This window comes from Apus apus, chromosome 17 (assembly GCF_020740795.1).
Source record: "Apus apus isolate bApuApu2 chromosome 17, bApuApu2.pri.cur, whole genome shotgun sequence".
Lineage (NCBI taxonomy): Eukaryota > Metazoa > Chordata > Aves > Apodiformes > Apodidae > Apus > Apus apus.
This window is the reverse complement of record NC_067298.1, coordinates 4,893,479-4,946,436: the sequence shown is the minus strand read 5'-3', so window position 1 is coordinate 4,946,436 and position 52,958 is coordinate 4,893,479. Positions and strand designations below refer to the sequence as shown.

Below are 52,958 nucleotides of genomic sequence, written 5' to 3'. Positions count from 1 at the left end.
GCCCCTCCCCAGCTTTCCTGTAGCCCCTTCAGGTGCTGGACCCTGATGGGTTGGGACACCTTCTCCCCAGGCCGGCCAGGCTGGGGGACAGCGCAGGGAGGACGCTGCCCTCTCCCGGGGCCAGAGCAGCTCTGCACGGGGCTGGGCTGGCACGGACACGGCCCCGGCCCCGCAGGAAAGCTGCTTGTACAGGGTTGTCAGTCCCAGGTCCGCAATGGGGGGAGCCAAGGGCTGGGGAACAGCTGAGGAGCTTTGCCAACCCACGGGGAGTCAGGAGCGCTGGCGGGGACAGCTGCTTCGGGAAGCATCTCCCGCCACGGAGAAACGTTGTGCTGAGAATCTGCCCCGGGGATGGAGCTCGGCTGGTTCCCTGCAGCTCAGCCTGCTCTGCTCACACTCCCAGGCTCCCGATGGAGGATGCTGAGCAGCCCGGAGAGCCTTCTGTGGGCACAAAGGGACAGGATTTTCCAGGCTGCGCGGTCCTGCTGTGTCCCCCGGCGCACCGCCTGGGCCGGCAGGGGCTGTACCGAGCTCCTCGGTTTACACAGACACTGCCCTCCCACCCAGAGGGCTGAAGCAAACCGAGTTTCAACGTCCCTCTCCCTTCCCCAGCTGTAACCCAGGCCTGGGGCTGTGACAGCCCCTGGAGCGGGGTGGCAGATACATACTGGTTTCTAGTGGGGAAAGCAGCAGCTGCTGGTTTGCACAGACTTCAGTGACTCCAGTGTCTGCTCCAGACAGACAATTCTGTGTCCTCAGGTCCTCCAGGAACCCCTTTCCCCTCAAGTAAAGCTTGGTCCTATAGTCCAAACTCAGTTTATTTCTGCTAGCCCCAGTCATGCTCCCAGTCACAGACACTGCTTTTCCCTTGCCAAGAACAGCACTGTCCTCTCTGTTGCCATGCCAGGAATTAGAAGCTGTCTCAGGAAATGTCACTGTACTTGCCCTGTTCTTCAGCTGACACAGGCTCAGAGGTCACTAACCTGTCTGGATGACTCTGGATGTTCTTCCTTTGCTTTTCCACCCCAAGTGGTGTCTGGCTCTGACACTGCAGTGATGCTCAGCGAGCTGGTTCAGTTCACAAGTGGTCAAAGACTAAACACCACATGAAGAGCTCAGATCACCAAAAGGTCTGAGCCAGCACCAAGGGTGGGGAAGCATGTCCCTTGCTCCTACTGAAAGGAACAATCCTACCAACAAGCTCTCTTGGGAGTGCTTGTTTCTATACCTTCTCTAATTCCTGAGCTTGGGAAGGTTCCAAGTTGTTGTTGATGATGGTCTTCAAAGTTTTGAACCAGCTGTACAATTGGCCTTGCCCTTGAAGGCTATCTGATACAAGCTGATAGTCCTAACACTGAACCAAAAGCTCATGGATATGGGCAAGCCAGTCCACTCCTGAGTGGAGCAGAACAGCTGAGAAATGGCACAGCCTTGGCTCTAAACAAGGCAGCACTGCATCAGAAAAGGAATTCTGAAGTTCTCCTCCAGCCCTGGTACACCTTGCCTCCCAGCACAGCTGGGACCTGGCTGGACCTGCTGCTGCTCCTTCAGCTGCCCGGATCCTCCTCCTCCTCCTGCAGGCTGCACAGACCCTGGCTGCAGTGGCCACAGTTTCAGGCCCTCCCGTTGAACAAAAGGACACACATTACAGGCATCACTTACAGGTGGGAACCACCAGCCCTCAAACCAGAGGGATATACCATTTTTATTTCCTTTGGGACACATTTCCAGTCAGCTCTACCTGCCTTGATTTACACTTCTCCAGAAACAGAGCAGTCCCACAGAGGAGTCTTTACCTGCCTTGAAAAAGAGATGAGAAGCTGCAAGCCTATTAGTTCAATCCCAAACCAGTCTTAAAACACATGACTACTAAGTGCCATGGCTAACAAGTAGGAATGCAGCCCTATTCCTTTTGTTACTTGTTTTCTAACCATCACAACATGCATTCTCTTAGTTATTTGTTTTTATACCAAACTGGAGGAAAGAAGCAAGAACATCAGCACAGGCACAGCATAGACAATCCAACTTCCACATTCCCACTCAGGTAACCTTGTCCTGTTGGCTCCCCAGTGGCAATTAAAAACTCAGTATGTTGTCCTACCTGGTGAAATGAGGGATCAGGCTGCAATATTCACAAAAAAGGAATATAGGCAGATAAATCAGAGGAATAAAAATGATACATGAAGTCCAGGTCGCAAGGCCACAGTGGCACTGAGGGAGGTACCAACAGTCCCAGTAAACCAGGAAGAACAATGGGATTCCCATGAAGCTGGGAGCACACAAATCCCCTCTCGGGAACAAAAAGCAGGAGATAGGTTATAAAAGCATTTTGACAATGGCTCTTACAGAGCTTTCAGCCACAATTCATACCATTTTCTGGAATTTGGCTTTTGTTAAATGCCAAGCACTGACGTGCCCAGGGTGCCCACTTGGAGAGTTGTGACTGCCTGGCTGCCCCAGGCTAGACAGCATCTAGCAGAGGGATGTGAACAGGGCACAGGGAGGGATCACAGCTGAGACTTCAGAGCCTCTCCAGGCAGGCCCTCACATTCTTCCAAAAAGGCACTAGCTGCAGCCTGCTCTGTCTGAGAAGAAACAGAGATTGTGCAGGCTCCCAGGCTGCTCAGCTGGGCAGGGGAAAAGGCAGCCTTGGCCATAGAATTCTGTGATTCTAGGAGGACGAGGTCCAGCAGCTGGGGCAGGCAAACAAGTCCTTGGCTGCTGTCCTGCCTGGTACCACTCGCCCGGGTAATGATTTGGGTGAGGAGGCAGAGTGCACCCTCAGTAAGCTTGCAGGTGACATTTGGGTTTTGCAGTTCCCCTCCATTTTATAAAAAAATGGAAAATTCATTTCCAGAACCTCATTTTCCATGATAAAAGTGCAGTGAAACCCCTCAAGATGACAAAATTTAGCCATTCCAGTGCATCCAAATGAAACTTTTTTTCTGCTAACACAATTGACAATGAGTCTCTTTCCTCCAGGTGTCCTTGTCTTTATTAGCTGTTAGCAAATCATTTCTGCTTTGTCCTGCTCCACCTGCATCCTGTCAATCAATTATCCAAGCACCTGGATAATCTCCTTCATATTCTTTGCAAGGTGGAACCACACTGTTGGTATCCTTTGGACTCCAGAAGGAGATCCTGGGAGACAGGCTGGTCCTAGGAGAGGGGTTTAGGTGGGGTGAGTGAGCTGTGGGCCCCAGGGTTGGGGCTGGCTAAAGGTCAGGAGTGGGGAAGGAGATGCTGCTCTCTATCTTCGTGCTGACTCTGACCCTGGTGACCACGGAGGCAACAGGGGGCCACTGGTGGTTGGGCTGGTCTCCTGCTCCAGAGCTGCCTCCAGGCCAACTGGCCCCTGGAGTTTCTCCATCTTCTCTTTCAGGTGGGCCCACACGGGTGGCAGCTCTCTGACCTCCTGGAGATCCTGGGACACAGGCTGGTCCTGGGAAAGAGGTTTAGATGGGATGAGTGAGCTGTGGGCCCCAGGGACGGGGCTGGCTAAAGGGCAGGAGTGAGGAAGGGCAGGATGGAGGGTGTTGGGGTTAGAGCTCCAGGGGTGCTGAGCCTCGGGCTGGAAGAGCCCAGGACAAAGGGGGCTGGATTGGATCCACCAGCACTTGCTGATGCCAACGTGGGGAAGACCCAGAACAAGCAGAGCAGCATTTCAGCCCCAGCTCTTCCTCCCAGAAACTCCATCCCTTTCCCAAGGGAAGCCCCAGGTCCCAGCAGGAACTCGGGCTTAACTCAGACCCTGCTCTAAGGGCAGCGCACGGGCCGTGCAGAGCCCGTAGGAGGGGGCTTGGGCAGGGGAGCACCCAGGGCAGTCCAGAGCCTCTACCTTGGAGATGCTGCTCTCCTTCTCCTCTTTTCTCTTGCTCTGCTCCTCATCGGTGGCCATGGAGGCAACCTGTTGGTTGCTGGTGGTTGGGCTGGTCTCCTGCTCCTGGGCTGACTGGCCCCACAGCTGCCCCAGCTCAGCTGAGAGCAGACGGTGCAGGATCCCAAAGTTGACTGTCCACGTCTCTGGGCACGAGGATCAGGTCCAAAAGCTGGGGCAGGCCAAACAAGTCCATGGGGCTGTCCTGTCTGCTACAACAAAGCTGACCAGGGAACCCCTGGCAGAAATCCTCTGTGGTCATCAGTCTGGTGAGTGAGAGATGGGTAGCTGATAGCCTTCCTTCTCCTTCTCACTTCAGAAAACAATCAAAGCTGGGGGGGTCACACAAGTGGCAAAGTGAGCCCAGGCGTGGGGCTTTTATAGGGGGGAAGAGGCTGAGGTCACAGAGCAGGAGTGTGACCTCACCCGTAGCCAGGCAGGGCTGACCAGCAGCTGCAGGAGTGTCAATAAGGCCAGAATCTTGAGCAGCAGGGGCAGGTTTGGGCGCCGCAGCAGAGGAAGCACGTGGAGGGGCTGGAGAGGGGGCAGAGAAGGGCAACGAGGCTGATGAGGGGTCTGGAGAACAGGTCTTGTGAGGAGAGGCTGAGGGAGCTGGGGCTGTTCAGCCTGGAGAAGGGGAGGCTGAGGGGAGACCTCATTGCTCTCTACAACCACCTGAGAGGAGGTTGTGGGGAGGCGGGTGTTGGGCTCTTCTCCCTGGTGATGAGCGACAGGACAAGAGGAAATGGGGTCAAGTTGCACCAGGGGAGGTTCAGATTGGATATTAGGAAACATTTCTTCACAGAAAGAGTGGTGAGAGATTGGAGCAGGCTGCCAGGGAGGTGGTAGAGGCACCATCCCTGGAGGTGTTCAAACAACAGGTAGATGTGGGGCTTCAGGAGACAGTTGAGCGGAAGGTCAGTTCCACACTGGTCATCCAGCCCTTCCACAGCCCATCTAGAAGCCCATAGCAGCCTGTGACACCTGGAAGATGAAAACTCTGCTCACCTGTTCAAGATGGCAAGAGAAATACCCTATTTGCAGGACAGCCCAGGGAGGGAGGCAAAGGCACATGCTGCCTTCTGCTAACAGAGCTACTGAAAAAAACCTTCTCCCAAAGCCACCAGAGCCCCAGCAGCTTCCAAAACACACCCCAGCACACAGACATACCAATCCTGAGAAAGAGCCACAGTCCCCAAAGCTCCCCCATAGCTATTACCTGAGCACCCTTTAGCCTATGTTACTTTGGGAAACAGCTGTACAACTGCAGGGTTTTTTTGCAGGTCATGGTATGACAAAGAAGGGACTAGCTGACAGAATAATGCAAAATAATTGATTTTATTTAAAATAAAAGGCAAACCCACAATCATCATTCAAACAAGACAAGAGGATCTCAGCTCTGCTGGATGGGGTGATAAAAGCAGCTAACAGCAGCAGCAGGGCTTGGAGGTGACAGTGTGACTGCCAAACAAATCAGTAAGGTCTTGCCTCTCCCCCTTTCCAAGGGGGATGTCAAAAACCTCCCATTCCAATCAGCCCCCCAGGGATTTCAGGCTTCAGTCAACAGTCTTGCTTCCTGCCCCAGGATGGCTAGGGATTCAGGGTGGAAAAAAGTCTCTGGTAATGATGAAAAGAGGTTGCTGGCTGCCTTCAAAGCACTTGGAGAGGCTTGATGTAGCTGAGAAGACAAACTGGAGGCAGCACACCCGGGCTGGGGAGGGTGGGAAGGTACCTCAGTGCCCCCTGTCACCTGAGCAGGTGCTGAGATCAGAGTGCCCTGTGTTCACATCTGCAGTTCTGATGGGGCTTTGATGCCTTCACTCCTGAACTGTCACAGCAGACCAGCCTGCCTTGGTTACCAGACTCAGCACAGCCAGAGCTCACAAACCCCTGTACCTGCCACCAGAACAGGCAGGACAATGGCACCGATAGGCACAGGACAATTGGGAAGCCCAGGCTCCAAGCCCTCCCCAGGGAACACGGTGCCCAGCAGGCACCACAGGGCTGAGGCAGAGCAGCACTGCTGCTCAGGGAAAGAGGGGCCTGCCAGGTCTGGGGGCTGGAGCCCAGCAGCCTGCCACATCCAGGGGCTCTACAGCACAGAAAAGCAGTGGAGTCACAACATGAGACATGAATGCCCCAAGAGGCACGAGCCTGGAGAAGTGAGAGCACAAACCCCACACTCCCCAGTCAGCCTCCCACAGGCACGGAGCTAGGCACAAGTGGAGCAGTTTTTAACTTTATTCCTCAGGCATTTGGCCTGGAATGAGGGCCTGGGAAGCACCAGCTCCCCTGCTTCCTGCAAGGCCAGTGCAGCTGACTCCCTGATGACAAAGAATTTCATCTAGGCCTATTTTTAAAAAAATCCTGATCTAGCAGGACATGCCATTCTGAGCAGGCCATAAAATGCCAAGAGGGAAAACTCTGGTGAAAAGAAAAAGCCTTGTTATGCTACAATTTGGGTACCACACAGCAATCCTGGAAGGGCCAACCACAGAACACCATGTGGCCAAACAAACTGAACAACATCCCCAAGATTTTCTGCTACAAAAAGCTAATGCCAGGTTAGGAAGTCTCAGGTTGCTCAGGATGTCTGGAACACTTTTTGTGGGAGGGCAACCTGTGAGCACCTTGCAGTTTTCATCTCAGCCTCACAGCACCCTTATGAGAGACCTATTTTCCTCACCTACTAAAACACAGGCAGCAGCTCACCAACTCAGCTGAAGCAAGAGCCTCAAAGGAAGAACCTGAGATCCCAGGAGTCCTGATTCCCAGGTAACTGAAACAGATAGATCCTTGTGTTCCTATCAGGAAGTGCCCCGTGGAGCAGGCAGTGCAGTGTTGCTGGTATCACAATGCCTGCAGTCCATTTCAAACCTGCTGTTGTTCTACCAGGGATGTCAAACAAACACAGGCTTCCATCTGGAAAGGCTTGATCTCATACCCTGGAAGAGCTGATCATTACAGAAGAATATACTCTGCACTCTGTATCTTCCCACTGTGCTCCTGGTGGTAGAGATGTGGCTTTCCCACTCATCTAAGATGTTAAGACTGCCAAACTGCACCACGTGTGCCAAAAGCAACTGCAAGCTGCAGCCTGAGCCACTGACACACCAACTATCAGGCTGGCAAAGAGGGCAGTGGGCAGCTCCCTAAGGGCTCCCCTCCTCCTGACACAGCTGGGACTTCAGAGCCTCTCCAGGCAGGCCCTCACATTCTTCCAAAAAGGCACCAGCTGCAGCCTGCTCTGTCTGAGAAGAAACAGAGATTGTGCAGGCTCCCAGGCTGCTCAGCTGGGCAGGGCAAAAGGCAGCCTTGGCCAGAAATGCCAGGAGTTTTCAGCTGGCTTTTTTTTTTGTAATAAAGTAATCTTGTGGTAGGATCTGCAGCAGTACAGAGGAAGTGTGCTCCCTTGTGCCCAACTAGCTCAGGAAATTCAGGAATCTGGACAGCTAAGGAGTGTACCAATAATCTTCCTTCTCAGTTTTTCCACCAGCTCCAGGCTGTTCCTACACAAACTGACTGGCACAGAAGATTCAGGAGATCTGAGAAATGCATTTAAGACTCCTTTGTAGGACAGGATATGGCCTAGTCTCCCTGAAGGGAGAGAGTGTTTAAATAGGAAGACACAAGGTTCAAAAAATATCAGAAAACCCAGACAAGCAATGCCCAGGTTCCATCAAACCCAACATGGATCAGAAAGTCACAATTAAGGCTGCCAATCTGCTTTTCAATTCAGCTACCAGTGCCTGGGTATTACTGCAGGTTTCTTACATGCACATCACTTCTGCTTTCAACTTCTCCCTCCCAAAGAAAGGCTGCAGTGAGATCAAATCCTGGCCTCCTGGGTCCCAGGAGAGCAAACAAGGAAGCACCCCAACCCAGCCAGCTTCTCACTGTGCTGTTCAGATAGACAAACAGGATCATTTCCTTGCAGAACAACTTCAGCCTCTTCACTTGACACTACCAGCACAAGCCCCTGCTAAAAAAATCAACCATCAGCTCCAACAGATCCCTTGGGGATGAGAGCTTTACCATCAAATATAAACATGAACAAGCATAAACCAAACACATCTCACAGACTTAAGCAACACATTGCATTTTTAGAAAGCATAAACCAACATATGCCCCCCTCCCAGTCCTTTAAAATTGGCACCACATGTTCTAGTTCAGCCTGGAGAAAAAGAGGCTGAGGGGAGACCTCCTGGCTCTCTGCAACTGCCTGAGAGGACACTGGAGCCACAGGGGGTCAGTCTCTTCTCCCAAGGAACAAGCAACAGGACAAGGAGAAACGGGCTCAAGTTGCCCAGAGCAGGTTTAGATTGGATCTAGGGAACAATTTATTCCCCAGAAGGGTTGTTGGGCCCTGGCACAGGCTGCCCAGGGCAGTGGTGGAATCCACATCCCTGGAGGGATTTCAAAGCTGTGTAGATGTGGTTCTAAGGGACATGGGTTAGTGGTGGCCTTGGCAGTGCTAGGGGAACAGAATTCCACAGTGGTTTGGGTTGGAGGGACCATAAAGCTCATCCAGTCTCAACCCCTGCCATGGGCAGGGACACCTCCCACCAGACCAGGTTGCTCCAAGCCCCATCCAACCTGCCCTTGAACACTTCCAAGGAGGGGGCAGCCACAGCTTCTTTGGGCAGCCTGGGCCAGGGTCTCACCCTCCTCACAGCCAGGAATTTCTCCCTAAGATCTCATCTCAGTCTCCCCTCTTCCAGCTTGAAACCGTTCCCCTTCATCCTATCACTCCTTGCCCTTGTCCCAGGTAATTTTTACAGCTGGACCTGATGATCTTAAAAGGTCTTTTCCAACCAAAACGATTCCATGATCTGAATCCATAACCTCAGAGAAAAGCCAAAGAAACCACACTGGCCCGAGCCAGCCCACAGCCTGTAACTGCTTGGTATTTATTTACTCAACAACTGTTGTTACCATCTCAGAGTCAGACTTTGTCAGTTGTTGCCTAGTGCTAAACACCATGGCTGCACCTGAAGGATTGTGGCTGCTGGCAAATGCTTTTTTCCCCCCCCCAGAGTTTTTGCTGTGCAAGAAACTCCAGGATTTTCCTGTGCCATCGAGCTTCCTATCCCAAGGTGCTAGTACATCTTTGTTACCAGTCATCGTAACGGAGCAAAAGTTAATGGACTGCTGCTGGTTAAGGTGTTGCACCTTAGATGGAGATGCATGGAGATTAAGACCATAAAAGATGCTTCAGGTTGGTGGTCACCTCTGCTGAAGTTCCTTCAGTGTTTGGAGCATTCCTACCACCTTCCCTTCCTGAAATTCTGGTGCGAGATCCGTCGGATGTTCAGGTAGACCAAAAGGGCTGGTGTTCCTTTCCTCAAGTGTACAGGACAACATGTAAACATAGAACAGTGTCAAAACAACACAGGTTTTTAGATTTACCTGCTGGTTTTAAAAAGAGTTCTTTAAAAGCTGACCGTTGTCTTCCTTGCCAGTTCCATGAGCTTGGGATGTCCTTACCCAGAGCTGGGTTATTAGTGCACTCCCCTGGGGCGCAGAGGGGACAGAGCATTGCACAGTGACCTGGAGTCAGGGCCTTCCCCTAGAAAGGTACCAAGGAGCCAACCTTCTACAGCAATATCATGAAGATGGATGTCAGGGTCGAGGAAAAGTGACAAAAACATAAGGACTGTGAGAAATAGAAGCAGAAGGGGGGCAGAACAGAGCTGGCTGGCTGCTAACGGCGCTTCCACGGGCAGCTGCCTCTGGGTGCTGTTGATCTCTCAGGGGTAGCTGCGGCCTCCACAAGACTCCCTAATCCTGTCAGGAAAAGAAAAACAACAGTACAACTGCCTGTCAACAACTGTAACACTTCCCCTCACACCAGGACACAAGATGGCAGCAGGCAGGTTCATTGTATGCTCATTCTTCCTACAGAATTGTACCAGCGAGGTTGTTTGCAACTGTTTCTATCAACTAATCCATCACCCAGCTGGAGCAGAAAGCCCACCCATCACAGAGTGAAACCATCAACATACCAGGAGGAACAACAGTGAAACCTGGAAAGCAAATGTTCTAGGCAACATGCTAGTTTTTAATATTTAAAGGTATTCCTTCCAAAATTTCAAGTGCAAAGAACTTAAACATGCACGGGGCTTTCAGAAGGACAGGTCTGCACATCTGCTCTGCATTTTAACAGCTTTTTATAAAAACAAAAAAAAAGGTCTGAAAGGGTCTGCATTAGGGTTTATCACCATCTGCTGCTCATTCCCTGTCTGGAGTCACAACTGGGTGCTGAAACAGGATTTGACCATGTCAAAACAAGAACTGTTTAACCTCCAGGGTAAACTAATCAGCCCGTACAATGATCTCCTGACTGTTTAATGATGCTCTGTACTTGTCATGCAAGTATATTCAGTTCTGAGCAACTCCTGAAAACCAGAGAGCAATACATGACAGCAAAGTAAATGGCAACACCTGCAGGAGCAAACGGGTCTCTGGGCAATACCCTACTGGGAAAGTCAGGCAGGATCCTGGGAATCTGGACTTCCTCAGGTAAACTCCTATTGCACACCTGTCAGATCACAGCCCTCACACCCCTGCCAAGCCCGGAGCTTCCAACAGCTCAGTAACCAGACAGGCCCTAATGCAGGCAGGCATTGGACAACCAAACTGCAAGGAGTTTGCTGAAGAATTTCAGCAAGTCTCTGCTATGTGAGAAAAATGCTTCATTTGGCAAGGAACTTCTAAGTTCCTCCCTGCAGCATGCTCCCAGATTCCCAGTGTTTCACTGTTTTTAACCTGGTGAAGGTGAGAGAACTTCCTTCCTCAACAATTTTACCCTAAGCAGTATCTTTTGAGACAGACATTTCAGATTAATTGTGCCTTTAACAGGTAAAACAGTGGGCCAAACTGAAGCAATCCAGGCAACAATAAGAGAAACCACAGAACTACTTGATGTTTTTTCTGTTGGAACAAGGTATTGAAACCCGAGTCTTGCCTATAATTCCTAATCTTTAACTGCTGACTGTTAATTTGTGCTCTTTGAAAAGCACAGTTAAAATATCCCACCTCCCCCATTAAAAAAACCAAACCCACAAACCAAAAAAACCCAACTTTCTCTATTAAAGGAGACAACTAAGAGAAGTAATAAAACTGTTTATTTAATAAAGTTTAAAACCTCGTTTAAAAAAATAATGCCAAGGAATTTTGGTTTGGAGCAATGAAAAGACACCACCACCGACTGCTTTACAGCCTGTAGGGGGCCCCTTGCTCTCCACCACCTTTCCCTGAACTCTGCCAGCTGTGCCTTGGCCTTTGCTTGTTTAACAACAACCGTTGTCACCTGGAGGAGCTGCGCTCCTTGCTCACGCAGTCGTCCTGGGAAGTGGTGTCACCGTTCCCCATCATGCTGCACGTTCTCCTCTTTTTCCTCCTGTGCATCATCCCCTCTGTCTCAGAGCCCGTGTCACACTGAAGTATGAAGAGATAAAACCAGAATTTAGGAAAACCTGGTAAAGTGGTCGTGCTGAGGAAATCACTGTACATGTTAATCAACATGCAAAGAACTTGCTGGTTTAGATTAGACAAGTGAAGTCTTTAATTTAAGTGGTTAAAACCAGGAACAGGTACTTTCTTAGGTGTCATCACTGACTAAGCTGGCTTGAGGCAATACAATTCAGGTGTTCATTTTAGCTCCTAGAAGGACCTGATTTCCCAAGAGTGCACTCAGGTACCTAGAAACGTCCCCTGTCAGAATTTACAAGCTCAGTTTTGGATCTTGCTCCCCATTTCAAAAACATCAATTTTGCACAAGCATGACTTAGCTAATGAGTGACAGTTTATATCCAATAAAAACACAGATCCAACCAAATTCCTTTAGCAATACAAAGAGAGGCTTCAGCAAACAGAACTTGCTAAGCCCACAGGCTCCACTACCACATGGATTTGTTTTGTTGCTTCTATTAATTTCTTCCAAGACATGAATATTAGGATGAGGACACATTATCAGGTATGGAAAAAAAACCACTATCATTGCAGGATATGGATCACCTACTGTAGAGAAAAGCATTACCTCTGAATCAGAGTCTGAGGAGCTGGAGCTTGAGGAACTGGAAGAATCACTAGAACTATCAGAAGCAATACCAGTAGATTCCTGCAGGTCAACTGAATCAGCCAGTGCTGCCAAGTCAGGATGTTCCTGCTTCAGGATCCTAAACACAGTTGAAATGTCAGAGTTGGCCTCTGAACAGTGACACTTGTTGTAAACCAACAGGGTAGAGGGTTGCTTTTTTTTTTTTTTTAAAAAAAAACCAGAGTATGAAAAGAAAGCCAAGTCTCTCACCTGTACCATTTCCGTGACAACTTGGGCCTCCCTCTCACCGTTTTGTGCCACACCACAGGGAAGTTGGTACAGCTGGCAAAGTTCTGTGTGATGGCAATGGTTGTGTCAAGGTTGAGAACCACGTGCCACCAGCCACCTACAAATACGACATCCATGACCAACTTCTGGCTGCACAGCAGAAAGCAAACTCAAGAACACCTTTATTCCACAGCTCAGGTGGAGACTGGACCTTCTCTCCCAAACCCAGGTGAGTTTGCCACCATGTCATCCTTCCTCAGTCTTGTTTGCTTCACTGCTTTACAGATTCATGGCACAGAGCTCAGGGCTCTGATCAAATTATCCAGCTCACAGACAGTATTGAAGACCTGACAGCAACATCCTGGCTACTAACAGCTTATTTAATAGCAAGAGCCACTGTAACCCAGACCACACAGAGACAATCTGTTAGGCTAGAGAGCACTTTTCATGCTGATTTAGTAAGGTCCTTATGACTACAGACTAACCCATTTAAAAACAGATGTAAAATAATTTCCCCACACAGGACAAAAATAGGCAGTGGTGTTCTGACAACCCACTTTTAACCTCCTAAAAAGACTAAGAAACAGTTTAATGGAACCTGACAGCAACAAAATCTTCACAGAAGGTACATAGAGGAGTTACTAATAAGTGCCAAGACAATCACAAGGCACTCTTCAAATGTGAAGTCAGCTTTATGGTAGAGACAAGCAACATGGAGAGAAGACATTGGCCATGCTGCACAAAGTGATGGAGAATTTAGAGGTTAGAACTTGACACTGAGCTACTCCAGTGGCTTTATCCACTAGCCACCTGATGCTGCAACAGGCACACAGCCACTCAAAGAGAATGGCACCTTTATCATCTCTTTAACTGTTGATTTCAAATACAAAATGAAGAATAATCATAAAGAGGTGGGTGGAAAGTGTCAGGGCCTTTAAGTGGTTCTTTTCCCACAGCTAAGAAAAATTCACATGCAGTCAGACTACTCAGGCTACAAAATCCAGTCATTAATTTGCTACAGTGCATATCAACTCAAACATTTTTGCCCAAGAGCTACTGGTAGTACTCAAAGACCTCTCTTAATTTATGCCATGAGAGTCTCCTATTACTGCAGCTTAGTTCAGGATCACATTCCTGTGGTGCTGCAACTCAGGTGCCATTTGTTTTGTCACCTGGACCACATGCAATTCTATGCCACAGGCCATACAGAAAATAACTGAACAGTCTCAAAATTCACCTCACAGTATATATATATATATATCCCTTCAGAAACAGCTCAAAATAGTTCACTTCATAAGAGATGATCCCCATAAGAAAGCTGAAATATTATCTTTATCTCTACTACACACTAGTTTTTAAAAATAGGCTTTTCCTTTCCCAGATTTCCTTACATACCTGGCACAAAGACTGTCTCTCCTGCTTTCTGTAAGATCTCCAGGGGTTTGAATTCAGGGGGCCAGGTGGGGAGCTGTGTCCTAGGATAGATGACATTGAACCACGTGATGGCCTCATCCTGCTGGTTCCCTCCCTCTTCTCTTGTCACTTTGATCAGCTCTCTGGGAGTGCTGGTAGGGAAGAGGCACCAACGCTTATGGCCCTGGACTAAGGCATTCCATGCACTAGTTCCCAAGGGATCAATGTGAATTCCTGTTCCAGAACGAGGTGGGCCCATCACAAACCATCTGCATGGGGAGGGAAAAACAAAAAAATCCTTCAGTCACAGAGCAAGCAAGTAGCCACCTTCTGCTTTCTTCCTCTTAGATGGAAAATTACAGCTGTGAATTTTACACACAGAAATCAAGGTGGTTACAGTTCCTTAATTTATCTTCTTGAGACTGTCACTCTAGAGCAAAAGCTACAACATGGGCTTAACCTAAAAACTAACATGAATTGGGGCAGGAATGAGTCTGGGACAAGAAAGTGAAAAAAGCTTTTTAAAACAAAATATAGCTATGGAATATAAACAGTTTTTCAATAAAATATCTACTTGTTTCAAGTCACAACAGCTTGCACTAGGATTCTTGCTATGCAGGGATTCTCCTAACCCTGTGTTTTTCTAAAATTCTCTACTCATATGAATCCAGAGCTGCAGAACAACAAGGAACAAACAAAAGGCCAATACAAAAGTCAGGAACAGAGCAAAGTTATGCAACCCTGGCCTCCCTCTCTGCCTTCTGTACATTTACAACAGGCTTTTCATTCTCACATTTAACTAGTTGGAGCTTCTTCTCCAGTGACCATTCAGGGTTTGGTATGTATATTCCCATATTCCCATTCCCCATTTGAAAGGTTTATTTCTCTCTATGGAGAACTTAGTCTGTTACACATTTAAAAGCACCTTCAGTTGCTCACTTTTCTGCAAGGGAACAGCAAGATCCACCAGACCAGGTAAAGTAGTGAGTGAAGTGACTTAATAACAGGCATCAGGAGGAAAAAAACTGGCAGTAATTGTTTAATGGGCAGCAGAGAGGGTAGAAACTAAAAGCCCCCTCCATCCTGTGGCTGACAGGCAGGTGATGCCCAGCAAGAGGAGTCCAAAGGCTCAGAAAATATTGGAGTCTACAAACTCTGCAGCTCCCTTTTCCAATGCAGGTATAAATTGGGCTGGTTTCCAAGCACCATTTGCTAACACCAGTTGTAGGGCTGTAAGGCTGGTTATCAAGCTGCACTCTTCCTACTTCATAAAAGGAGCCATAAAAAAGAAGTAAAAAAGCAGGTGTTTGTCATTTCTATTGTCAATTCACTCCTTAGATTCCTATTAGCCTGGGAAAGCTAATTAGCCCACAAGCAGAACAGCTGAAGCTTTTACTAACAAGTCAGAAGAAATGAAACACATAAAGACCTGTCTGGTGCACAGACAGATGCACTGTTCAACACTGCATTTCTGACTACAACCTCAATCTACAGACACAGAAGCTTTAAAACCCTTACTTAGAAACAACATCATTTACCAGCATCTTCCTCCAGGCATTTAATTTACCATGAACCTAACCCAGTTTGCCACAAGGCATCACATGTACTATTAAAAACTTGACAGCCTGTGACTTCAATTGAAAAGCAAAAAGCTCCACTCCTCTCCAAACTAAAATAGCTGCTTCAGCAAATGGCTTCCAAAAATTACTGCCCTTATTTTGAAGGAATAACTCTAATAAAGAAGTTCTAAAGAGCTTCTTACTCAAAGATCTACCCACTGCCACTACTGAGAGGTCTCATTCACAGAGGTCAATCTGTCCAGTGCACATCCTGATCATATGATTAGAGAGCACCACTTCCTGCTGGATTTTCAATTATACTCTTAAGCTGCTGGATACCCTTCATCCATTCCTGTACCCAGATGAAACCCTTAACTCCAGGAGGCATCAGTGTGCCCCCCTGCATGACTCCAAAAAAGGTAACAGCCTCTCACAAACCCACGTTCTCCAGAACAAAGAACAGGATTGTGAACACCAAGATGACAAGCAAGAAGCTCAGCACGTGGCTCTAGGTGGGGGAGGGTGTAGGGGAAGGACATATCAATATAAATTGAGTCACAACCAAATTATTTATTATTTATTTAGTCTTATGTGGGGCCCTTTCCCCTCCCCATCTAGTTTACCTATAAGCTGCATAAATGATTCCCAGTTCTGTAAGTGTATTCAGCTACTACCAGAGATTACACCTGGTGGGCTGTTGTGTTTGATCACACCATTGTGTATGTTCCTCTTAGAAGTGAATTATAACAAGGGTCTGTTAAAAAACCCACCTACTTCAGGTGTCTCAAACAGAATTAGCTTCATGCTTCACTCCTGCAAAACCACTACTGGGCTACAGACACAGGAATGAGTGCACTGAAGGAGAACCATTATTCATCCCTTGGCCTACTTTATTACAAAAAAATGAAACAATAAAAAACCCACATCACAGCCTCATGTCACTCAAAAGACAAGGCACTCTCTGACAATTATGTTGCTGTAAAGACTTTAATTACTTGGGTGAATTAAGCTCATGCTCCTACTTCTACAAAGAGTTGTATTAACATAGACAAAAATCCCTTTTGTATTTAACAGCCCAAATATAAGGTTGTTGCATTTGAATTAATTCAGGAATGAAGTGTAACTTCAATCCCTTTTCAATCAGATGCAAAGAAAGAGCTGACATTGATGTGAAATATTGTTCTCTCTCAAAATTACCTGAAGGGGAGCCAAGAACTAAGTCTCCACACTTCATATCATCTGGCTTAAGATCCTGACCTTAAAAGGACTGACTCATAATTAAACAAAATCCCACTATGTACATAAGCCACTGCTGCAAAACCCAGAAGCTAGTCCTGAGGTACTGAAAATTTGAAAGCCAGAAGGCACACACAGCAAGAAATTCATCTTCATATCCTTCAGTGTAAGTCAGTGATAGACAAACTTGCCCTTCCCTCCCTCTGAATGATGGATGCATGCTCATTTCAAAACAGCAGATGGAAAGCTACCCCTTTGTTTCACACAAGACCATCATACCTATTTAGGAATGGCTAATGAGATGGAAAACACCTGTATTTTATCTTGCTGTCTCTGCACCATACCTGTATGGTGGCCTTCGTTTCTCCCCTGCATACTGGAAGAGATCATCCGTGAAGAACTTGGGCACTTTGTAGTCCTCCAGGAGTTTCCTGCGTTTGGGATGCTCCCCATAACTGCTGTCAAAGATGTAGAGGGGGCTGTCATCACGTGTGCTCTCCATGTACTCAATGTAGTATTTCATCTTCATCTTGACAGAATATCCATCATTGTCCTCCCCACATTTGAACTTCTGGTTCCTGTACTTGCGTTTCAGCCTCTCCAGAGTCCACTTCTCTTGGGCAGACCAGCCCACCTGAGCGTTCAGCAGGACGACAGGCTTGTAAGGCTTTTCATAACGCTCCACAAACTCCTCCACTGTTAACTGGAGTGCATCTGCCCTCTCCACGTTATCCTGCGCAGCCAAGGGAGGAACACAAACCAGGTATTAGCACAGAACTGTGCTTCCTAAGTCGGTGTGGAGGACCTTCACACTTTGCTCCATACACCACGAGGCTATCAAGCTGCCTACGTGTTATTTTAAGCTTCCCCCAGGCTGCAGGCCTGTTTCCCACGCCCAGTAACACCAGCAGCCTGAAGCCGTCCTGCACTCCTCCCCATCGAGACAGCTCTCCAGGCCGAGAGGCCCTTTCAGCTGCCCTTGCTGCATTTCACCCTTCCCGGAAAGGCTCCTGGGAATTAACTGGAAGCTTGGAATTCACTGGACACCCCCACACGTCGCCACGTGGAAGGAGCGAAAAGAGCGGGGGCTGCTCCATCTCCCTGCCCTGCCCCTCTCCCTCAGGGTCCCCACCCGAGCTCCCCCGGGGAGCCCCTGCAGCCCCGAGACAACCCTGACCTCCAAACAGGGCCCGCTACTCGCTGCCCAACCTTCCCCCAGCCCCCCCTTCCCCCTCAGACACCCCTAGTTCCCTCAGGATCCCCTCAGCCGACCCTCCCCATTCCCGCCAGGCCCCCCCACTCCACTAAAAGACCCTTCCCTTACTGCTATGTCCCAACCCCAGCCCCTCATCCCCCTCAGGGCCTTCCCATCCCCTTCAGGGCCGTCACCATTCCCTCAGGGCCTCCCCACACCCCCTCAGGGCCTTCCCCTCCCCCCCCCCGCGGCGAGGCGGGCCCGGGGCTCACCTTGCAGGCAGCGGGGCTCAGGGGGAAGGTCTCGCAGTAGTTGTGGCGGGTCCAGTCCAGCGAGTCCTTCAGCTCAGGCCGGGCGCTGCGCTTGGCCTCCCGGATCCGCTTCTTACTCTTGTGGTTCATGCCGGCGGCGCCGGGGCCGTTACCCCCGCAGGCCCCGCTCCCGGCCCGGCCGCACCTTCCAGAAATTTCAGCCCCTTGCCGCCGCCGCGGCCCAGGCCCCGCCCCCGCCGCTCTCCCATTGGCTGGGAGCGCCACCGGCTTCCGCCACGCCTCGCCTCTGATTGGCTGAGGCGGGGAAGCGGCGCGGCCGGGCCGCCATGTTGGGCGCTGCGGGGGGGAGCGCGGGGCCCGTCGCTCCGGGCCCGTCGCTCCGGGCCGCGCTGCCTCCCGCCGCGGGGGCCGCCCCGGGGCTCCTGCCGCCGCTTCCTCCCTTCTCTTCGCGCCCGCTGCTGTCCTGACAGCCGGCCGCGTGGCACTCGGCTTGTGCCCGGTTTAACGGCGACGCTCGGAGGCTATCGCTGGGCGCGCTGCGCGTCCCGGGGGCCATGGAGGAGCCGCGGCGGTGCCGCGTGCGGCGGTACCGATTCACCGAGGGGCCAGCGACGCTGGTGCTGCGCATCCCCGAGGTACCGCCCCGGGAGGGAGCGGGGGCCCGGCGGTCACCTCGGGCTGGGGAGCAGGAGCCAGCCTTGCTAGCGCCGCGTCCGGTGCGTTCCAGGTGCTGGACCCGCAGTACGGCATGTTCGCGTGGCCCTGCGCCGTGGTGCTGGCCCAGTTCCTCTGGGCACGTCGGAGCAGCCTCCCCGGCAAGCGTGTGCTGGAGGTACCGACCCCCCCCCGCCGATACCCCCCGTCCCCCCCCGCTGCCGGGGGTGTCCTCCCCCTCACCGCGCTGCGGTTGCAGCTGGGTGCCGGGGTGGGCCTCCCCGGGGTGCTGGCCGCTAAGTGCGGGGCCGAGGTGACGCTGTCGGACAGCGAGGAGCTGCCCCGCTGCCTGCAGAACTGCCGCCGGAGCTGCGGGGCCAACGGGCTGCCCGGCCTGCCCGTCCTGGGGCTCACCTGGGGCCGGCTCGGCCCGGCCCTGCTTGCTCTGCCCGCCGTCGACATCATCTTGGGATCGGATGTCTTCTTTGACCCAAAAGGTACTTTAGTACTCTTGAAATCTTTGGGACAAACTGCAAGGGCTTCGTGCCCCAGGAGTTCCCCTGGGAACGCTGTCACTGGATGGGGATGCAGTGCCAGGGAGCCTGGTACTGGGATAATTCTGGCCCAAGTACCACTGGAGGGTGGGTGATTGGAAAAAGGAGTAATTAACTTCTCAGGTCTCATACACATTAGTATTTTATTTATTTTTAATTACCATTTCATATAACCAGGCATATACTTAACCATATCTAGAATCCAGAGACTAACCAAGACTGCTTGATCTCCCCACACTGCACAGACTTTGAAGATATTTTAACCACAGTTTACTTCTTGCTGGAAAAGAATCCACATGCTCAGTTCTGGACTACTTATCAAGTACGAAGGTACATTTTGCATTTTAAAAATCTAAATTTAACTCCTGTCTCCCTGTCTTAGCTCTTACTGAAGTTTAAACTTCTCAGAGGCATCACTACACTGGATCCAGAGAAGCTCCTCACAGATTTGGGGGTCAGGCTGGTGGTACCAGCTGGGTACATCCTAGAGGCAGTACACAAAAGCAGCCAAACCAGGAAATAATCCAAGAACCCCAAATTTACTGTCAGAAACACAGTTTTGTGAACTCTGTGTATCTCAGCTTGGTCTCCTGTAATTGCTGCCAAGCTGTATCCTCTGATGTTTCCTCCCCACAGTGCTGACTGGTCTATTGAAGCTTTGCTCTGCAAATGGAAACTAAAGAGCAGCCACATTCCCTTACACTCCTTTGGAGCAGACAAGGAGCACTTGGCCAGCTCTCCTCTACCAGGGAGACACACCATTGAAATGATGATCATCTCACTAGCAGAACCAGATGGTACTTAAGTTTATTCCACTTGTTCTTGCCAATTCAAGATGACACTGAACTGTTCACTGGTGTAGGGATCTGCAGAAAACAGTCCTGTTTACAGCAAACCCCACGTGTAGTTGTTGGGAAGCCAGATTCCCCTCACAGCAATTCTTGAAACATACACTGTAAAAATAAAGCTATGTTGTTCAGCTATGGCTTTTTGAGAAATGTGTGTTCCTCCCCAAAGACCATGTCAAGAGTTCAAAGACTCAAACCTGCTACGTGAGCCACTACAGAATAACTTAACACCACACAGGATCCAACTTGAATTCACAACATGAGCTATGAAGAAAAGTTAACTGCATTCTTTGAAGGTAAAAAATTAACCCAAAGATTTGTTTCCCAGGACTGACACTCTCTTTCCCAAGGATTCACATACAAAAACCAGCCTTTTTGTTTATCTAGCCCTACAGTCCCAGAACATACAAACTCCTCAAGTTTATAGAAAAGTACTTTTAATCCTCAAGCAAGCCAGATTTTGAGTATTCAGATGTTTCCATTCCCATTCAACATACATGCATAAAGTTCACAAGGCATTACAGTAACCCTTGACACTTGATGGCTGAAGTTACAATTCATTTGGTATCAAGAAAAATAATAAATCATCACTGTAAGATGAGCTACCACCAAGCAACAACCTGTTGAGTCAGGGCAAGCACACAGCAAAGGCAATTAGTACTGCTCAAGTGTGTATCTTCTGTAACAATGTCCAAGGGACCTGTCAGATGATGCATTTTCTAGCCTGGTGTGCAACACTTGTCATATAACATCTGGGTTAGTCACAACACTAGTTAAGTTTGCCCATAGTAGTTTAAAAGCAACCCCAGTGGATAAAATTTATAAGAAGTAAAATGCATTCAGTTACCATATAGAAGTTAAACATTGACAGTATACTTGCAGAAATCTTTTCAAGCTAAAAAGAAGCTGACTCAGACATTAAGTTGAGAAAAGTTAACACAGAAAAATGTTTAATATTAACTACAGAGACAGTGGGTATAGTACAGAATGTCTTAAGCAAAAGATACACCAATCAGTACTTACAAAGGAATGAACCATTTTCTTAACATGACTTTTTTTTTGTATGTAAGTTCATATAATGTAGGTTGGTAAGTTTTTACCATTCTGGAAAAAATAAAGGTGTGTATATCATCAGCTAGATGTGCTCACTGTATGCTCCATTATTTTTACGCAAGGCCCGGGTGACTGGAAGTGCAGTTGTCAGGCATTTTAATTAACTGGACAGCCATTTGTGTCTGCACGACAAGGCATCTTTACACAGGAGCAATCAGGAGAAAACAGGAAACAGCCAAGCACTCTGCACTGCAACACGCCACCTTAACAGCTAACCAGCATTACTCAACTGCTACACAACTGCGCCTAGTGCACAAAAATACATAAGAGAAGAGATTAGAATTGAGTCTGAGAAAACAATCCTTTCAAACATCAACTGTTCACCTGAAAAGATTTCTACCCATTTTGAATTTGAAGATACTACTTGAATTCAAACAAACCAACAGCATTTCCAGTAAAGTTTTGAATTGAAGTTCTGTAGGATTTTATTTAAGGAATGAAGGACAAAATTGAGTGCTTTTTGACAGAGTTAGCTACTCAGCATATAATGGCTGCATTGTTTCCTCAGTATGAAACTGGAGGCAGCAAGTTACCATCGGTTTTAATTTCAAATCAAAGTCAGCACTAGATAAACAAAAATGAAGTTTTACCTCAATTATCCAAGCCAATAATGAAATCGGTAGTCGTTCACTTCACTAAATTACAAGAAATTTGAATAACAGCAACAAAATGGCACATAAAATGTAAAATCTGCCACTTGAGGCGCAACTTAAACAAGTAAAAAGTTAGACAAAATGTTACAAAATAACCTTTTCAAGAGCTGGTTGCTCGTGCCAGGGTCTCTCCGAGGGACTGAAGACTCAAGCGATGCCCCCAAAGGCGTCCTTTGTGTGGATTCTCCTGAATCTGATGCATCTAGGTTTGAAGAAAGACAAGTTCAGCCAGGTTTCTAACCCTGCCTTCTCTTGGTTCTGTGGATGACTTCAGGTAATACTTCTATAGTTGTGTTTCAACTGGCTGTGCCTAATTTAAGGAATTTCCATAGTGCTCCACCTCCCCCCCCACGTGTTGCTTGACTTCAGAGGCCAAATGTAAAGGTTCTGGCCAAGTATTTAGTTACAAAGATGAACAAGCATCAGGCTGTAGATCAAACCACCATTAACTTCAATTCAGCCTGTTCAACAATACATTATTCCAAGTTATATCAAAGTTACAAAACTAGTATTTCTTCATAAAGACTTAACTAAACTCTGAATTAGCATTCAAAACCGTGTGACTAATTTTGCTACAGTTATCTAACTTCAGAGCTACCTTAGGCCCTTTCCTTTTTTTTTAAAAAAAAAAACAGGACCAAACAGTTTGAAGGGTTAAAGACACACTATCCTTTCCCCACCCGGTGTTATCCTTAAGATGCCTCTTCAAGATGTCGAGGAAAAAACTAGTTTCCATGGTTTTCTGGTTGCAAGGAATTTGCCACTTTTCTAGAACAGTCATTACCTCCAGTCAGTTTAACGGCCACTGAACCGATCTTCTGTTACAAAAGGATAGTGTATCTTTAACATTTAAAGACAAACCTGCTCCAACACACGCCCACAGAAACTGGTCCCTGGAGGATCAGCCAAATCAGTTAAAATCTGCAATACTGGCCAATATTCTTTTAGCAAACAGGAGACCGCAGCTTTAAAGGGGAAAATGCAGATGTTGGATAAATACAGTAAGAAATAATCATTTTCATCATAGGTTGCGTCTCATACAATATTTTATTTAAAAACCAAGGCATTAATCTCTCAATAAAACATTTGCTCTGTAAAAAAAAAAACAACAACAAAAAGTTCTCCGTAGAAAGCCCTTTGGTATTAATCTCCCTAAACCAAGAACTAAAAACCACTGCTCAAGAAAAATAAAACACAACAAAAAAAAAAACCAACACACCACTAACCATGTGCCCCGTTAGGATTCACTTGGTTCTTAACACTAACAACTACCCAACATCCCACCTAAGCGCTAGAATAAAGTAACATGCAGCGTGTGCTGGTCCCGACGTACATTACCATGTTCCTAGGAGGATACAGCTCCTTCTTCTTCCGGAGACTTGGGAGGGCTCTTAGACCTTGACCTAGAGTTGGATTCCCTCTTTGAGGCAGGGGGAGGGCTTCTAGATCTAGACCGGGATCTTGACCTGGACCGGGATCTGGAGACAGACGATGACTTTGACTTTGATCTCCTGGCGGACCTGGACTTGGAGGTGGAACGAGACCGAGAGCGTGTGCGAGACCGGGATTTGGATCGACTGTAGCGGGACCGACTGCGGGATCTAGAGCGGCTCCTGCTTCTAGACCGGCTGCGACGGCGTCTTCTAGGACTAAAACATCACAGGAGGGGTGGGGGGGAAGTGAAAAAAAGCGCGTTAAAAGTTGAACACAGGCGGCGCAACGTTCTTCGGGCTGCTCCGGGACAGGGAGGGCGGAACGAGACCCACGTGGGCAAGAAAATGAGTGTGAAGAGGGCGCCATTGTTCAGAGTGAGTGGCCGGGGGCTAAAAACTACTACAGGACCAAACTGTTCCGCTCCGAGGGAACTCCACGTGCCTACTAAACTCCTACCCCCCCCCCCCCACGTAGCTGTGCCGCGAAACTCCCTCGGGAAGGGAAACAAAACAGAACGGCCCCCACTACAGACGCCTCAGCCCCGTCTGCCTGAGTTGATACCCAACTCCGCTGCCTCTCCAGGCGCTCACCTGCGGCTGCGGCGGCCGTAGCCGCTGCTCCCGTAGCGGCGGGGCGGCGGGCCGCGCCGGCTGTGGTGCGAGTCGGGGGGGCGGCCGTAACGGGCCATCTGCACCCGCAGCTCCCGGCCATCCAGCACGGCGCCGTCCATGGCGTCCATCGCGTCCTCGGCGTCTCGTTTGTCGTGGAACCGGACGAAGGCGAAGCCGCGGCTTTCCTTCGTGTAGCGGTCCCGCGGGATGTAGACGTCGCCCACGCGGCCGTACTTCTCAAACACCCTCCGGAGCGTGTCCGGGGACGTCCGGTAGGTCAGGTTGTCCACCTTGAGGGACGTCATGCCCTCCACGTCCGGCGGAGGCCGCCCGTAGCTCATGGCGGGCAACAGCCCCCGAGGGGCAGCGGCGGCCGAGGAGAAAAAGAAAAAAACCTGAGAGAAGCGAGAAGGGGGCGAGTCAAGAGGCGGCGCGGCCCTGGCGGGGCCTCACAGCGGAGGGGGAGCGCCGGAACAGAGGCCCAGCGGCGTCCAGCAAGGAAAAGAGCTGCAGGGCATAGGGCGAGGCCGCGGGGTCCTTCGCGGGGAGGGTGAAGCAGGCACCCACCTCAGGGCCCGCAGCGGGGACGGAGCAGCCGGAGCAGCCGCACCCGCCGCCGCCGTGAGGAAATGAGCGGGCGCCGCCCGCGCGCGCGCGACTTAACGCCACAAAATGGCGGGCGGCGCCCCGGAAGCGAAATGGCGGCGGGGCCGGCGCTCCCGCCCTTCTCCTCCCGCTCCCCTCCTGAGCGGCCGCAGCTCTCCGGGGGGCGGCCCGGGGAGGGGGGACGGACGCAGGGGATATTACTCTTTTAAATTAATAACTCGCCCGCCCGGGGAATGGGGCTGTTTAAGCGGCTCCGCCACGACCCGGAAGGACTTGTCTGAGGCGGGGGGGGGGGCGGGGGGGAATTTTGAACAATGTGTCGCGAAAACGGTGGGAAAAAAAAAAACAACCCACACGGAAATAAGGAGAGGGCCGGTGTGTGGTGGGGGAAGAGGGGCGGGGAGGTCCCGCCGCGTGGAAAGAATAAATAATAAGCGTTGAGGAAGGGGAGCGCCTGTGGGGGGGGGCGGGAGGTGCCGGCTTAAAATGGCGGGTGTGGGGGGAGGAGGCGGCGGGCAGGGCCCGGGGGCGGCTCCCGGGGCGGCTGGTGCTCCCGGGAGAGCTGCTCCGTGCCCTCCCTGCAGCTGGGCACCGTCCCCGGTCGCCGCTGCCAGGCCCGGCCCGGCCCGGCCTCCCCTGCAGCTCCCGGCGCCGCTCGGTGAAACCTCCCGGGCCCGAATCCTCCTTCACGCACCAGTTGGGCCAGTTCGTGTTCTTGGGGCGACAGGGGAGCAAGGGGCGCGGGTCAGCACGGCCCCCGTGGGAGGCTGGCGAGCCAGACACCCAGAGTTCGGTCTGGGGGGTTTGTTGAAAGCTGCTCCCTCACCCCAAAAGCTGTTGCTTTGTCCCTTCGGGCACCGACCAAAATGCCCGAGCTCCAACCATCAGCTGCATCGTACCCACTTCTTACGGTGATAAACGTTTTAACCCGTCTGTTTCCTGATGTGTTAAAAAAAAGGAATAGAAATTTTACTGATTCATCTCATGGAATGGACAGCGTTGCAAGGAGAAAGCAAATTCAGTCCTTAACTCTCGCTGCAGTTGTGTTTACTGGTTTTAGCCCTGAGGAAGTATAAAAATAAGCAATGCCATCAAAACAAACCTACAGGCAACAGTTTGTTTCGTGCAACAAAAGTCTTAAGAAATCAGATAAAACTAGTACTGGTTTAGACCTTTTTGTGCTGCTCTGTCATATATTGTTCTGTTTGTTGGCCTGAGACTTTGTGCTATAAATTTTCCAATTCATTTGCTGTAACCCTCTATCTAAGGAGAAGTTAGAAGTTCATCTTTACAGTGGTTGCCCTAAAACGACAGCAGGAGTTTTCTCTGTCCCTTCATTCACTAGTTTCACAGCCACTTAAAATCCATCCAAGAATTGGTCCAGTTTGCTGTGCAGCCAGATAAATGCTCGTGGGAGGGGAAGAAGGCCTGAGTGGGACAAGGTGGCTAGAAGATCTTAAAAGTCTGTTACTATAAATTATTACCATAGGAAAGAAAGGAGAGAGCTTTGCTTGAGTTAAAACACCACCTTGATAGTCTAACTGGACCTTTGTAAAGCAGCCTCTGAATAATCATACGATTTTCTTCCACGAGTAAGGAATGAATACTGCTGAAAAAACCCTGCATTTTTTAGGAATTACAAGCTGGGAGTTAAATAATATTCAATATGTAAAGATTGCTGGGATGCAGATTTTATTTAAGTCCTTTACTGTAAACAGAGGAGGAGAAATTTGCTGATTTGTCATTTATTTCACTCAGGTCTGGATTTCCTTCCTCTCTGGCCAGCAGTGAAGTGAAGCTGATGGAGCAGAACGGTCCAATCCTGTTTTGGAGGCCCAACAGAACAGGCAGAAGAAAGTGACAGTAAAAAACAGCCCCCCGGTCCGTACAAGTGGTGTGAACATCTCTCAGTGTTGCTGCTGCTTTAACAAGGTCATCAAAACATAAAGATCATTCTTATTATTTAGAAATGCTGTGAAGGAAAATATCGAGAGTATGTATTTGCTGAAATGGATGTGGTTCCTTGAGACTAAGCAGTGGAAGATTCTGAAGACTCTTTCCTGAGCCTCTGAGTGACTTTCACACAGGTGGGAATAATTTTCCCTTTGGGATGATTTTGTGTTGGAATTCAGCTAATTAATTTTTCCTGGATGACTCTGTGAGACCTTTTGATTTTGCTTTGTGGTACTTGGTAGAGAGAGCTTCTCATTCCTAAAAAATAAAAAGTACAAATCCTTTTCTTTTCAGGTTTGGGCCATTTCCCCCTTTCCAAGTGGAAAACTACATTTCCCATGGTGCACAAGGGCTTTTGGGGGCCGAATCAGCTGATCTGGGTTGTGAAATGTCCCTTATTTCCTGTCCAACACGCCTGGAAATAACTCGTGTGCACCCACCTCTCATCTTCCCTTCGTCAGGTGATTGAAGAGCAGGATTCTGATTTAGAAACCGAGCTGATGAGCTGGACTGATACTCGGGGAAACTGCTTCGTTTGGGGAAAAAATGTCGTGAAGAGGTAACACCCTGTGCCCTGTGGGCTTCATGGGAGAAGGTAGAGAATCTTAATCTTCACCTTTTGGACCAAGACCTTTAGCTTTGGGGTTTTTCGAGCTACTGATTGTGCTGTTCATTATTTAAGACAGATTTCTCGATGAGTTGGTGCTTATGTCCCAGCAGCTCATCATTAACCCTCAGTAATTGTCATTTTTTTAAGCATTCTTTTTTTCCTGTTGTCCTTTTTGTTTCACTGGTTCCAACAGAGATTAAGAGGAAACTTGGAAGAGAAAACTGAGTTTTCTTTCCAGACTGAAGCTGAGGACTTGGTCAAGAAAAAAAAAAACCCACAAGATGTCTCCTGAATCAAAAAAACTTTTCAACATCATTCTTTTGGGAGTCTCGTTTATGTTTATTTTCACTGCTTTCCAAACATGTGGAAATATTGCGGTAGGTGCGGATTTCAAAACATCCCATGTTTCCATATTGGTTATCTATCCTTTCTTGGGGTTTTGTGTGCTTTACTTGGGATTTTTTAATGTGCAAGACACCTGGACATAGCCTCTCCTTTTGGGTTAGTGTTACCTAGATTAGTTGGTTAACTGGGTAATTAAGCAGTTTATTTCTTTAAGATAGCACAGCTACAGGTGTAGCTGGGCCTGCTTGCTTAGAAAGGAGAACATTAATGACTCTTACCACGTCTGAGCTTTAAAATAGTGTCATTTCAACACAATATTTAACAATTGGTTCTTTCATGTTTCTGATTATTCTACATAGCCCCTTTCAAATTGTTTGCCCAAGTTGTTATTATTAACCATGCCCCTGTTTTTTCTTAGAGGGTTTTTCTGATCTAACATATTTTGCTGTTCTAAGGAACTAGACATTGAGGGGGAGTATGAGGAGAACATCTGACAAGCAGTCAGACTTCCACAATTGCTGCAACTGCCTAGTCACCTTCCATCTGCATAAGTAAATAACTGCTTTAGTTTCATGGATCTCTTTGCATTAGATAACCCAAATTTGCTATTAAAAGCAGATTGGACTCTTACAAATTAAATGTTTAGAATCCCACTGCTAACAAACTTAGCCCAGCTCCTCTGACCTAGGGAGCTGTTGACGTTGCTTCCCATAGCAGTTAGATGCCTGAAGAACAGTTAGATTTCAACATACCTCTTGAGCCTACAGGTCTTGCAGCTTCTCTTTGCTTGCATGCAAGGAGAATCCTTTCTGGGTTCAGACATGCAAGTGTCCTTCACTGCAGTGCAGAAATAACTGCTGAGCATAAATCATGTTTGTAAAAGTTGTAGTGCAGTGTGATACTGTGTCAGTGTGACCCAGATCTTACAAGCTCTGCAATGAATTCACAGCACGTTGCTGGATTTGACTTGGTGATCATACAATCATGTCATTTATTGTCATTTAAGTCATTTTTAGTGACTTTCAATCAGATCTGCCTTGCAATCCAACTGATTAATTAGTCTCATGACCACTAAAGCTGATTCAGGGGGGAAAAAGGAAGTTACAGGAGGCCAAAAAGAATGGAAACTCTTACCAAAAGCTCATAGGTCAAATTAAGAGTATTTTGAAACTTCTCCTTTTTTTTTCTTTTTCCCACTTTTAAAGTGAAGATAGTCCTGTACATCTACCTAAGAGAGGTGTTCAGTGAAAGGGAAGTTCTGTGAAATATTTTCAGGTCTCTGATGAAACTGTGTTATAATCCTAAAGTACTAGTTACTGCTTCAAACATAGATGTTTCTCTGGCAAATAATCTCCTTCACCTTCATCGTGGAGGTGTTGTGTGCTGTAATGAACACTTGAAATTATTTTAAGTCCACTGTGGAGTCTGTTAATGATTCATTCTGACACTTGAGGCTGACTTCAAACTGTTGCAAGTGGTGTGGAACGACAAGATAGATCCCAGCATTTTACAGTGTGTGCTTTTCTCCTCACAGCAAACTGTTATCACAAACTTAAACAGCACGGATTTTCATGGCAGTGGCTACACAAGGTAATTGACACAGAATTTCTTATGACTTTGCTCCTTGCAGGGTGAAGCAAGTTGGAATTCCACTTGGTAGAGATACACTCTCAAGAGGTTGTGCTGACTGCATAATTTAGTAGCATACTGAATGCAGTTTAAAACTTGGCTTCCCACATTCACTCTAGTTCTGCTCTGGATTATTTCTAGTTAAACAACATACCTGTTTTGCATGTTTTCTTTGTAGGGAGAAAAAAAACCCACCACAATGTTGTCCTCACATGCTCAGTATTTTATCTTAGGAGATAGAGAATGTGGATGTTTTAAAAGAAATACGACTGCTAGCTGAGGTTGTTTGCCCTGGTCCACCTGGGTATGTTTGTGTAGGATAGGTGCTGTGGATCAACCTCCAGGAAGTGCTGCAAGATAAATGTGAAAGGAGCAGTTGGAGAGATGAGAAGCACAGCCATAAAAAGCCAGTCTGTTTGTTTATTGCACTGGCAGAACCAAACTCACCGAGCACGATCAGGGACCTTTTGTACACCAGATGAACCTGTTGTATAGCAAAACCTGGTTGCTGCTTTGAAGGGTTTACTGTCTTAATTGAAACTGAAAATACAGTTGGCACCAAATAAAATTTCTGCAATGGATCTGGTAGGAGATGAAAACCTCACTGGTAGATGAATGAGGCTCTGGAATATTCTTTAGAAGTACTGGGCACAAAATACAGTAACTAGTGTTGAGGCACATTTAGACAAATATGTGTTGTAAATGACAAGCCTGCAACAGTTTGGGAGTGTTCAGCAATCCACAGATCACTGCACCCTCCTGGGTTCCCATGTGCAGTGGGTGGGGGTAAGGGAAGAAAGAGAGGAAATGTTTGACCATGGAAGTTACACAGTTACTTAAGTTATGTCTGTACTTAACTTGGTAATTTGGAATTCACTGTACATTCTTAATTCAGTTGCCCTTATACCCTATATTTCCAGTACTTAATCATCTTTGTTATTTATTTGTGTAGCATGTCCATTATTTATGGAGTGTTCTCTGCATCAAATCTTGTCTCACCTTCAGTGGTTGCAATAGTAGGACCTCAACTCTCCATGGTTGTTAGTGGCATATTTTATAGGTGAGTATCCATACTGAGGTTTTTTCTGCTTTGTTTCAAATCTTGATTTCATTTTTTTCACACCATACATGAAATTGTACTGGCCAAAGGAGACATTTTGCAGAGGAACTGTCTCTGTCAGTGTAACTGCAGAGTAGTTCAGCCTATTGGAAACAGAGTGTATTTCTTCCACAGCATTTCCAGACTTTGCTAACTGTGGAGTTCAGGTTTTGGTCTCAGATTAATGACTGTATGTGTGTGTGTATATATATATATATAAAAAAATCTATATGCTTAATGGAGTGCAAAGATTAGCTTTTCTCACATATCTCTAAGTGAATTCTTCTGTTGCATAGTGTTTCAGAAGGCAGAAAGCAATTAAAGAGGACAGGGTAGACTAATTTTCAGTGTCACTTAGAGAGTAGCTGATTTAGAAGAATCTAAATGAGATGTCTGATGGCTAAAGAGCATTGTCCACTTAAAGTTTACCTTCAATAAACTGATCTGTTCTATTCTAGCCTATATATTGCAGTTTTTATCCAACCTGCTACGTGGACTTTCTACACTGCTTCTGTTTTTATTGGCATTGCAGCTGCAGGTAAGCATTGTTCATACCATATTTACTCTTCTTTGGTTCATTTGAATATAGCTCTCAAATATTCTTATTTCCTGAGCAATATATCCTGTATATTTCAGTACTCTGGACTGCACAGGGAAATTGCTTGACTGTAAATTCTGATGAAAACACCATTGGAAGGAACAGTGGAGTATTTTGGGCACTCTTACAGTCCAGGTAAGCTTCATTTTTAATATTTTTTGGTTGTTGTTGTGTACACCTCCTACTTTTTATGTATTTTGGTAAGTGGGAGACTGCATCAAAAATACTCCACTGGTGCCTTGCAGTGGGGGAAGTCTGAGGGAAGGGTGGAAGCAAGATTTCTGTTGCTATTGTGCATTATAGAACAATGACTGAAAGTGACCTGTTTAAGCCTCTGCTCTGGACATGCTAAGAAGATAAATTTCTGTGAGGGGAGCATTTGACATATGTGGCAAATCTTGTTGATGGTTGAGGGCTGTGCTAGGCTGATTGTTGAGGGCCTGTGTCAGGATCCCCAGTACATTACAAGCCCTAATAACCCTAATCAGCCTCACCTGGCACCTCCACCCCACCCTTCCCATCTGCCCACGGGCCCCAGAGCCCCATTTAAACTCAGCCCTGAGGCTTGGGGTCTTCTGGAGCTGCATTGGAGGAGCTTCTAGCTCAGCTACATCTATGCCTGTGCCCAGCTATGGATCCTGGTGGTCCAGACCTCAGTGACTGACTTGGCTTTCTTCTACCTTGGCACTGTGGGCCTGTGTGGCAGTCACCAGACCTGGCTCTGGCCTGTGGACTGGCTTCCCAGTTTGACCTCAGACCTGCCCCATCAATACAAAGTTGTGTGGTGGTCTGGACCCTTGGCTGACCTTGTCTACAGTCTTTGAATCTGCTCAGGTACTGTGGGGCTGGGCTTGTAGCTAACAAGGCACCTTCTCTGCTGGATGTGTTATCCCCCTTGACTCCTAGTCCTTCCCTGAGGGAGCAGCTGGACCTTGCTGCCAAGTTGAAGTGAAGATATTACAGTTGGACCTTGCAGTCAGAAGAGAGACCTTCTTGATAGTTCTCTGATACTAAGCTTTGAGTGCTGCATCCATCAAAAACAGTCAACAAAAGACTTGGCCTCAAGAAAGGTAGTGAGAGCAAGGTGGGGGATGCTGTGTTGCTGCCATTGAGTGTTCTGTGCAGATGCAGTTGCTGCCTGTTGAGAGAGTGTCATGTAATTATAGGGAAAACCAGAGATACCCAAGAAGACAGAGCTGCTGACTCAAAGAGGGATTAAAAAGGGTAGGACTTTTTGGTGAAGAAGTGTCTGAGGAGGATTATACAGACTAAAATGTGAAGGCAGCAGATGAGCTGAGTGTAGAGCTGTTGCTCCCCAGAATGCTGCTGTGCTGAAGCTCAGGTCATTTGGTGAAACTAGAAGGGGATTGGCTTGAAAGGGGTCAAGTGCTTCTTTGCACAATGGTGATAGAACTTCTGGAAGTTGCTGCCACAGGGGAATGTGGAGTTGGATGGTGTCAGCAAGATGAAAAAGGGATCATATTCAAACAGGTCCCCACATGGTTCCTGAGGAGAGATACCTTTTCCCTCCCCTAATACAGCAGTTCTGGCTCTTGGGAGATAACGAGGGGAATGAGTTGCAGAAGGTACTTAAGTGCTGTAGATGTCATTGCTAACCCAGCCTTAGTAGAACATGAGCCTGAACCACTGGCACACTTCTTGTGTTCCTTGTTTCAGGTTCCAGAATTAACATATCAGTGTGTTATCAGAGTAGCAATGGCCACAAGCTGAGCTAATCCTGTGTTTTGCAGTGAGTAAAATGCAGGGCTTTATGTGAGGAAACTTGACTCTAAAGCTGCTTTGAATCATGATTCATGCAGAATTCCTATATTTCAGGACACTGTAGGTAGGAACACCATTTCCCTTCAGCTGTTAACAACCAATTTAGCATTGTTGGGGCAATAAATAAAACACCTGGCTCTTCTATGGGAGTGTTACAAAATCATCTCCATAAATATGTCAGCTTTCTAACTTTATACCCTTTCTAAAATCAGAGAGGCAATGCAGGTGCAGGTTTCTTCATTTTTGCTACCACCTTGTGTTTTGGTGGCTAAAAATGACCAACCAGTGTTAGAGAAAAGAACCCTCTGCTGTGTGTGAAGCTCTCTACAGAGTAAGCAGTTTGTATGGAGAGTTAATGGTGTCTTTATTTCCTTCATGATTACACAGTACTGGTTTTGGCAGTATTACCATGATGCTACAACCTTAATCTTGCCACAAAAAGTGCTGCTCATCTTTCCTGTCTTTTTTCTTTTTACAGCTTGTTTTTTGGAAACCTCTACATATACTTTGCTTGGCAAGGAAAAACTCACATATCAGGTGGGTATTTGTTGTTTCTGTGGGAGGCCACCCTTTAGAATGGAGTAGCATGAATAAACAGGGGAAATAATGAACTGGAAAATGGGAAAAAAATTACACAATAGCAGACAATTTTTTTTTTTCCAGTGTATTATTACATAGAATCTATTTCTGGAGTATGTTTTTGATTCAGTGTTCCATGGTACTGACTTGTATTTATTATGCATGTTGTTTTCCTGCATGCAATGCACTCTGAGTACCTTCTTTTAGGATATTGTCTATGAAATTCTTCAGACTGCAGGTCTGGAATAAGGTTTTCCACAATAGCTGCTCTTGGATTTTCCCTGTGCAGATAGAATTATGCTAAAATACACATATTGTGGGGGAAAGGTGTTCTGGAATGGCTGTATGTTTAATATACAGACTGTCCTGTTGCAAAGTAAGTCCCTGGTGTAGAGAGTCCTTCTAAATCAGATTGGAGACTAATTAACCTATGAAATAAAGGAAAACCATCTCAGTTTCCTCAAGCCTGTGCTAAGTGTTGTGCTGGGAGAAAGCAGGAGCAAGGCAGAGGTTGTGGGCTGCTGCTGGAGCTGGCAGCATTGCTGGAAGGGGATGTAAAGAGCTCAGTCTTCCTTCCTGGGGATCATTTATGAAGACTAACTGCCCAATGAGATTACAATTAATACTATAGGGTGTTTTTTGGTGTTTTTTTTTTTTGTGTTGGACATGATGCTAGTCTGGTAAAGAGCAGCAGAGAGAACAGTAAGTTTAATATGCTTAAGAAGCTGGATAGTGGGTGAGACTCACTGGTTTTGAAGCAGAGATTTCTGCTCAAGTAAATGAGGCAAGAGGGGGTATCAGCTAAGAAATGGCAATAGTGAAAATAGAGGAACATGTGAGAATTTAATTATAAAACCTAAGTATTGCTGGGAAACCAACCTTTTATGAACAAATAAGGTTGAGTGTCCTGTTCTGTAATGACTGTGAGAGTTTTCTTGATTGTAGTGTTGAAATAAAATACCTACCAGAGCAGTCAATCCTTTTAACATTTAAAAGATGAGGATGCTTCTGCTGTAGTAAATCAGGAAGAAGATGTTGACATTTAAATGCTATTTATCAGCTTCAGAAATACTGTCCTGTTGAGTTTGAGTGGTCCACTTCATGTCTTTGTTAGATCTGTCTTTTGAGGTTCCCCACAGACACAGGCTTGGTAGCACAGCACAGGTTAAATTTTAAAGGTCAGCTCCCACATTCCCTCATCTTTAAAACAAGGGTTTAAATGCTTCTAGAAGTGTTGGAGACAGTTTAGACTGAAATTTGGTGCATCCTGAATTTCATTGCTCTTTGTAACCACAGAACAGAGTAATGAGCTACGAGGAAGTTCTGGGGTTACATTCCCTGACTCTTTAAATGTCTTAAGACTGCTTGAGATTAAGAAATGTTGGTATCAGAAGACCTGATAGTGTTTAAAAATTGATTCCTCCTTCTGTTTGCTAACTAGATGGAGCACAATTTCTTTTAGATCTGTAATCATACACCTGCTTTGTAATTTAAGTGTAACAATTTGATATTTACATGGAGGCTAAAGGGGAAGTAAATCCAAATGTGGCTCAGTCACAACTACTAGCTGTTTCTTGGCTGCTTTTTTTTTTTTCCTCCCTTAATACTTGTAAATGGGAATGACTTCTCTGTTACAGGCTTTCCCATGCCAAACAAGTTGGGCAGTGCAGCAGAGCTGGTGCACAGGTCACAGTTACCTCCCTCTGTGCTGTGTCTGTTTGGTTTCCCTGGTTTTAAGGCTTTTGTGGTTTTTAAGTCTACCAGTTCATGAGATTGCAGAGCTCGTATTTCTGAGGCTGGTGAAGAGCTTTTAGAAATCTGAAGGGATTTTGGGGTACTTTCCTATGTCCACTCTGATGTACTTTCTTCTGTTAATTGTTTATGCACTTCCTTTGTTAATTGGCCTCTCCATGGTCATGGAGACCATTGGTCTCCTTGGCAGAAAATGCAGGGGACATTTTAAATATGCCCACATTTTATTGGCATCATAAAACTGAGACAGGATTTTGCCAGCAGCTGGGTGCCTTGTGCTTCATGTGGAAGGTAAGTTAGAAAATCAGTATGCACTTTCAGCAGTTGGGTAGTGCCACCTGTCTTAGCTCTTTGAAGGGAGTTGGATTGGCTTGAAATGCTTCTGCACATCTAGTTATGACTCTTGCTTTGTTTTTCCACAGAGAGTGATCGCAGAACTGTCTTCATTGCTCTGACTGTTATCAGTCTGGTGGGCACAGTTCTGTTCTTTCTGATTAGGAAACAAGAGGACACAAAGGCTCCAGGGGAGGAGGATTCTGTTAATGAAATCCTGGGGGACAGCTCGTAAGTGCTTGTGGCAATAACGTGTTGTCAGATGTACTCATTTGTGCTCCTGCTCCTCAGTGGAACAGGGTGCCTTCACTTTTCCCTCTACATGGAAAACATCCATGTTATGAACAACCTATAGAATGTGCAGGTTTATTAGATAAGTGGCTACTTGAACAAGTGAGAGTTAATGTTCTTTACATGACATATTTTCAAGAGTGGAGTGCAGGACTGCACTTTAAGTTTTTCCATTAATAAGCACGTGCCTTTGAAAAATACCTCTTAGCTCTTTTCTCCAGTGATGATTATTAAACAGGTACCTGCCTTCCATAGCCTGTCCTGCCCCCATCAGCCCAGTTTAAAGGCTGGAATAAGCAGAAATTACTTCATTTTCTATAGAATCATAGAATGTCTTGGGTTGGAAGGGACCTCTCAAGGTCATCTAGTCCAACCCCCCTACAATAAGCAGGGACACCTCCCAACCAGACCAGATTGCCCAGAGCCCCATCAAGCCTGACCTTGAATGTCTCCAGGGGTGGGGCCTCCACCCTCCTGTAGGCATCCTGTTCCAGTGATCCACCACCCTCATAGTAAAGAACTTTTTTCTAATACCAAAACACTTTTTTAGATTATCTTTTACATGCTGAAACATGTTTTTCATGTCTTCTCTAAATATCTGCCACCCTGGTAAACACATTACAAGTGCCTAAGGACAGAGATTCAGTTCAGTTTTGCTTGAGGCATCAGTTTATATTTTTTTGCTTTATTTAAATAGCAATGAAAACATTAGAAAAACATTAATAAGTTTGCCAGTGAAAAAAATGTTCAAAGCTAAAAATGCTGTGAAGAAAGAAAGATTTTTGTAATGCAGGTTAATTTTTGAACAACAGCCACAAGCCCAGAAAAAGAAAAAATGTAGTTAGTAGCTTAAATTCTCAGAAACTTGGAATAATATATTAGTATATTCCAATATATAAAGCTGGGCTAGAAAATGTACAGAACCTTTGAAAAAAATGAGGCTGCCTTCCAGCATAGTGCTCCAATGTGGTTATTCTTTTTTCCATTTTGACTGAGTTATTTGTTTATCCAGGTCTGCACAAGGCAAAATGACAAGAGCAGTGGCTGCCTTCAGTGAGTACTGTTCCACCTAAGAGCTGCTTCAAAAAAAATACTGACCTGGCCTTTCCAGCTCCCCCCTGGTTCTGCTAGTAATGTGGGCCTGTACAAATTGCTCAGAAGAAAAATTGGTGAAGAAATAAGGTTTGAAGAATGCACGTCAGTTATTCCACTTGGAATACAGACCTTCAGGGGTGGTCTGCTTGGAAAAATGGCTGTCAGATGGCAGTGGGTTTAGACCCGACAGGTCACATGGGGACATAGGATTGATGAGCTTTGAGCCTGTTAGGAACTGAGTTGTCCATGCCAGCATTTGTGATTTTTGAGGCTAGCCAAGATGGGACTTGCAGCTGGAAAAGCTTGGGAACCCTGAACTTAGGTGTAGTCACATTGTGTGTGATGGGTGTGAGCTGCTGTCTGCCACCTTTCAGGTGGCATTGCCATGCTGTCAAAGCTGGACTGCAAGCAAAGAAAGTGAACTAGACTGCAATTCCATACTGGTACAGTCCAGGAGAAATCTTCAGGGATACTTCGCTGATGTAGTTTCAGATCCAAGCTACTCTACAGTAGCTTCTTGATGTGGATGAGCTCAAAAAGAGCAGGTCATCTCCTGGGAAAGATAGCACGTGGGAGTTCTGGGAAAAAATAATTCACTGACACAGCAAGAGAAAGAAGCTACAATTTGTTTTACCCCCAGTTGATACCAGTTGAAACCAACAATTTTGAACCACAGCACCTGCAGTTTCCACTGCAGCTGGATGTGGTCTGCTGGTGACTGAGTTTGTTTTGAGAATGTGAGGAGCTTCACTGAGAATTTACTTTTCCTTTTAGGAAACAATCCCCATGAACTGAGAATACAAAGATACCATGAGCAGAAAGTTGTCTGCTAACTGGAAACTGTGTATCCCTTTTTGAATATTTCCCCCCTTGCATTTCTTACAAAAAAAGGATTTCAGTGTTTCTTTCAAAGGGCAAGTCAGGCTTGGTTTGTTCAGCACTCTTGTTTGCTGTAATGAAGTAACAGTTTGCATGATTTTAACTTCTTTTTGCAAAGAGCAAAAGAAAGTGTAGATTGTCTTAATGGTGGTATCAGTTATATTGATTTCCCTTATGTCTTTACAGAGAAATCTATAAAGCTGAGCTTCACCAAAGAGATTCTGCTGCTCAGTGTGACAACAGCCTACACAGGTATGAAGCAAGCAGAGTGTACAGTCATGGGGCAGTGTCAGGGCTTGGTTTGGAATTCTAACCCCAGAACAGGATTGCAGTTTCCTCTCTGCTAACATTACTTGAATATTTCACTTAACTTTGAATTATTTACTCACTTAGGACATTTCTGTGTTCTGGGAAGTGTGTACAGGGGGTGCACCTGGATCTGAGAGTGCTGACAGGTGTGGTAATGCTTGGGTCACCAAAGCTGGGGCTTAGGCAAAATAGTTTTGATGTGATTGGGCATTACACTATATCAGTAGATTTTATATTGGCATTGTTTAAAATTTTTAGGAAGAATAGATGTATTTTTACAACTTGAGTCACCACTGTGAAAAGTTGTTGCTGTGAAAAGAAAGAATTGGATGGGAACAAATTAGAAACAGTGTCATAACATCTGAAGTTTGCAGGCAGCTCCTGGTAGAGAAACAGCAATAGTAGCTATGAATTTAGGTTGCACCAGCCACTAATTTGAGCTACAAGTTACTTCACAGCATCTCCAGTGTTGTGTTAACCCAAATTAACTCACCTGAATTCCTCTTAGATATTTAGTGCAATGGGAATGTGAAGCAAGATAAGAAGGGAAGGGAGCTGGTCAGGTTTTGTCTGATTAATCTGAAATATATCAATCCAGCTTGGAGAAAATAGCTACTGCCATCTGGTGGCTCTTGGCCAATATTGCCACTTCCTGCAGGAAAATACAAAATCCTCGAAGGCAAACAGAAGCTTTTCTTTCCAAAATTGATGGTTGGATGATTAAGACTGTTCCAAGTTCCCCCTTTTTGAGGCTGTGCAGTTCACAGGCCATGTTGGGTAACCTGCTACATGGAGACCAGGATGTCTACCATAATTTTGCAATAGCAAAAGGCAAAGGGAGATGAATTAGAAACAGTTCTATTTTTGAACTGGTTTTCTTTGGAACTGGTATTTTGACACTGCTGATTGCTTATAGTCATGCTGGTTGGTCTCAGCTGTGTCCCAGCAATGACAATAGAAAGAGTTTTAAACAGATAATATTTGTTCACTCTGTTTTAGTTCATTATGTGCAGAAAAGCAGCAGGCCAATTTAGGAATTGTTTGGTATTTGGGGGTGCAGCCATTCCTAGGAATACCATAACCTGGGGGGAAAAAACCCCCCACAGCTTGTGTGTGAAATCCTAAAGCTCCTGAAAGGCAGAAATATAAAACCTCTATGTAAAGATTGTCTCAAGAGAAGCAGCACTGAACCCAAGTTCATGTAACACTAATTAGTGATACTTATTCCTGCTGTAGTTTTTGTCAGCTGACATGGGAAAATGTACTAATGACATAGTTTATAATTCCCTAATTGATTCTGTTACATGTAGCTCACTTAAATACAGGTATTTGAAAGGGAAAACCAGCATTTAGACATAAAAAATTTTGTAATAACTTTCAGAGCAACAAGGCTGGTGAAGGGACTGGAGGGAAAGTCTTCTGAGGAGAGGCTGAGGGAGCTGGGGTTGTTTAGCCTGGAGAAGAGGAGACTCAGGGGGGACCTTCTCACTCTCTGTAACTCCCTGAAAGGAGGTTGTGGTCAGGTGGGGCTGGGCTCTTCTCCCAGGCAACCAGTGGCAGGACAAGAGGGCCTGTCCTGAAGCTCCACCAGGGGTGGTTTAAGTTGGATATTAGGAAGCATTTCCTCATGGGAAGGGTGATCAGACATGGGAATGGACTGCCCAGGGAAGTGGTGGAGTCATCATCCCTGGAGGTGTTCAAGGAAAGGCTGGAGGTGGCACTTAGTGCCATGGTCTGGCTGATGTGGTGGTGTCAGGTCATAGGTTGGACTTGATGATCTCAGCGGTCTTTTCCAGCCTCAGCAATTCTGTGGTTCTGTGATAATAGTTCATCCACCAGTTTTGTTTGTTTACTTTCAAAGGTTTGGAATTAACATTCTTCTCTGGAGTGTATGGAACATGTATTGGTGCTGTCAACAGGTTTGGCAGTGAAGAGAAAAGCCTTATTGGTCTCTCTGGTATTTTTATAGGTGTTGGAGAAATTTTAGGTGAGTCTAAATTTACTACCTTGTAGACAATAAAAATATTATGATGATGTAGTTACTCAAAATGTTGTTTTGTTGTTTTAATTTAACTAAATATAGTGTCTTTCAAATTTCCTGCAATGAAAGCAATGTTTTATGGAAACAAAAAATGAAGTATTAGAAAGAAAACTGTCAACATGTTTCCTTACTGCACAGAGTTATTTTATTATTATGTTATTAATTATATATCACAGCATGTAAAGGGAATGTGGAGCAGGATGTGAAATACTGAGGACTCTGAATCCTTAGATTCTCTTTTGGGGTTAATGCAAAGAAAGACATAAGACTTAAAATGAGAGAAACAGTGAGCTACAATTAGGGAATTTTCAGCATTCTGAGATTCTGCTTTTAAATAGTATCCTGTTTACAGTTTTCTTATTTCTTAAGTGGTGTTATAACTATTTTAAATCTATTTTAAAAATAGCACACTGAAGATTTCTTCCTTAAAAAAATGTTAGCTCTTGTGAAATGAGAGCTGATAATTTGAATACAATTGTAATGTTCATGGAGCAATTTTATTGACTTTTTTTTTGCTTAACCTCAAGCACCGCAGTGTTTAAAACAGAATAAAAACCAAAACCAAACCAAACCAATGCTTTCTTTGTTTATTAGCAACTTGAATCCATAAGTTAAATTGCATGTTTAGGTTAAATTGCAAACTCAAGGCCATCCATTTGCACTTGGTGCTGTTGGAATGTTGGAGGGAACAGTGGCTGCTGGGACAATCCTTTCCAAAAGGTGAAGTGTCTTCCCCAGCACTCTGCTGGTGACTCTCTTTCCTGTGTTCCCTGGACATCTCCAGCAACCCAAAGGTGGTGTCATTTGACAGATGGGGCTGACAGAACTGGCAGACTCCTTGGGGAAGTTTGTAATCTTAAGTTTTCATCATTTTTAATAATATTATGAATATATGCAATATATTATCTATAGCATTGCATTCTATTGATGTCATTTTCCTATTGCATGTATCATATATTATATATAACATATATTATCTAGTGTGTGAGGTTTGGTTCTGTGCTTTACATCTGCAGCTCTGATTGAATGATCCAATCTTTTCCACCGTGCAGGTGGAGGGCTCTTTGGTTTGCTGAGCAAGAATAACCACTTTGGCAGGAACCCTGTAGTGATGCTGGGCATCATTGTCCACTTCATTGCCTTTTATTTAATCTTTTTCAACATGCCAAGTGATGCCCCCATTGCTCCCATGGAAGGAACAGATGATGTTGCTTATATGATCCCAAGGTGAGGAAACTTTTTCCCCTTTGCCTGGTGTAACTCAAGATGTACATAAAGAGCTTGTGCCTGTAACAAAAATCTTCTTGAAGCTGCTTTTCTCTGTGGTGACTAACTCCTCAGAAGAAGCTTTCAGGCTTTCTCTTTTTATTAAAGGTAGATATTTCATCAGTGTGCACCCAACTGAGGAATTTAAATGGCATTAAGTATAAAAAGCAGGAGGATATTTGATAGCCATGCTGACATTGAGACCTGCCATTTCTGACCTCTAGTAACAACAGTAAGACCAACAGCTGTTGCATGAGGTGGCAGGAATTTGTTTTCAACCAGTTCTGGGCTCAGCTTTACCCCAGCAGGGAGCACCAGCCTTGCACTGATGTCCAAAGCCTTGGGATGCTCATTGTCACCATCCCTTGGGTCTGACTGGAGCCACCCTGTGCCTGACCCCTGCATTCTCAGTGTGAGGAAAGAATATGGGGAGTTTTCTTACTCATCATTGCAGCTTTCTTTTGGGGTCTTTTTTTGCCAACGTGTGTGACAATACAGTGGTGTCAGTCTTTGCAATGATGAGCTTTTGTGCCTGTGCTGGTGACTGTTCCTCATTTAACTGGAGTCTTTTTCTGCAGCTTGAACTTCTTTAATATTCCTGCAGTTTTTATGACCTTGCCGTGTATATCTCAGCTTTTCATCACTGCCTTGTGGGTTTTATGGCTCCAGGCACCAAAATTAGTTCCTCTAGCAGGTTCTCATTCAGTGTAGAATTAACTGTGGGTAACAGTAACAACAAACCTTAGCATTCAAGAAATTAAAATCTGATGATTCTTTTTGCCAAGCATTGCCAGTTCTTTTCCAGTGAAATTCAAAGTTTCATAACTTTCTTCCATTCTCACCTTCCAAATAAGTCTGCCAAAAATAGGTTTAGAGCTGTTGGAAGGAATGTTTGTTTTGTTTTCTAATTTGGATTCACTTTCTCTTTCAGCAAAGAGGTGGCCATCTTCTGCAGCTTTCTGTTGGGCCTGGGGGACAGCTGCTTTAACACCCAGCTCCTCAGTATTTTAGGATTCCTGTATTCAGAAGACAGTGCTCCTGCCTTTGCCATCTTTAAGTTTGTTCAGGTATTACATGGCACAGCCTTTGCCAAGTACAACTGTTGGAATGTTATGGAAATACTGGGAAATACATTTAAAGAGATGAGAGAAAAAAATGTTGCTTTTTCCAAGCATTTCAGTCTGGGTTTTTGTCTTTCACAGGAGATGAAAAAAGTGTAGGTAGGATTAGCTTGATTGTTTAGCTGGATGTGGTTTTTATCATCAAACTACAAATTTTGAGGGAAGTTAGAAGTGTTGGGAGTTGTAACTTAAAGGCAAAAGGCTAGCAGAGTTTCATACAAACATCTTCAATATAAAGATTAGTACTCATTTCATTTGATGCATTTATTTGCTCAGAGAAGTGACTTAAAAGAAAACGAGTTGTTGAAATAGTAGCTGAAGAGTTTGTGGGTGTTGTAACCGGGAGTTATCAGGTGTGTAGAGAGACAAAAGAAGAATTCAGTTCTTTCTTCAGTTGTCAAAATGCCAAAGGGAATGTATCCATGCCTCCTGGAAATGCTAGGATAAGCCCATACAACAGGAATACAACTGCTGTATTTTGGGTAGATCAGTTCACTCACAGGCATTAATCTTGTTTGGTCCTGAACTTTCTAGGTCAATGTCTGTGTCAGTCAGAGTAGAAAAACAGTGGTGCAAAGCACTGGAACTGTTGATACATGGTCACAGCAATTGCTGAGAGCAGAGCTCAGGCTGTGTCTAGTTTAAACCATGACATCTGCTTGCTTTAAAAATCACTTTTTTCCTTGTGCACTGCTCCATTTTTCCATCTCATTTCCATTCTCAGTGATAGGTAAGAATTTGAGAGAGACACAGAATATAAAGTCCCTTTCTATGAGCTCTAATGAAAATTTTACCCTTAAAGATAGATTGCAAGTAAAGCCACATTGTCAAAGCCTTTAGCTATTTTGGTGTAGAATACTTTGTGATGCTGTAAAATTGGAAATAGTTCTCTGGATTTTGCCTTAAAGCCTTGGCAGTGTCATTTCTAGACAAACTGTTTATAAATACCAGAGAACTGCACTTGTGATGCCACAAACACATTGGAGTTGGGTGTGAAATTTCTACAAGTGAGCACTATTTAAATAAGTAAAAACTAAATCTGTTGTGTATCACATCAAGACATATGTTGAGGTATAATGAAGTTTGAAGATTGTCTCTCTTCTCGTATCCAACGAAGAGTTGGATATGAAGCTGTGTCAGTTTGATAATCCTGGTGTAATAATTCCAGCCTGGTTATGTCCACTGATAATCCTTTGACATTGTGTTTTTTTCCCCCTCAGTCCATCTGTGCTGCAGTTGCCTATTTCTACAGCAACTACTTCCTTCTGCAGTGGCAGCTCCTGATCATGGTGGTTGTGGGCTTCTTTGGAACAATTACCTTCTTCACAGTGGAGTGGGAAGCAGCAGCAGCTCTTGCTGCCCGTGGCTCAGACTACAGCAGCATTTGATCTGGATTCCACATCCCATCCAACAGGAGATAAAACCCAAGCACCTCGACTGTGACAGGATTGCAAGCAGGTGAAAAGCTGAAGTGGCTGCAGAGCTTAAGATGGAGGAAGCTCCTATTCAATCACCATCAGTCTAACTGGATGTCAATCATGGGAGGAAAAAAGTGCCAAGTTAGAAAGGCTTTTTTTTTCTTGTTTTAATCAGCTGAGCATGGCATGCATGGCCTAAAAACCCAGTGTTGGAAATGGAATGAAAGGCAGAGATCTTTCTCTTGAACAAGTCTGTTCTGAGCCCTGCCTTTCAGGGTGTAATTGCCTAATTTCACTCTACCATGCACTGCAGAATTGCAGTTTCTTTTTTTCCCCCCCTTAAATTTTCCTATATTGCAGTTTTGCAGGCACTTGCCTTCTTGTATTGAGTGAGTGGTATTTTTATAAGGTACATTATGTCACAGAGTGTCTGCACCACTGAGAAATCAATTTGTGTCCCTGACTTCTTCCACAGTTAGATATGTGGAAGTATTTCTGTGAGAAATGTTGCCCTTCTTATTCTCTATCACCCAGTTCCTTGTTTTCCAACTGATTCATCTATTTCATGGGCTTATATTTTATCAGAGGCAGGGGTTGATTTGGAGAAAGTGAATCAGGCTGCAGTGTGACATGAAGGGTTTTATAAGAATTTGAAGGAGTTTTTCTCAGCCACCTGAAGGAAGTGATCCTGGGAACAGTGAGGAGTTGATAACTGAGAACAGTCTCTTGGTTCAGCATCTCAGAGGTGACCTGTTGGGATGGCTGCAGATGCTGCCTCAGGGTGGAAGGACCATAAGACATGACTTCCCTCCCTGACTCCCAAATCCTGCTTTTGAGTTCAGTGGCGTTTTGTCCCTGCCCATGCAGGGGGGGTTGGAACTAGATGATCTTTGAGGTCCCTTCCAACCCAAACCATTCTCTGATTGTCACCCAGTCAATTTCCCAGTTGCTTTGACAGGAGCATTGTCTAAACCAGCTTTTTTAAAGCCCAAACAGACTCAGAATGTGACCAGCAAGAACAATCCTGCAGTGTTTATTCTACTGCACAGCCTAAAAATACTGGAAACACTTGACGTAAGTGGTTTAATTCAGTATATTTTTGGGAAGACTGAGCTGTAATCTTATCCTGCCAAATGCCAACCCAAGGACACCAGCATCATAACCAAATTTGAATCCCAAACTGTTGCAGATGATGGAATTCAGGCAGTGACTGCAGCTCACCTTGATTTTTATCTGTCTACACAACTCTGTAGTACCTGCAGTTACGTTTTTGTCTTGTGGGCAAACAATAGGCAAGTGAGAGCAGATGGAACACTGAAAAGGTGTTTTTAGATGCTCCACCTGGCTATTTTTAGGAAAGTATTGTTCATCAACCCTATTTATGCACAGTCTGAATGCTAGTGTCTTTAATCTTTAAAGACAAGTGAAGAAAAGTTGACTCAGTATGTGTCAGCAGCTGCTGCCTGTCAGGGCTACGTAGGTGTTCCCAGAGTTAAATTTGGTGGGGGTGTGTGGTATCTCTGGTGACATTTGCTGTCACTTGTGCTCTCACGGGACACTTACACATCTCACACAGCCCTCTTCATGCACAGCCAAACAGCAGAGAGGGGTTGTTTTACAGGCACATAAAGGGATTTTTTAAAAATTTGCTGCGGGTTTTTACTGCGAGAGGAGCGAGGTGTTAATGGGAGGATGAGAGAGCACCCCAGTGTTTTGCAAGCAGAGACATCTGAGAACAGCCAGGAATAAAGGCTTTGTGTATTCCCAGGGGATTTAATGACTGATGGAAAAAAGAATGAGGCAGAACACACATGTGAGCAAAGGGGTTACAGGAGCCATTCCAATTTGTCAAGACAAAACTGAACAAACGTTCAGTATCCAGTCAATAGATACGATTCATGTGACTAGAAGCTCTCATGCCTCCCTCTCATCTCCTCCTGTTATCCTGTGATTTGAAGCATATTTTATGTACTGAGCACTGTTAAAGGTATAGATGATGCTGCCAGTGGGCAGAATTCTCTAGTTGCTGTGTATTTGTTTTCTCCCAGGTACCAAAAGGGATAAAGAACTTTTTACAAGATACTGACTTTTGATTCCAGACTCTTTCTGGGACCTGTTTTCCCCCTGCATATCAACAAAGGAAGAAAAACTTGAAAGTTCACAAAGGAACAATTTTGTCTTCCAGTACTTGGGGAGGAAAAAATTATTCCTATGATGACAAGTAGCTTATATATGCTTTTAAAACAATGTCACTTAAATGTGTAGCTAGGTTACAGCTCTCTTGAGGTTGCTTTTTAAATTGATCCCTTTTAATGATTAGCTTCTGTGTTCATGTAAGAATTATATCAACTAGTATATTAGGAATGAAAGAAAATTCCTAGGTTTGTGTAATTACCAAATGATTTTTAGATTGACTTTCAGGGATACTAATGAACCAGGACTTGTGGATTTTCAGTACCTCTGAATCTGATGCTTTTTTTTCTTCTCTGTTATACTTGGTCTGACTCAGTATCAGAAAATGTTAGAAGGCAGAACTTTTTTTGGGGTCATTAAAGTTACTCTGTGACAAGTTTTACAAGAAATCATGAAATTCTCAACTGCATCATGGATTGCAAATTTCTTTTGCTATGAACTAAGTATCAATTTTGACATTTAATCTGAAAAGACAGTTCCTAGTTGCTCCAGCTGATGATGACATGATTGGTTTTCACTTATTTGTATTTCTTTGTTTTGTCAGGAGGTGAAAAACCCACCCAGCTGCACCCAACTGGTCCAAGTTGGTGGTATAGCAATAGAAAGCATAGTCATGCTGACATCCAGGGATGATTCCATATCTTAATCCTTTTATCAGCATTTGGCAGCCCTGAGATTGCACCACGTTGATTTCACCTCCTTGGCCTTTGAACAATTTCTGTTCATCTGAATTGGGAGCTTGTTAAATTAAGTGGGATTTGAAAACAGGTTTTTGCTTTCCTCATGATATTGGGGGTTTGTTTTAGCTGGGGGGTTTTATCTTCCTAAGTAAAATTACACAGTAAGTTGCTTGGGTTTATTGAAATGAAGACTTGTCTTGGGTTTTTTCCCCCCTGTTCTTATCCTTTTAGGTTGTTACTAAAGTTTAATATCTTGACATATCACATCCCCAGGTTTTTCAACCACACGAAAGAGGAAATTAAAACTGATATTCTTGACATTTGAGGGCTAAAGAAGCTGCTACAAATTAGCCCTTCATGCATATGTAAGAAAATCTGTTTCTCTTGTCAGTTGGTTTTCATTTTGATTTATGAATGTATGGAAGGATAAAATTCCTACAGCTCTAGACCTTGTTCATAATTAAGTGATGTGCCTTTAGTTTTTGTTGTCTTACTTTCATTAGGTACAATTTATGATAGCAAGTTGAGAAAAGGAAGAGAACCATTTATGAAGTGCTCTTTATAAGTAATTATAATCTATATATTTTTGCAGATGCAGGTAAAGTCATAAGGGATTTAAAAAAAAAAATCACAACCTTTACTGAGATTCCCATCTAAGCAGAAGCCCTGCTGATATTAAGAACAAGAAGTCCTGCTGGTATAATTCTTTCTATTTTTGTGACCATTTTAAACTGTACTGGAAAGAACTTCCTGGTATAACATTATGGAAAAGTAATTTAAGTGTCAAGACGAATAAATTCAGGACCACGTGTCAATTAACCAGACTGGGAAAGTTCTATTTGATTTTCTTTGAGCTTCAGGAGTTTCCATCAGCTGGGGAATGTGGTTCCCTGGACACCAACCTGTCTAAGTGCCAGTAATTAATGATACAGAGGTTGCCTGGCAGTTTGCCTCTGCTTGAAGAGTAGGTGTGTGTGAAGAGAACCTGAAAGACTGTTTCCTAGGGCAATGATTAGTTGTTTGCTGTCAGAATAAATAGGAACCACTGCATCCAACATCCTGCCAGCAGACACAATGCCCAGCTTGGACTCTAGTTGTGCAAGTGTGTTAGTTAGGGCAGGATCTTGCCACCACAACCATTCATTTTTCTAGCAAAATGCCTCTTTGAAGACTTTGTCCTCACCAGTTTTCCTTGGAAGTCTTGTAGCCCCACTTAGGCTGAGTCAAATTCAGCAGTAGCTGATACCAGGTTTTCCTTGTTCCCTGGTAAGTCTCCTGACCTGCTGGGTGAAATATTAAGAAAAGGGAGGATTTAAAAAGATGGAGATGGTTCATAAGCAAGGTGGAGACTCTGCTTGTTGTAGCTTTTGGGGATAAATTCAGAATGATGCTTTGAGGAGGTTGAACTTCAGAGTTTGTGTTAGTACCACAGAGAAGCACTAAAGAGAGAGTGGAAAAAGCATCTTTAAAGTGCAATAGAGAGCAAATCTGGAACTGAGAAGAATTCTCAGCAGGCACGTGAAGGAGGTGTTTTGTTCAGCTGAGCTTGGGCATTTAGCTGCTGCTGGCATCAACTCAGTTCATATTTGTGTCATACTTTCTCTCCTGTCTTAGTTATTTCAGCTGTTGACATGTCCTCCTCCAAGCTGTCCTTTCTCTTGTTTACATTTTGCCACTGTGCAAAGTCTAATTTAAATGATTGAAACCTTTTTTACTTTAATAAAAGGTGGCTGGGTTAGAATTGGTGATAACTGAGAACAGGCTCACAGAATGATTACCCTAATGAAAATGCTGATTTCAGCTGAGTGTTCTTGATTCTGTACTGTATTTCTTCTCATGGTCACAGCCATGCAAATAAAAGTGAATCACAGCTCAAGTTTTTTGTTTAATATGCTTGTTAAGTTGTCAGAATTGCTCTTGTCACTGTTTGAAGCTGCTGTGCCAGGGGGCTTGGAAAAGGGAGAGTCATAACAGATTGATCTGGGAAGGTTCTGCTTAGGGAAATGAAAGTGTTTAGTGCTAAATAGCCCTTCTGAACCACTTAATTCTAGTCTGGGTGGAGTGGAGTGAAAAGTCTTGGGGAACAGTCCTGCCCTGTTTGAGAGCCTGTCTTAAGAAAACTGACCCTGTTGTTCAGAGGAGAATATGCCTAGTGGTTTTGTGGGGGGGTTGTGGGTTTTTTCTTACTGTTTTTCATAGATTTATTATTAATAGATTTATTCCAGTATCCTTCCCCACACCTTTGGGTATTTTTCTCCTAACTCAAGTGTTGTATGTCTGAAAGATCCACAGAATTCATCAGAACTGTGGAGTGTTTGGGTCCTTTTTATCTAAAAATCAAGTGTAGATGTTGAGGGTTATTGTCCAGTCAAAAAGTGTGTGGCTAAAAGGCATCATTCAATCCTGGCTTCATGCTGGGATTAAAGGGCTCAGAGGGAACAGCAGGAAAACAGCTTTCCTGGCTCTGCTGTGGCTGGATTGTACCTGGAAGAAGGTGACTGCAGAGATGAAGGTGTTGAGGGAAGGTGAGAAGTGCCTCCTGCAGACAGCCCAGTACAGACACATTTTGCCTGCTGCATTTTTCCCTGGAGACTCAATAATTTGTGGATTCATCAAAATCCACTCTGCTTCCACTGACGTGATCTTTGGCTGGCCTTGGAATTCTGGTTTCTGAAGGGAAGGATCTGTAGCTGACTCTGAAATCCTTGATGTGAGCAAATAGAAAAGAACCTCCCAGGTGAGCTTTGGCTGCACAGCCCTTTGAATGGGGGGAAAAAAGGACATTTAGGAGCTTGCACTTCAAAGTTAGATGGTGGAGGGGGAAGAAAAAGAGAAAGTTTGTGGCTTCAATGAGAAAAAAAAAATAATTCTGTCATATGAAAGGGAAGCTGCTATTTGTTAAGGTCACTTGGTAAAATTAGCTTGAATTAAGCATCCTGACTAAATGCAGGGGTGACTTACTGTCAGAGCCAATTGTCTTGTGGAAATGCCTGATTTGAAGAGTTTAAGATTATTAATCCTTGTAAAAACCCCACCCCAATTACACAGAACCTGTGAACAGAGCCCCACCACCTCACATCATTATTTGTTTCGTCTCTCAGGACTGTGGTGCAGAGCGTTTGTTTCACAGCTCTGGTGTTGAATGATGGTGCTGAAGGAGCAAAGTGTTTCCTCTGGAGCAGCAGTGGGTGCCCAGTGCTTCTTGGCCACGGGCCTGGGCCTGTGGTGCTAAGAAAGGGGGCAGGGGAAAGAAGCTCAAGCTGTCAGAACATCCCTGCTAAAGGAGCAGGAGGGATGGAGGAGAGAGGCTGCTCAGCCTTTCCCCCAGCTGAAATTTCTCCAGGGTGCTCATCTAAAAATTGCAGATGAAATTTCTCACCTCTTCCCCCCCCTCCCCCCCTCCCCCACTGTCCATATTCCTATAAAAATACCTATATAGGATATAAATGACTGTCACATATCCCTGGGCTGGGATTCCTCCTCTGCCTTCAGAGGCAGCTGAGTGGGTGTGAGGCTGATGTTCTCCACTGGGGTGTCCAGCAGGTGGACACACCAGGCAGTGCTAAACTCAGCAACACCAGGAGCACTTGTGCTGCAATTGGAACTTCTGGAGAGGAATATGGCTGAAAAATGAGTGTTCCAAGCTTCTCATTCATATGCCATCCCTGCCTGGTTGTGGAGTCAGAGCAGCAATCACGGGCAGCTCTCCATGACATATATGAATAATTATAATAATTACACTTCGTAAGAGCTTAATTCTGCAAATCCTCAGACGTGTGAGTAGGACATGAAGTGCTGCCCTTTCTCAGGCAGTGGCAGAGGACAGTGCTCAGCACTCTGCAGGTGTCCATGGGAGCAGCATGGAACAGCCCTTGCCCCTGCTTGGTGCCTTCAGGAATCCATACACAGGGAAAAAAGTGACTGTAGGGGAAGGAAAGGGCATGATGGACACTGGGTTTCATTCCAGGTGGAAAGCAATTGGATTTGAAAGCTTGCTAGCTGGAGAATATACTGGTGGTGCTCTGCTGCACATGAATAAACCCCCAGTCCCAGGGCTTGGCAGGGGAGGATGGTGTGAAGCTTCATGTTCATGACGTGCTCCCTGGATAAGACACCTTTGTGCTGAGGGAGATCCTGGGATGGCATGTAATGCTGTTAGTGAAGGGAAGGGCCTGTCAGACTCCAGAGGAAAAAGGCCAGGGACTATAGAGAGCTCCAAGGTGTTCCAAGGGACTTTTCCCCCTGCAGACTAGCTGGGAGCATGTTTGCCCATGGCCTTCTCCCCAGCATCACAGCCTGCCTGGCCACCTTGTTCCCCTCAGAGCTGTGTTTGAGCTCAGGTCCCTGCTGCTGGTCCTTGTTTGTGCTCCAAAGTAGGTGCATGTTCGTGCCTGGTCTTTTGCTGTGTTGATCCTGACCAGGTCTTGCTGATGTAACTTGCTCACTTAGCCTGAGGCCTGCCTTGTCTGTTGATCTCTGGCTGTGGCCAAGCCAGGACCACCCTTGGTGGGGTCCTGTGTGTCTGTGTCCTTGATAGCTCTGCTTGGAGAACCTGGTGCCTCTACTGTGGATGGAGCTTGGGTTGATGGGTGCATTCCTGGTGCTGTCACAGCCTATGGACAATCAGACCATGGGTCTTACCACCACCAAGGTTGTTCTCTCTGCAAGTGAAGCATTGCTTGGTGTTCATGACCGGGCTGGGGAAAGGGTTTCTGGGGCATAAGCTGGTTCTGCTTGGGCAGTTTTACAGACCCCAGTCTGAACTCTGGAAAAAATAATATATATATATGGGTCTCTTTCTGCTTTCAGCTCCTCCATGGGTCTGGATTTGCTGCAGGATCAAAGCAAAAGGTTTTAGTGAGGGAGCCAAAGGCTGTAGCCACTGGTGACCAGGTGAGACACAGAGGTGAGGGCTTAAATACATAGAAGGAAACCAAGGGGATTATTTCTCATTTTGGCAACTGGGGGTTATGAAATGAAGATATGTTGGTAATTAGTGTAAATGTGGGGTCAGCAAAACTCATGTGCTTGTCCATGAAGATGAACCCAGGCTTGTGCAGAGCTCTTTGTGTCTTGTCTTCCCTGGCTTTTCAACTCACAGTGTGCCATGGTGTGCTTCAGTCTGTGTGGACGTGTCACTTTATTTTGGGAGCAACCAAGGGTTGTGTTGCACCATTAAAAATTAAACTGCTTTTCAGCTGGTGGTGAAGTGCTCAGGTGTCAGGGCTGGGGCTGCAGAGAAAAGGAGCAGGAACACCTGGTAAGTTCTAAGCAGCTGAAAGCTCAGTTTGGTGGCTCATGTTTTCATGAGGGGACATTCAGCAAGAATGATCATGTTCCTGGGTCACTGGCTGAAACCCAAATGAATTTGTTTTGTCTCTGGTGAAGTTAAAGGCTGTAGGAGATTGATGGATGAGGAAACTGCAAAGTGCTGCTGGGGAATACTTGGTTTGTTTTTCCTCTGCCCATGCATTCCTCCCAAAAAAAAAAACTTCATGCAGAAGATAAATACTGCAAAACAGGGGAAATTTGAAATGGAAAGTGACGTGGTGTGTCCCAAGCAACAGGCACCCTCAGTGGCTGAGCTGGGATTAGCAATTGTTTGCTCCCAGTTTATCCAGTTTTCAAGTTCCCAGGTGGCTCTGCTGTGCTGGGAGCTGCTTGTAGCTGTGAACAGCCCCTTTCCCCCTTCAGGATGCAAAGCACAGTCCAAAACCAACACGAGCCTTCCTGTCTGAGGGTGGGGAGGTGGGAAGGGTCGTTGTGGGACAGTGAAGACAGGCAGGTTGTGAGGGGCTCTGCTGGGTGAAGATGCTGGAGGACTGGGAGGAGAGCCCTGCCTAGCTCATCCTGCTGCTCCTGGAAAGGGGCTGCAGGGGGGAAATGAGCTGTATCTGCTCGGAGTTTGGGCAGGGCTGGGGGCAAAACCTCTGCATGAAACACCTTGAGACCGGATTGTGTGTCCAGGTGCTGTGGGGCAGACCCCAGGGGGGCTGCCTTGGCATAGGTGCTCTTGCTGCTGGGGCTGTACCCATCTGAGCCCTCAGATGTACCCTGCCAAAGGCTCAGGCACCCTGAGCTCAGGGCTGGACTTGATTTCACAAGCAGGAGCTGAGGGGAGCAGCCCAGGGCTCTCCTACCCCAAAAAGGACTCCAAATCCAGGGTCTCCTCTCTTGGCTGGAGCTGCAGAGAGGGCTTCTTTGCCCATGCTGCTCCCGTCCTCCCTGAGTGGAGCCTCCCCAAGGTGCCCTTTCCCATCTCATTCCCACCACCAGCAACTTGGCTTTCAATTTAATCCAGCTCAGGTCAGCTCCTGACAAGCAGCCTCCCTTGTAACTCCAGGAGGTTACCAACCAGCAGGTTCTTGAAATGCATCTTAAAAAGAGAGAGGCTTGGGCTGGGAGCCAAAAATCACTTTTTTATAGAGATTTTTTTCCCCCCTTTCTCCCCTTTTCTTGTCTCCAGCGACACTTTCTGCAGAGCTGTGGCTCAGGTGGGAGGTTGTGGGCACTGAGGGGTGAGAAGGTGTGGGTGATGCTAATTAGCTGTTGTACCTGCAGCACGTCCAGTGTGTAAAACCCTGACAGAGCCAGCAGTCCTAATTAACCATCACAGAAATAGCAGAAGGGC

The 52,958-nt window shown here is 45.8% G+C and overlaps 4 protein-coding genes across 14 annotated transcripts; 2 read left to right on the top strand and 2 right to left on the bottom strand.

Moving 5' to 3' along the window:
- Window positions 1–5,199: 5,199 nt before the first annotated feature.
- On the bottom strand, window positions 5,200–18,104 carry JMJD6 (jumonji domain containing 6, arginine demethylase and lysine hydroxylase). Its single transcript, XM_051634885.1, has 7 exons — window positions 17,882–18,104; window positions 16,759–17,147; window positions 13,602–13,888; window positions 12,189–12,324; window positions 11,919–12,057; window positions 11,190–11,317; window positions 5,200–9,664 (listed from the first exon to the last, which is right to left on the bottom strand). The coding sequence occupies exons 1-7, from the start codon at window positions 18,008–18,010 to the stop codon at window positions 9,628–9,630; spliced, it is 1,245 nt and encodes a 414-aa protein (XP_051490845.1). The 5' UTR covers window positions 18,011–18,104; the 3' UTR covers window positions 5,200–9,627.
- Window positions 18,105–18,225: 121 nt separating this feature from the next.
- On the top strand, window positions 18,226–20,072 carry METTL23 (methyltransferase like 23). 3 transcript variants are annotated; one of them, XM_051634862.1, is made up of 5 exons: window positions 18,226–18,516; window positions 18,609–18,713; window positions 18,795–19,032; window positions 19,335–19,419; window positions 19,726–20,072. In XM_051634862.1, the coding sequence occupies exons 1-5, from the start codon at window positions 18,436–18,438 to the stop codon at window positions 19,892–19,894; spliced, it is 678 nt and encodes a 225-aa protein (XP_051490822.1). In that variant the 5' UTR covers window positions 18,226–18,435; the 3' UTR covers window positions 19,895–20,072. The 3 variants fall into 3 exon arrangements, with proteins under 3 accessions (XP_051490822.1, XP_051490821.1, XP_051490823.1); XM_051634861.1 differs by having other exon boundaries at window positions 18,609–19,032; XM_051634863.1 differs by lacking the exon at window positions 19,726–20,072 and having other exon boundaries at window positions 18,609–19,032; window positions 19,267–19,426.
- A 788-nt stretch (window positions 20,073–20,860) lies between these two features.
- Window positions 20,861–24,429, bottom strand: SRSF2 (serine and arginine rich splicing factor 2). Of its 8 annotated transcripts, none has more exons than XR_007891119.1 (3): window positions 23,728–24,423; window positions 21,800–23,352; window positions 20,861–21,296 (listed from the first exon to the last, which is right to left on the bottom strand). XR_007891119.1 is itself a non-coding variant. In XM_051634866.1 (3 exons), exons 2-3 carry the CDS (start codon window positions 24,087–24,089, stop codon window positions 23,049–23,051), a joined length of 666 nt encoding a protein of 221 aa, XP_051490826.1. In that variant the 5' UTR covers window positions 24,090–24,143; window positions 24,316–24,429; the 3' UTR covers window positions 20,861–23,048. The 8 variants fall into 8 exon arrangements, 6 of the variants coding, with proteins under 6 accessions (XP_051490826.1, XP_051490829.1, XP_051490827.1 ...); XR_007891120.1 differs by having other exon boundaries at window positions 20,861–21,905; window positions 22,565–23,352; XM_051634866.1 differs by having other exon boundaries at window positions 20,861–23,352; window positions 23,728–24,143; window positions 24,316–24,429.
- A 2,141-nt stretch (window positions 24,430–26,570) lies between these two features.
- MFSD11 (major facilitator superfamily domain containing 11) lies at window positions 26,571–48,203 on the top strand. 2 transcript variants are annotated; one of them, XM_051634875.1, is made up of 14 exons: window positions 26,571–26,866; window positions 27,111–27,294; window positions 28,797–28,852; window positions 29,844–29,951; window positions 30,449–30,528; window positions 30,627–30,723; window positions 32,849–32,907; window positions 35,124–35,265; window positions 36,338–36,378; window positions 37,486–37,551; window positions 39,470–39,595; window positions 40,702–40,876; window positions 41,847–41,982; window positions 43,257–48,203. In XM_051634875.1, the coding sequence occupies exons 2-14, from the start codon at window positions 27,199–27,201 to the stop codon at window positions 43,422–43,424; spliced, it is 1,350 nt and encodes a 449-aa protein (XP_051490835.1). In that variant the 5' UTR covers window positions 26,571–26,866; window positions 27,111–27,198; the 3' UTR covers window positions 43,425–48,203. The 2 variants fall into 2 exon arrangements, with proteins under 2 accessions (XP_051490835.1, XP_051490834.1); XM_051634874.1 differs by having other exon boundaries at window positions 26,571–26,902.
- The last annotated feature ends 4,755 nt before the right edge of the window (window positions 48,204–52,958 follow it).

What these genes read in the sequence shown, in the direction of transcription:
- SRSF2 (XM_051634866.1), bottom strand. Translation starts at nt 24,089, where the DNA reads ATGAGCTACGGGCGGCCTCCGCCGGACGTGGAGGGCATGACGTCCCTC. An exon ending in TACGGCCGCCGCAGCCGCAG is followed by an intron (nt 23,353 to 23,727) that starts GTGAGCGCCTGG and finishes GTGATGTTTTAG; the next exon opens with TCCTAGAAGACGCCGTCGCA.
- JMJD6 (XM_051634885.1), bottom strand. Translation starts at nt 18,010, where the DNA reads ATGAACCACAAGAGTAAGAAGCGGATCCGGGAGGCCAAGCGCAGCGCC. An exon ending in AAACGAAGGCCACCATACAG is followed by an intron (nt 13,889 to 16,758) that starts GTATGGTGCAGA and finishes CTCCCCATGCAG; the next exon opens with ATGGTTTGTGATGGGCCCAC. An exon ending in CCTCAGACTCTGATTCAGAG is followed by an intron (nt 11,318 to 11,918) that starts GTAATGCTTTTC and finishes TTCATACTTCAG; the next exon opens with TGTGACACGGGCTCTGAGAC.
- METTL23 (XM_051634861.1), top strand. Translation starts at nt 18,436, where the DNA reads ATGGAGGAGCCGCGGCGGTGCCGCGTGCGGCGGTACCGATTCACCGAG. An exon ending in TGGTGCTGCGCATCCCCGAG is followed by an intron (nt 18,517 to 18,608) that starts GTACCGCCCCGG and finishes GGTGCGTTCCAG; the next exon opens with GTGCTGGACCCGCAGTACGG. An exon ending in ACTACTTATCAAGTACGAAG is followed by an intron (nt 19,420 to 19,725) that starts GTACATTTTGCA and finishes TCCTCCCCACAG; the next exon opens with TGCTGACTGGTCTATTGAAG.
- MFSD11 (XM_051634875.1), top strand. Translation starts at nt 27,199, where the DNA reads ATGTCTCCTGAATCAAAAAAACTTTTCAACATCATTCTTTTGGGAGTC. An exon ending in CATGGCAGTGGCTACACAAG is followed by an intron (nt 28,853 to 29,843) that starts GTAATTGACACA and finishes TTATTTGTGTAG; the next exon opens with CATGTCCATTATTTATGGAG. An exon ending in GTTAGTGGCATATTTTATAG is followed by an intron (nt 29,952 to 30,448) that starts GTGAGTATCCAT and finishes GTTCTATTCTAG; the next exon opens with CCTATATATTGCAGTTTTTA.